The 58,204-nt window shown below is 38.2% G+C and overlaps 1 protein-coding gene across 6 annotated transcripts; it reads right to left on the bottom strand.

Moving 5' to 3' along the window:
- Positions 1-7,070: 7,070 nt before the first annotated feature.
- Positions 7,071-53,973, bottom strand: LOC103065476 (lethal(3)malignant brain tumor-like protein 4). Of its 6 annotated transcripts, none has more exons than XM_088140066.1 (20): positions 53,841-53,973; positions 41,196-41,290; positions 39,821-39,968; positions 39,188-39,242; positions 38,084-38,172; positions 36,158-36,262; positions 35,436-35,571; positions 34,161-34,252; positions 31,703-31,854; positions 30,952-31,028; positions 27,165-27,250; positions 26,641-26,751; positions 24,436-24,550; positions 24,226-24,328; positions 22,934-23,098; positions 22,301-22,435; positions 21,844-21,908; positions 20,169-20,335; positions 15,796-15,858; positions 7,071-8,478 (listed from the first exon to the last, which is right to left on the bottom strand). In XM_088140066.1, the coding sequence occupies exons 2-20, from the start codon at positions 41,234-41,236 to the stop codon at positions 8,350-8,352; spliced, it is 2,034 nt and encodes a 677-aa protein (XP_087996192.1). In that variant the 5' UTR covers positions 41,237-41,290; positions 53,841-53,973; the 3' UTR covers positions 7,071-8,349. The 6 variants fall into 6 exon arrangements, 5 of the variants coding, with proteins under 5 accessions (XP_087996192.1, XP_087996193.1, XP_087996194.1 ...); XM_088140067.1 differs by having other exon boundaries at positions 41,196-41,306; positions 53,841-53,859; XM_088140068.1 differs by lacking the exon at positions 53,841-53,973 and adding an exon at positions 53,365-53,498.
- Positions 53,974-58,204: the final 4,231 nt, after the last annotated feature.

Raw genomic sequence — 58,204 nt, 5'->3', positions numbered from 1 at the left:
GAAATAATGGAATATAATTATGTCAGCATTGTGGTGTTATGGAAAAAAACAGTAATGTGATTATGTGTGCTTTGCATTCTTAAGGAGGATGTTTTACAACAAATGCTAACAACTTGCCTAGACAACTTAAGCTCCAGGCTATATTTTACCTATTTTGATTTCAGGCTTTTTCTAAGTCATGTTTTGCATTTACAGTGGCGATTCTGGCTAGGAACATGACTTTGAGCATTAAAGGCCAAAGCCCTTAGCCAGAGATCTACAAATGGAGGCAAATTTGTGCCTGTGCTTTATTTGCTAGAGCAGGAATTATGTGCAAAAACTGGATGATTTTCCATGGGATGCATATGTTTCCATGCCATGTACATACATAAATCCCCTTTCTGTGAAATGTGAAGAATGGCTAGAAACCTGTAATTATGTGAGCATTTGCTTTTGTATCCAATTTATATCCATCATGGTAGTTTTTCATTTGTGAATCTCAGTTTCTATGGTTGAAGTTCATCTTCCAGAGATTGCTAGACTCCAATTTCTATCAACTACTGTATAATCAACATGATCAATAGCCAAGAATTATGGAAATTGACAGCCCAAAACATCTGGAAAGCTACAGGTGCCACATCCTTGCTATAATCTAACACAATTATATGGCCAACTAATTCAGAGAAGATATACCATCAGATAATTCCTCTCTGAGCTGGACGTCTGCCAGAGGTGAGCTTTCAAGTCCCAGGATTCTCTGCAATGGCTATGTTGGTGGTGGAATTTGGGACCGGAAACTTCAGATTTTACTTGAGCATAGTGACAGTCAATGAAACACAAAGAGCTGAGTTTGGATTTAAAAGATCTACCTATGGAGACATGATGGACTTTGGCCACCTGTGCCTCCCTTAACACTTAATTTATATATTTGTAAATAAATGTGAACATCTCAAAATCCCAATAGCCCTACTGTGATCTGTTTTCAAACTTGTTGGAGATGATGAGAATTGTAGCATTCAGTATATGGAGACTGATGTGGATGGGAGACACAGCTCTTCTGTTTTACAATCTGGACCAAAAAGAGTCAATCGACAAGATCGCTCAGAGCCTCTTGATGTACTTATTTCAATGAAAACAAAACATTTAAAGATTGATAATTAGCACTCTGCTCCATAACCAAAATTTGGCAACTGAAAAAGCGAGAGGTGAATGGAGAACTTCCATGATTTACTTTGAGATAAATTATATTGCTGCAATAGTAAAGAAATTAAAATGAAAGGGGAAAAACAAAACACCTGAGTCTGATTTCTTCACCCTGTGCTACTTACATAATGCTCTCATCTAAATTTTATAAGGGAAATATAAAACTGCCTGTGCACTTTTTTTTAAAAAAAAAAGCTTCATCAAATTGATAATATTGAACTTTGCAGTGTTTTGATCCAAAGCCAGGGCTTCTTCTCTTATTGGAAATGTAAATTATCCTTTTATCTAACATCACTTCCCTGGGAATTTACAGTCCCGTACTGCTTTAAACAGACCTATAATTAAAAACAAAAAATGTCATCTTGTACAATTTCTCCCAAACTGGCTGTTGGCTACCAACTGGCAAATCCTACCTTTCGTATTCAATTCCTAGTCTGAATTGTTGTGCTGTTGTGAAATGTTTGCAAGCATTCTGTAGAGGGTGAAATTAAGAATAATTACAATAATCAGTGTATTGGCAAATTCACAAGAGACAATACAATTAATTGAAACTAAACTCTTAACTGTAGCCTTCTGAACACCCTCCAAAGTTGCCACAGAGCTGTTGGATTAAACACAGGGAGACCCTTAACTATAATTAATTTTAGAGAAATCTAAGATTAAATTTGGGTTTTGTTCTTTGTGGTCCAGGCCCCTCTCACCATTGAGATTGTGGATCCCAGCATATCCTTCAAAGATCAAATAGGACTCTTGACTCTGCAAAAATCAGGTACTCATGAATTAATGTTGGGCAGTTCTCCTTAACCTATTAACCCTCCTGTTTTGATTGTAACTCCCATTTATCCCAGCCCCAGTTGACAAAAAAATGTTTGACAAACACTCTTTTTTACCGATTTGGAATGGAGCAACCTTCACAGGCAATGTTTGACTACAGGAAAGCAAAGTTGGCTGGACATACAAGAAGGATCTGTACAGAAATGCAGCCATGTGCATTATGTTAGAAATCCAGCCTGAGCTACCCCAGAAGAGAATGAGTAAGCTCCTCAGTTGGGAGGACAATGCAAAATTAGGGGGCAGTAGTTCTATTAAGCCAACCTAACCTTGGGAGCCACTTAAGACAGGTCCAAGTATTGCTGGTTAAGGGCAGGGAAAGGCTTCTCTCTATCTTAGACCTTGGGAAACTACTCAGCCATGACCTGCTTATAAGCACAGTAAGATATGGGATGTTCCATGGACTTCCAGTGGAAGAAAAGATGTGTATATGCACTGTACCAGCTGTTGAAGATAGAACACATATCCTGTTTGATTAAAAAACTTTATTCTGTGAAAAGGGTCATTTGCTTAGATCCTTAGGTCATACTTCCTGCAGGGAATGAACTTGCATACGATAGTGTACAGGGTATCAGAATACAGAACTAAGTGGACCAATTGTTGTATATACGATGCTAGGATTATTTTTTAGAATTAGCTGTCTAATCTAAAGCATCAGTCCAAATGTACAGCCGTAAGAATCTGATGCCATGGAAAGTCTGACAGTTTCAGCCCTTGTTGAGTGTACTTTGAACAGCTGATAACAAATTCTAGGCAACAGGATTGTTTTCATCTCTCTCTCTCTCATCTATCATTTTTTACCATCTATCACCTATCATCTATCTACCTCTATCTAATCCAGTGTTTCTCAACCTTGACTGTTTTAAGATATATGGACTTCAACTCCCAGAATTCCCCAGCCAGCATGCTGAAGTCCACACATCTTAAAGTTGCCAAGGCTGACAAACATCGACATGCCCCTACAATGGCATCCGTCCTTTTGGCCCTTAAATCAGAAGAGGGCAGGCCATTGGAGAAGGATCATTTATTTATATATTTATTTATCAATCATGTTTATATAGCCGCCCATCTCACACAAAGTTACTCTTGACTAATGATTTATTAATATGCAGGAAAGCGCACAAGAGTGCAAAACCGAAGGATGTTGAGTCACAAAGGCATAATTTAGTTTCCTTGAATGTAGCCAAATTCTATTATACTGCCTGTAACATCAGACACACCTTGACTGCCTCACTGATGAACCCACCACCAACTGTAACATTCTTATCCTGTTTGGGGCTTATTTTTAACAGGTTTTATTTTCAATTTTGGTCTGTGACCATAATAAAATCTCTTTCATCTCTCTCTCTCTCTCATCTATCATTTTTTACCATCTATCACCTATCATCTATCTACCTCTATCTAATCCAGTGTTTCTCAACCTTGACTGTTTTAAGATATACGGACTTCAACTCCCAGAATTCCCCAGCCAGCATGCTGAAGTCCACATATCTTAAAGTTGCCAAGGCTGACAAACATCGATCTAATCTATATCTACTTCAAGGGCCAGGAACTTGGCTGAAGAGCTTAGCAAATAGCGCCCCCCCGTCCCCCCCCCCCACAGCAGCTTCTGAGGTTTGCATCTACTTGGGCCTAAATGGTGGGCGGAAACAGCAGCCCTCATCAGTCCGGGGCAGTGGTTGTTCAGGAGGGTTAGGAATTCAGTAGCAGCCCGATGCTGACCCCTGCCTGGGCCCTGCTGCTCCTTGCAAGAAGAGTGTGGTCATGTTGCAGGGACAAAGGGTAGAACAGGCTACATTTTCAAGGCCCATGTTTCCGGGCTGGAATAGGGCAAAATAAGGTCCAGCCCTGCAAACCAAAGTCCCACTGACAGCTGCTTCTTGTTCTGCATACATCTCAAATTCAAGTAATGGGACATTTCAGAAATAAACTCACTCATCATCACAGAGTAGAGAGAATGTCAGACACTTAAAGCTTTTTCTAGATGAAATCTCTTACCCGGAGCACAGGAGGAGCCTGGCCGAAGTCTCATGGCCGCGCTCGCTTGTCCCTGGGCTGTTTTTTTTTCTTTAAAAACTTTCCCTGTAATATTTTTGGCTATTGCTGTCATTTTGTGCTTCTTTGCAAATCCTGATATGAGGCATCTCCCAGAGCTGAAATTTACTACTGTCAGATGATGTCAGTGATAGTTTCTGATAGCACAGGAAATTTTAATCAAGGCTCCTTGCTGAGAGGAAATTGAAGGGGAGGGTGAATCTAAATTTAGAACGTAATACATTCAGAATGGTGGTCTCTTCATGTTGGTCTGGTTCACAAAGAGCAAGCCTTCACTGTATCATGTCTAACATGTAAGAAATGTAGGTACTTAAAACAAGCAAGCAAACCGAACCCAAAATGTTTGAATCCAGTAAAGTCAACTTTCTTATCCCCCTTTCTATGGGCTTCTGACTTGGAGTTTCAAAGCAGATGGAAATGCCTGGACAAGCAGAGACATCTAAGCCTTTGCATAAGATTAATACTGGGTAAATGCAGCAGGAATGAAATTTTACTATATATGCATTCCAAAAAAGAAAAGGGGGGGGGGAGAATCCACAATAAGTCAAGATCTTAAATTCCTTTCCTCCCACTACATAGGTAAGAATGTTTTTTATCACAACTGGTCAAAATGTCACCCAAACGCAGTTTTAGGCTTTCAAGTTTTCCAGAACTCTCCATCAGGCAAAAAACACCATTTGGGGGAAAATAAAGTCCCCATTCAGTTTCTCTAGGACAAAGGTCTCAAACTTAAGATTGTCACAAGTGCTTCATGAGGACTAGTTCGTAAGCCCAAAGGCTGCGACACTGCAGACGTCTCATATTGATACAAAACTCTATTGAGTAAAAAATGAAGTAAATTATGGTGTGCTGCTACACATGAATATATTAAATTAAAACAAAAAACTGTACCAGGAAACTGCTACTTCTAGAACAGACCTGCACGAGTCCTTTCATTTTAGGCACTATGTTTGTGCAGTAGGTTAAGACTGGAACACCAAGAGATGGAGTGGTTGTAATCTGTAGGGCAGCATTTTTCATTAACCAGAACACCAATATTTGATTTTATTACTTGGTTGATAAACAATATTTTCTCTAAGATGATATAACCTAGGAAACCCATCCCGCCAAGGGCTGCCCACTTTTCTTTTTCCTTTTGTCTTTGCAGGCCAGAGCCATTATTCTTCCCTTCTGCTTTTTTCTCATCTGCAGAACATACTTCTTGCCCTGCATAGTATTGTTGTGGGGTGAGATTTGGAAGGCTGCAAGTGGCCTCTGGGTTGCAAGTTTAAGACCCCTCTCCAGAAAGTGCCTCCCGCCTCGTTAGCTCTTGTGCCAGGAGAGTACCAACCAGGCTCTCTTGTACCGTCACTAGCCCCAAGCCTTCCCATCGGTCCGGTGGCACCAGGAACCTTGGCTTGGGTGCTGCAGCAGAATTTGGAAAGTGGGTTCTGGGGGGCCAAACCTTGGCAGCAAGTTCTCTGCTGCTTTTGCAGATGCTCTTTCTTTCTAGTTCTTTTTCTTAGCAGACTAAGTAGGTAACCAGGCTTAGATGTCCTCAAGACAAAATTGGCACTGGGTGGAGCTAAATTAACACTGCACATGGCTGGGTATATTCTGGTTTAAATGTAAACGGTGGGGATGTCAATTGATCAGGTCAACTGAACTTTTTTGTGTTCACTCAACTACTAACCCTTCCATTGACCATGTGTATGGGAGGGATAGGAGTAGCTTGATATTCTGTTTTGTTAGTAACAATCATTTTCATGTCATGTGGCCATAAGCAACCATCAGAGTATTCCTACATTTAAAAACTTAATTAGCAAAATTGTCCTAGAAGTCAATTCAGAGAAAAGAAGCTCACTCATGAGTATTCTGTTCAAAAAAATTTGCTTTGCAAAAGAATTCTGAAAGACATAAACATGCTGTTAAACATTTTGCCCTACAGAAGCTGCAAATGGTTATTTTTTAACAAATATGCTTAGATAATACTAAGAGGAATTTACCTTCTACAATTATTCTCCCACATCACTTTAGAATTTTTTTTTTTAAATGTTCTCCTAGTAGAAGAGAAGCTATATAGAGTTACTGTTTTAATGCAAAGGTCTATCTACGGCACATCAGCATCTTCTTTTTGAGCCTCTCTATCCTTGTCCTTAAGTGATGGCGTAAGTAAGGCTTATATTCTTTAATGACTTATATAAAAATAGAAAGATATGAGACATATTGCCACTGCAGATTTATTCAATATTGTTCAGACTCAGCAACCTGGTTTGTGCATTATTTACACATTTTTATGTCACCTTGATTTTAGGAAGGTTACAGGGAGTCTTAAAAAGTTGGAAAATCAGAAGCAGAGATAGCTGTGAAGAGGATGTAACTCAAATGCCAACATCATTCCTGACAGTCATATCTCAAATTCACTTATAAGGCTGGTTACATATTCACTTCTAAGGCCAATGACAAATCACCAAGGATGCACCATCACCAACACACGGAAAAAGATACATCCTTTGCTAGTTCACATTTTTTAGAAAGGGATGAGTGACACTTATAGCACAACACCATCATTTTTATGCTAACCAAAAGCCTTTTAACTTGAGATTAAATGCTTACCCATTCTACAAGTGGCATCGAATGAAATAAATAAAATACCTCATTTGATTAGTTCAAGGATTCTTGCAAAATACCAGGTCAGTGTAAATCTGAAGGGAGGAGCAGGTTATGTGCCAGTAATAAAGAATGCCCTCTTCCCAAGTTATACTAGGTGGTTAATGAAAAAATTTCTAATGTTGTTGTTCAGTGTTAGATGTAAAGGACACTATTCAATTATCACTTGCACAAGACTAACATTGTCACAGACAAATCAGTTTTCAAAATGGTGGTCTCCTATTGAAGATTTCTGTCGGACTGCTCCGTTTGCATGTTCTTTTGATACCTTACATTTCTGTTCTTATTGTCTCTTCCAACCAAATGGCTCTGATCCATCAAAACCTCCCCCAGAGTATACTCCAGCAGAGTAAAGTAGCCAAATTTTGTTCTCAAGACTGAGAAAGTGATAGCAATTGGGAGCAGAACTTTTTCTGCACTATGGCATAAAAGACTTCCTTAGGTCCACAGGACATCAGAAGGACAAATGTGAAGAGATTATGCTTAGGACCTCTGAGCCTACCGCTGTGCAGATGCAGTTCATTTTATTTCAGCAAGACTTGAGAAACTCCCACACCAGCCCAACTGTAATGATAGGTGATGCTTAGTGACTGGTATGTTTAGCTCTTTCTGACTTACAATGAGAACAGATTCAAGCTAATACACCTGTGTGTAAAACAACAGTACTTTCAAAAACAAAGAAATAGGACCATCAGTATTTGTTTTAAAAAAAAACCAAAAACCTTGCCAGAAATATATATCATGTCAAAGCTGGATGTGTCCCCTATATACCTAATTCCACCTTGCACTGACCTGCAGGAAGATAGGAACTTAAAAAAACAAACAAACAAACAAAACAACCACATAGTCCCATAGTTGTGTTACTCTGATCCTACACCTAAATAGCTGGCCTACCTTCTGGTGGAACCATATCCAGTGGTCTTTATTTAACAGTTTTAATTTAATATTTTGAACTCTGAAATTATGCAGTGTGCAAAACAGGTATAATAACCTGAAAATTAATCTACTTGGAGATGGACCTCATTTCTCCAATTTACCAAATATTAATTGCCAATATTTAAATAGCTAAACAAGATAAAAGAACAAGGTTTAAAACTAGCCTGGTACAAACAAAGGAGCTCGATGAGTAATTCAACTGCACTGCTTTGAAGTATCTCACTCTTCCCTTACTCTCTTAAACCCAGTTGTAAGTTTTGTACATGTAGAAGCACACCAATGGTAAGCTGGACTCTTTTAGGCACTATCAATAGGTAAGTGAGTTTGCTTGAATTTAGCTTCCCATCAATAGAAATACTCAGGATTCCTCTTATAACTAGAGGCATCATCAAGATCTTTACAAAAGATCAATATAACCATACCCAAATTCAATTAGGAAAAAAAAAAATAAACATCTCTTCCTAGAAGGGAAGCCATCGCATCCGTTCCAAGCTGCCAAAGGGACTGAATTTCAGAATGCTTTCGATATTCTCTATCCACAACCATGTGAAATACGACCCGGTCATTTTCTTTCCAAGGTTCCAATCCACTCAGTCTTCAGGAACAGGAGTCTGGGCGTTCTGCTGTGAAGCTGCACTTGGAGGCCTTTCACAGCTTTGCCCCCCTGGCCCAGCCCGGCCCCGGAGAATTTCTCAGTCAGTCTTCTTCTGCTGTCTTGAACATGAGGATCGCATTATATATTTTCAGTGCAGGCCCCAGCTTGATGCTGAGGATTTTAACGATGTCTGACTGATTCAGAAGGAGGAAGGCTTCACCATCAATTTGCTGCAGAATGGAGACAGAACAATGGAGTTAGCGTGTTGACTGAGGGAATCCAGCTTCCGCATTGTCAAAGTTAACAGCAAGTGAAGGGCACCAAGAACAATAATTGATAGTTATGATTGCCTGGTTCATATATTACACTAAGCCATAATTGGGGATGATTTTTTTAAACATGAATTGAATCATTAGCAACTATAAACATCCTATGTTTAGAGTGATGTGTGAAGCCAGTTGCATCTTTGATATCTCCCTTTTCCATATTAATGTCCTTGAATGTACTTCAAGCCTCTGATGATAACCCCTTTCCATAAACGGATTATAGGATTCCGGGTAGAAGATATAAAATCTTCTAATTTGCATGTTCTTGTCTAACAGAGCAAGCAGGAAAATAATCATAGGAGGAAAAAATCCACCACCACGAAGGACTCAAAAGTCATTCTGATAATACATGTACTGCCCAAATGACCACAATTAGCACTTACAATGTTGATTAGCATTAACTATGCACAGTTGCCAAGAGGTTTTAGGTTAGGGCTATCACAATAGATGATGTTTGTACAGTCACTAAGAATTCCAGAACAGGTTCTTTGGATTATATTTCCTTCTTGTGATGTTAACTAATTTTTTCTCTCTCTTTTGATATATAGCATTATTGCAGGAGAAAAGTAATGCATCCTTTAAAGCAAAAATTTAGCCTTTTTCTGGCTAGACTGCTGGGCTGGCTTCTACTTATATTATATGGACAAATTTATCACTTTAAAAGTGGTTAAGTTTGCTGTTTTGGGAACTAATGTTAGAAAAGACTGGATAGGAATATAGCAGACTACAAGGTGATAAACTATCTCACCTCTGACATCCCCTCCCTTTCTTTTTTTAAAAAAATCTGTCACTGTAACCTTATCCATACTTCATCACTGGGTACACATATCATGGTGAGGCATGATTTTTAACCATAATTTTTAAGAAACCATGCTTCTTGATTAAATAATGACCATTGTGCTAAGCCATATCAGGTTCATACACAGCACTAAGCCAAAAACAAAGCATGTTATGGCTTTGTTAGAACTCCCAGTTCAAGTCTGCAAGATCAAGTTGACCACTAAATGGCAGCAAAGAGACCCAGAAAGCTAACTTTCTACTGCCACCTCATGGTCATCTGGTTTTTTTGCAGGCCAGTTATAGTAGCCTTAGCTTGGCAGAATACGTCATGCCAGCCTATGCATTCTATGGTATGTTTTGGGAAGGCTCAGCATTTATCATAATCCATTAGTTGAATGATTGTACTTATATGCCATTATAAACTACATGGACTTCCTGCAGTTTATATCCTTAAAATATAAATCCATTAAACACATTAAAACACAGAGCACTAAGATGTAAAAGGAACAAAAGGAACAATCAGAAAATAAAAGTGCAGAAGGTGGCCATCCTCAGTCCCCAAATGCCCTCACGACTGACGAACTGGGAGCCTATGATCTCTGCCTCTTGCTCCAGTAGCTCCAGGTACTCAAAGTTCTTATTCACTATCACTATCGCTCTGGTTAGTGTATTAACCTGTATAGTCAAGTGTATTCCACCAACATTCACAGCTCACTCCCTAACCATAGGCTTACCACTATATTATACCATTTATGCAAATTAATGCCAATTCTAGAACAGTGGTAACTATCTTAGGATAAAGCTGCTTCTCACAGAAATGATGATTACAGAATACCTTGTCATAGTTTTCTTAAGTTTCCAAGAGTATATTAGAACTGTAACTTTTGTGAAGCATAATCTGATCCTAACCATTATATTAGGACCAATATTGGTAGAAATGAACAGAATTAGCATATTCAAGGCAATGAATACAACAGAACTGTCTAAAAATAGCTGGTTCCTTAGCTGTAACTGGTTCTTTAAGAGGTTATCCACGAATTCATATATAGAGGTCTGTGCTAGTGCAATAGCCTATTTGGAATGCCCCAGAACTTAGAATTTTTTTTGTGAGAGTCCTGCCACTCCATAGCACACATTATATGCTGTTAAATGCTGAAACCTAAATTTCTCTCAGTTCTGAACCTTCCTGCAGACCCTAATCACAATAAATTATCACTGAGCTTAAGGAGTGCGGAAGATGGTTGGTTGGCCCCCAAAAAATGCAATATCAGGTAATTAACCAACTCTTCATTGTGGCACTGTGTGGTTATTTTACTTGAAATGAGAGAGCAGCAAAGACATCAAACAGATGACAAGTCAGTGGACTTCGGCACAACAGATTTTCAACATGGCCACTGAAGAGATCACGGTCCTTGTCAAATGACTCTGATTACCCATAGGGCATGACTGCTTAATTAGGTTATAACAGCCTAGTAAGGGCTGTGACCCATTTAGCAAAATATTAAGGAGAAATTATGTACTTTGCCTTGACCCAAATATTAATAGAATAAGCACAGATTCTTATTAAAAGAACTATCAGAATGGAGATAGAAAGCCACAACCCTACAAACATCAAGAGCATGGAGAAAACTCTCCAGAGGATGTCTTGCTTTTTAAAAAATATAGGAAAAGCACTCAGAAAACTTGGTGACCTTGGTTATAAAAGAAATATCTAGCTATAGGAGCACCTTGTCTTCTGGAAAACCAAATCACAACCACATTAGAGGAAAAGAACAAGATGCTACTTCTGTGGCAGATGAAAACTGAAAAAATAGGGGGAACCCTGGCTGCTGTAATGGCTGGTACAAAAAGGGCAGGGTTTCCAACTAAAAACCTAAACTCTGGACCATTCTGTATAGGTTAATATGCAAATGTGGTATCCATGTGGGTAAAACAGAGAGACTAGAATGAAGAAACCTGTCTTTACATTCTTTCCTTATCACACTTCCTGGTAACTATAACACTAAAACTTGGAAAATTAAGATTGATGGCTTGTGACTGGATTGTTTAAGCAGGATCAACTAAAAACATATTTTTAAGTATCTAACTCAAGCCTTCTATCTGTACATTGCAGCATGCTTTTCAGCATAGATATGGAATATCAAACAAATGAGAGTATTAATTTAAAAAAAAAAACAACCACTCAGCATTATAATCACTATTCAGTAGAGACAAGAAGTAGGTATCTCATAAAGCTAAATAATATGCTTAAGATCAATCTTAAAATATATAAAATAATAGCTTCTGCAAATGTATGTAAAAAGATCAAAGCTTTGCAAAACTCTTATGTTAAAAAGCTGGAACCAGTTAAATAGAAGGCTCCTTCCATAAAACAATATAGCTAAATATCAAAGATTCTCATTTATACTGGACTTTCTGCATCCACATAATCCTTTGCAAAATCACTTAATGTTCTTGTTCCTTGGTCTAAAAGTGTAAAGAGTGCAATTCCCAAGAACATTTTGGGATGGAACCTCACAGTGAGATGTGATTGTTACTTTCATATGTAGTACGTCAGGAACTTGACAGCGATAATGTGGAAGACCACTGTAACCACCCACCCACCCACCTCTAATTAAAATAGGGCTGGAGAGGGGAGGAAATCAGATGCACAACCAACCTACCAGCCTTCAGAATGTATCTGGAAGTATGATTTCTTATAAGAGGATTCTGCAGCAACAAGGTCTAGACCCAATCTGTCAAATCAAGAACCCATAGCCTCAATATTTGTAGAGCAAGTCTACTGCTCCCAAGAGGAAATTGAAACGGTCTGGACATCTTGAGCTTAAATCCTCAATTATTTTTCCTGGCTCATTTCAGCTCCTCCTCTGCTCCCCCCCCCGCCCATTGGTGTTTCTGATGCAAATAATACAAACAATGAGCTTTCCTGCTCTGCTTGCATACTCTTCTTCTATTCCTAGTCTCTATTATCTGGGAAACTTACAAAGAATTCTGTATCTACCCCACGGAGTCCTCTATTATCACATGCATTCAAAAACACTAACCTGCCTCAGCTCCAAGGCTGTACTGTAAATGGGGACAAGGAAATTCTCCACCTAGGTCTCCAGGACAAGAAGATATTAAGCTTCTGGCCTTGCTTCAAGCTACACACAAAGCAGTGTTCCTGTCTTTAATAAACTGCACTTCTGTTGCAATTGATTTCATCCCACAATACACTGCCTTTAAATAACAACACATATCCCAACACACATCACATCACCCTAACCCTTCCCTATGCTGTAGGGTTTTCAAAGTTCTGCCATTGCTATAGCATTGGTTAAAAACAGTGAAAGAAGGGAACAAATTTGTAACAGATGTCTACACATTTTGCTTCATACCTCAAATTCTAGAAGGGCTGCAGACTTTAAAAATAAAAGCAATGTGGGGATTGTGACCTCTCCACTGAAGACCCTATTTGCCCCACTGGCAGTGCCCAAGGCTTGCACAAAGGGCGTAACAGATACCTCATTTTATGTACATTCCTGTTATACTACATAGGCCCCCAAATTCTAATCACGTAGAGATAATACTGTAGAAAGTTCACCTTTCAATTTCTTTCCAACCTGTTAACTATCAAGCCATTCTATTTAGAGATATTGTTTCAGAATATGCCTTGAGATATAATCCTCATTTTCTGGCTGCCCCTCAATAGCAGTTTTGTCCAATCCACTTGGATTCCTTTTATCATTTTCACAAGTTGTTTTTCCTTCCACCGTTGTCATTTAGTAAATAAAAATAAAAATTAAACTGAAAGCATCACTACCTGGACTGCCTAAAGTTACTTATTTAAACATAATATGCCTGGGCAGTCAATTGCTTCTAATGGGCTATTATAGCAGAGTTCAGCAATTCTGTCACTTACATCTTATTCCAAGCCAAGCCTCTCTCTTAAAATAGATTTCATTTCAGTCAAGCATTGTTAACAGTCTGAAGAAAACTGCATCTACTTCATGTGAAGTGTAGAATGTGGTGTCCTACAACCCATAATTTTGCTTTCTGAAGCCTGATGTTCAGAATCTGGTTCTACATGCACATATTCTTCTTATAAATTCTTCCCAACTTACTTGATTAATTTATGTCTGAGTCCCCCTATGGGTTCATTTCCACATAGCAAAACATTTTGCAGATGAAATCCAGTTTTGCACTAATAGCATATGATTTGTTATTATAGCTGCTTACCCCATAAATGCTTGTCTTCTCAATATTTCTATACTGCTGAGTGATGATAATAATAGGCAGAGCCGTAGATGGCTAGAAATGTTACATATTTTCTGCAGTGTTCCAGTACAAGACTATACGGGGCATTGTAGCAAAGAGTGTTTAAATTATTACACTGCTATGACACTACTACTGCTGTTTGTCAACCACAGGCCTGCTCTTTAGTTTATACCAATCCTGTTGTCCCAGATTTACAATTGTAAGGTTTCTGTTTATTGGGCTTTGTAAAGCCTTGGCTTCAAAACTGATTCCAAACCTGAGCAACTTGTTCTCCATCCACAGCCACGTCTAGATAAACTGCTCTTTTCTGAAACATAAACTCCTTTGTTTTTTGATCATCTGCTTTTCCTTTTTATAGAACTTGATCTAATGAAAACCTTGAACAAAATTTTCTAGTCCTTTTGGCATGACCTCTGGAACTTGAATTCTGCACGTCCTGCATCACACTACACACCTTTGTCCCCTTGGACTGCTATAGGGGTCCACTGCCAACTGTAAAACTTGAAAGCTTTCTGTTTCGGAACCATTGATCTCTGAGAGATTGACACCACAAGCCTACTAGTTTCTTCTGGGGCATCTTTCCACAGTATCAGAATAATGTTGCAATTGTCATGCTAGGCCAAATGTAAGATGAATAATTCCTAAATTATTTTGGTATTGATTTTATTTCTAGAAAAAAAGATTTTCCAAACTGGGAAAGCCACTGAGCATGGCAGAAATGCTATTGTATTTTTAGGTTGATTAAAAATAACATAATTGTTTAAATACCGTCTAATCCATTCTCAAGGGCTTACTGCAGATAATAACATTATAAGAAAATATTTTTATTTTCAGATGAAGTTATTATCTGCAATAAGTTAGGACCTTATTAAAATATATATCAGGCCCTAATGCAGGTTACTAAGGTATTAATTCTATAAGCTGAGTAGAAAAGAGACAACTATAATTAGTTGTCAAACAGGACCCCCAATGACAGTTTAAGGATGGAAATAATTCCCAGGGGAAATAAACAAATAAATAATCAACCAATTGTGCTGACTTCTGTAAACAATCTGAAGAGTTTCCTCCTGCTTCCAAAGATGGGAATAATTCTGTGGCATTAACTGCAGTTTTATGGGTTACATGCAATGATCAGAAAGAATGAAGGATATTGTACATACCAGGTAAAACCTAAAATCTCCAAGAAAACAAAACTAAAAATTTTCTGAAGACTGGAGAGTTAAGGCATCAACTGGGATTTCTAAGAGTCTTACTACTGCAATAGGTATTATGCAAGTGATTTACAATTGTAAGGTTTGGGGTGGTGTATTTATGGCTGCTTCAGTGTCTGCACATCAGGTCATGTTTTGGCTGAAAGGGGAATTGGGAGACTGGTAATGGACAGATGAGAGAAAGGGGATTTTTTTTTATGGAAGTATGTAAAGTTCTAGCATGTGGGAAATGAGTAGTTGAGAACAATAGTGAACTCCATGAATAATGAAAGGTCTCTCCAGTAAGTTTGGGAGACTATTCCTGGTTTCTCTAAGGATATGAGAATAGATGAATCTTCCTCTTGGAGGATAGAGAGTAAAATGGAATGTAACTGAATCAAGATTACAGTTTTGACCAGGCTATCTCTTGTTCTCGGAGTGAACCATTGATCAACAGTAGATGGTCATAAAAATATACTCTTTTACTATTCATCATTTAACTTAAAGCTGAAAAACGTCACTGTAACATTCTAAAAGCACCTACCTTGCAAACAGTTCAGTTACTCCAAAAAGTAGATTATTTTTAATTATTCCACTTTTCAAATACAACTCAAGATTAAATGTCCACTGAAAACAATTGAGTATTCTAGCAAGCCAAAGTAAAGTCAGTGTCCAAAAGAGGCATTGGATGCCAACACTCCCAAAGTGTTGAATGGCAAAAGTTTCTGTTTGTTCAAAGCAACTGGAGTAAGCAGACACTGACCCTATTCTACATAACAACTTTCTCCAGTGACTGTGAAAGGAATAAAAGAATAGGCAAATCTGCTTCGTTTGCAGGATTTATCCAGTTTTACAGAATACATCTACTAACTTACTCCGGAACTAAATGTGGCTTAATTTGGCACAATTTCTATTCTCCAACACAAATTTTGAAACCATTCCCTGCAGAGAAAGATGTTATGACTCTCCAGAAGCCTAAAACAAGCTAACTTACCTCTTGTCGGAAGAGTGCGGCCTGCTCTTTGCAACCGGGCAGACGCTGGACAAAGCAAGCCACCTAAACAAGTGTTAGGAACAATAGGCAAAAACGTTACAAGGATAACCAGCAACTTGACAATGAAAGCATGATTAGAAAAAAAAAAGAACTAAAATTATCCTTCTACTTAGCAAACACTTTTAATTAATTTGAGCAAAATATTGTAAACATAAGGGTTTTTCTTTTCTTGGTCCTACCAGGAGAGGATCCTGCAGCTTCATAAATCGTAAACACATTATAGTTGCTATGAAGTTGGCAGAAATATGTAAAATTTAGCTACATGGGATACAAGAATCATAGCAGGCAGGCAGGCAGGCAGGCAGGCAGGCAGGCAGGCAGGCAGGCAGGCAGGCAGGTATCCTCTATGGTAATCATTCTGATCTAAACCAAATTCTCCTGAGTTGTGACAAGCACAAAATTCCTACCATAAATAGGAAGAGACAAATCATTAAATGTCAAAAAACATTTATTTCTTTTAAAATTCTTGCTAATCTAATTCCTTGCTTCTGAGAAATCTATGTATTACAGATTCTCAATCCTGTCAATTTGCATTGTTCTTTTAGTTTTGCTTGCAAAAGATTCTTCTCATTTCTTCAGCTACTTATTTTTCTTTTGGCAGTCAAGAGTAAGACACTCAGAAGGCAGATGTAATCCTGAGAAGTAGGGAAGATCTGCAACTCACACTGATTTACTCACGTTGATAACGGTAGTTGTTAAACATAAGAAACATATGGGGCTCCTTATACTAAGTCAGATGATTTGTCTATTTAGCTCAATACAGTCTCTACTGTGAGGGTTAGAATCAGAGGGCCTAAGAGTAGGCAAGTCTGTTACAATAACAACTGCTCTTTGCACAGAAAAATGACCAACTCACAGTGTGTTCAGATGGAGGAGAAAAAGATGTAAAATATGAAGCTTGGGACTGCTGTAAATATAGCTTGATTCTTAAAAAAAAAAATTATTGAAGTTTTTCAACAGAATTAAAACAGTTCAAATTTTGAATTAATGAAGAATAAAGATAAGTAATAAGAAAGTGAAAAAGAAATATAGAAAAAGAAATAGAAAAGATTCTAAAGCTTGATTCTTATAGATGTCAAAAAAATTCCAATCCACTGCAAATACCACCATTATAAAAAAAGTTTCTTGGTCCTTCCAGCAAATGGCTCAAACTATGCTAGTCTGTAACCAACAATACGGCTTTTTTTACAAATCTGGGTAGCCTATGGCAGGATTATTCCAAAATTGTACACAAAGGAACCAGCCTAGTGAAGCTTAGGAGAGGATTTCCATTCCCATATTAATGTCTCCTGGGGAATTAATTAAACAAGTTTCAAACAATTAAAACAGTCACAAATGACACAAAGTATCCTTTCAAAATGTTGGAAAACTTGCTAAAAGGCTTTTGAGAAATACACAAACAACCCTCAAGAGATAGTTCTTGCTTTTGGGAGAAGAGCAAACTATTACTTATGTTCCCTCCAGATTGCTTCAGTAGTTGCTAGCATCGACAGAGGAATCCGCCCATTCCTGCAGCAATTTGTGAAAATTAAAAAGAATCTCCTTGTTTTTGTTTAAGGTAGAGGTAATTACAGAGGTTTTCTTTCTCTTTTTTGAGACAGAGGCTGTGAGCTCTCTGGCCAAGGCACTTCTGAATCTACATCATACAATCTAATTCTGATTTCATGTGCAACAAAACAAGCTATGTCCACATTATGCTCTTGTTTCCTCTTGACTGGTCAATGAATAACACTGATTCCACTATATTAGAAATTTAAAACATAAAACTAAAGAAACTGATCTTATTTTGTGATATATCAGTTGCAATCAGTTGCTTAGGGAGCCCAGAGGTGAAACAAAATGCAGAACACTATTTTCCCCATGATGTTATGCAAGACGGGCCTATTTTTGAGCTTCACTGTTTTTAATCAATGAATGAAGTCAAAGCATTTATTGAAGAGTGAGCTCCCTTAAAACTGGTGGAACTTAGTTCTGAGCTGCATGGCTAAAGGCACTATATTACTATGGTCTTAGAAAACTTTTGTATAATAAAAATTCTTCACTCTCAGTGCTCTATGTTCTCATCTCCCCTCAGATTAGAGGAGAATTTATATGTAGGTTTTCAAATTGACCATTTGCCCAAAGGACAAGAAACAGAGTGAACATTAGTGCTTCACATTTATCATTGTGAAAATAAGATTAGCTTAGTCCTAATAGGTAAGAGAGACAGTAGTATTATGACGTATTTGATATCTAATAAAAGTATGCCCAGAAATGCAGCTTCGTTCTTCACATAAGTGTGAGATCTGTTTAACTCCATGGGACCGCCATTCAAGTAAATGTGAATAGGATTAGGAGCTAAGTGTAGAAGGGATTCATGATGTAAACTGAATGCCACACACAAAGTAATTGCACACATCTCTGCAAATGTCCACTTTCAAACTCAAAGCAACTGTTTCAAACTTGCAACAGGTTTTTCTGACTTAACCCAGAAATATTCTGAAGAGGCATTTTGAGCTCAAAGCATTCTGCACATCTCTAGATTACTGGCTACAAAAACTTCATACAGCCAGATGGGCTAGGGTTTAGTCCCAGGATTATGGACAGGAGATGTTTTCTAAACCTGAGCATGTGTGGAGGTCGATGGGTCAACAACTCCTTCTCACAATCCTAGCTTCCTTCCTTTTTGTTTTTTAAGTTTTCAGCTCTTAGGGAGCCAAGAAGTGAAACAAAATGCAGAACACTATTTTCCCCATGATGTTATGCAAAACGGGCCTATTTTTGAGTTTCGATGTTTTTAATCAATGAATGAAGTCACAACATCGAGAAATCTATCTGGAGAGAGAACTTTAGTTATCTATTCTGTTCTCAAGTAGAAATGAGCATCACCATTCAGCTAACTATCATTTTGCATCTGAGATGTTTTATTGTTCATAATGTCATATTCTATTTTTAATTATCTCATGTTGTTGTTGTTATTACTATTATTATTATTATTTAAATGTGTATACCACCCTACTTCCAGAGACTGCTGCATGCCATCCAGAGTTGGGATGAAGTCAGGCCACCTATGAATTTAATAAACAAATAAACAAGCAAACTAACATTGGATTGGATAAATAATATCCAATCAGAAAAATATATCACCTGGCTTTAAAAGCCTAAGGGGAGGTATACTCACAGCAATGACTCTGGTCTGCAAGAGAGCACTATGGCAGTCAAGAACACAAGAGAGACCTTCTGCCTTCCTTCTGTTTTCCTTTGGCTATAATAACTTTTGCCAGGAACAGATAGAAGGTGGAAACTTAGCCTGTCTACACTTAGAAGAGTCCTGACATTCCCAGTGACAAAGTAACTTAGCAAAGCTGGAAGAGATCACCAGAAGCCATCTCAGATCAAACAAAGCCACCCTCCCCCAGCCTTATGGCCTCTATGTACATAGAGCTATCACTCTCACCAGTCTCCATCAGCAGCAATGTTGGTGGTGCTGGTTGGGGATGGTAGGTGCGTCATTCTGCACACCTGCCGGGCATGAAGTTGGGGGAGCTGGGAGAGTACTTGGCCAGCTGGACCAATGGTCTCACTTAAAGAACAGCATAATGCCTCTATAAATTATAATTCAGTGGTCCAAAAGTGAGTCTTGGGTTCCTGAACTTCACCTCCCCTTCTCCAGCACAATTGCAAAGGGATCCAAAATGTCTGGTTTGGTACTACCCATAATGTAAATACAGTATTATGTCTGAAGCTGGATTTCCATCCACCCACATGGCTATGCATAGCACCTAAACAGAACCATTCACTACCATATTTAATCCATCACTCAGCCATTTCTAAACCTCAACAAAATTAATACAAATGGACTATGCAACATAGGTAAGGGTGCGTATCTAAAGCCAGCTGGAAGGGAAAATACCACAATGTGTAGCATAGCCCCAAATAAGCTTTAACTATAAAATGACAGCCTTGGCAGAACAAGCCGGTGTGTCAGCAATCCTGTTACACTGTGGGGATGGTTTGTGACGCAGCCATACAAGCATGCGCAGGGCCAACTGCGATGGAAAGTGAGTCAGCAGCAGAAAGAAGCACAGAAAAAGCTATTGTCAGTGGAGGCCCCAAAGGGGGCAGCTGCTTAAAGAGGAGGGTTCGCTGCAACACTAGGATCTATCTCTCTATCTTCATATATTCCAGATCTTGGGTTAAACTTCTGGCTGAGTAAACCCCCCCCCCCCCCCCATTCAACCACAACTATAAAGCAGAGGAAGGAACAAAATCACTGTTGTGGGATTAAGGATGCTTTCCAGTTAGAGAGAAGAAAAGCAGAAAGCAGAACTCACCTCTTCCACACTCCATTTGGCCACGTTCTTAGCGGTAAGGCCCGAAACCTCTGGCAGCAGTTTGCAATGTTGCTCCCAGCAGAGATGGAGACGGTGGGTCGGATTGGCAGAAAGGGAAGGCATGAAGACAGACTGGTGGAGGGCCTGCTGTAGAGCAAATGCCGTGTCTGGTAGGAGGGCAGGAAGGGGGGGAGAGAGAGAGAAGGGAGGAAGGAAAAATAAACCTATTAGTCCTTGTTCAGGTGCACTTTGGAAGTCAAGCCACTTCCTCCCCTGGGTTTCTTCCCTGTGCTCAGAATATTCCTCTTCCCAAAAGGGAAAGAACAGAACCCTGTGCTATTCCAGCAGCTCTTAGAGATGTCCTGATGCTAACACAGGAGGAGTTGCCAGCATTCTATTACCAGAGAGGAGGCGGTTGGGTGACTGCATCTTCAGCTGGAAATTAATGGCACCATTCCAGCTTACAGTCTGTTCCCAGCTTGCTGAGAGCACTCAGCATGCCAGATAATGACAGGCACTGGCCACCTCCCAGGGGAGAAGACTCCATGGTCAGGAAGTCTGGCAGTTCCATCCAGATGTTAGCATCACTCCCCATTTGTGAAATGACTGAGATGTTAAGAAATTGAAAGCATTTTGTTCCTTTCTCCCTCTGCCCCTCCTTGCCCCTTCCCTCTGATGTGACGTATGTGAGATCATTTGGTTTTTGCTGTATCATACTGCAGTAAGAATCAGTGCCTGACTATGTGTAGAAAAAAACAGAATTGTTGATTAACACAGCATAGCAATATTTCTTTGATTGACAATATTAACTAATTATGGTTTCCACTTCCCCTCCTCCACCTGGGTACACATAAAAAGAAGGTAATAATTGAATACACGGACATTTCAGGATACAATTATTGGAAACATCTCCAGTGACATCTAGTGGCAACAGCAAGGGATTGCTGCTTGACACTTCACTACTCTTAGGTTCACTCCTAGTTTTAAAATTATTCTTTAAAAGATTCACACATGGCCTGGTTCATAAAATGAGCTGAACCAATACTCAAGAGCTTTCTGTAAGAACTCTCAATAGAGTGAAAACATAACGCATCTTAGTATGCTGGCTGAAAGTTAGGCCTGGATAACTTATCTCAATCAGGAGCACGTTCAGAGGAATTTAAAAATCAGGTGAAGAGATAAAAAAAGGGGGATGTGATGGGAAGGAAAAAGGGGGTGTGGTTCACTCAAACCTACAATTGGGGATTTTTTGGAAGGGGGAATATTTGATAATGCTAAAAGCTGGCTGGAGCATCTTACAGAATCACAGCATTAAGAGCTAGGGATATGCAGCAGCATTTTATTATGGATCCCACTTTTTGGCTTCCCTACTCAAAACCAAGTTTTAAAAATTTCCCAGTCAATCAGCAATGTCTTTGTAGTGAAGACAAAACTCTCTAGGGATTGAATTTGTTTTTACTGATTGTTGCAGAAAGAGAGCATTTCCTTTCAGATGGATCTTCAAGAAGTTATTGGTAGAAGCACTTACAATTCAAGAAAGAAGCAAGGTAAACTTGAACTAAGATGCAAAATAATGGGGTTCTAGTTATCATGGAACCCCCCTATTCAATATTTAGAATCAATCAGCAAAGAAATTCACAGTAGTTTCAATAGGCACTAACACAGCTTAACTAACCTCTTTCATCATCAGCCTCCTGCTTCACTAGCTGGAGCTTTATATAGCTATGTGAGCAACCAATCCTGAAAAGTCAAATTTGGGTGTTAAAGCCATAAAGTATTAATAGAAGTACAGAACAGTTTGTCAAAAAAGAGTTTTTAGCCAGGGAGTATAGCCATTAAAATATTTCCTGAGGGTGGCACCTTAAGGACTAACAGGAATATTGTGGCATGTAGCTGCATTAAAGCCTATTTTAACTAGCAAAACAAGTATACAAAGGCATGGTAATTCTTAGAGGCCTTGAGACTGATGGAAGCAACTTGAATTGATTTCGGGATTGTTTGGATATAACACACTGAATGACAGTCCCTGCGTTTGTAAATAAAGTCCTCTTCCCATCTGCAACCCAACTCTTTCCAAACTTTCTTCAAACTTAACTCCTCGTAGGTTGGACTGGTTGAAACATTTTGCTTACCCCTTTGCTCTGATTTTAGTAATAGCAGATGTTTCCCCTTCAGCCCAGTCCTTCTCCTGGCTGGTTTCAGACTGTTCAGAAAGACTATGAACACTGCTTCTCCCTGACCTCTCTCCTTCTTGCGTGGATGACTTTCTGATAAGAAAAATATATATTCTATGTACATTGATCCATATCTGTCACTTCCAAACCATCCATCTACCTAGAGAACAGGACCCAGGGGAGGTTCATGCAAATTGTTAGATTGGTAGGTCTGGCTCAGAAGTTAGTCTCTCTCATTAAGTTCTCTGAGGCAATCTTGTATTTGGGATATAACTGGACTATACTGGAATAAACATCCCACCATACAACAAAGTCTGAGCTTCAGACTTTCTCCCATTTCAATTTTTCCAGAACCTAGGCCTGTACTGTAGTTCCTCCCAAACGCCAGAGAAGCACAGAGAAGAACGGTGCTGCAAAAATCCAGCTCAAAGGTTAACCACGTTTTGCCACATTCTAGGAACCAAATTTACAGTAATGAGAGAATAAAAGCCAGCAAAATGGCAAAAATCTATTGCAGTAGTCAGACCAAATAAAAGCTTAATAAATGTGACCAACATGAAACAGGCCTTGGGATGCAATCTACAACTTCACCTGGACTGTGGAGAATCTTCTTGCAAATCTGTAAGTTGTACAGAAATATCAGGTTTCTTGGGTTTTGGAGCTCCACTACCAGGTGATGGTTTTTCTACACCAAGGCGATCCTGTAACAAACTCTCTCGGGTGCGACTGGTTTCAGAATAAGGGCAGCCAATTAACCTACATCAAAAGCATAACAATGTTTCCATAGCAAAAATATGCCACTGATTTCCCCCCCCCACTTTTTACAGAAGGCTACATTAAGTAAGCAAGCTAGTTTAACACAGCAACCCTCCAAGGGCAAAAAAAAGAAAAGATTTGTAGACCAATGGAGCTTGGGAAACAAATCAAATGGTTTACTAAATAAGAAATTCTGCAGAGAGAAATACTTTTCAGACACACTGGGAAAAAAAGAAGTTAGCTGCCAAAATGACTGCTCTTTAGGAAGACTGAGTATCTGGGTGAGCTTGGAGCAATGTTAAATAAAAGCAAAATCCTGCACTGAATCTGACAAATAAGTTATCAAGAAGGCTAGCTAGAGGCAGCATGTATAAAGAATTAAGAGAAGAATGGTTTAACACATGACTTTAAATAAGTTTAGAAGAAAGGAGCAGGACAAAGCTGGCACCAGAGTAGCAATAAAACTGTTTTAGTAGAATCTAAAACAGTAGATTCTAGCCCTCTCTTCTTCATAGCCATGAGCAGGTTTTCCATGCTGAACATAAAAGGATGCAAGTTTCTCAAGCCTGATCTCTACAATTTACAGAATCACATCATTCATTCAGACCAGCAGATTTCCGTTGAATCTTTTTTCTAACTGCTCCACGGACCTTGATTGTCTCTCTCTCTATATATTCCACCCCTATTACTCCTATGCCCATTACTATCATCAGGGAAGGATCTGTGACACACAACTCCTTCTCTAAGGAAGGGAACAATTCCCTATTATTTGGCTAGTTAGGGAAGGCAAGGTAAAATATGGGATATTGTTCTGAGCCACTCCAGCTTCCCTCACCTCTTGGCATAACTGTGAGAAGATTGTCTTTGGACTTTAAATTATCAGAGCTAGTAAATAATCATGCGAATAGCCCTAACAGGTAGACAGATTTTGATACTGCTTTTCTATCATGTTAGTATTTGCCTTGTGGCTGAGTGAAGCCAAATACAAAACACAAGAGGGAGCTATAAGACAGCACTTTAGAACTAAGACCCACATCCATATTTACAGTTTATTGAAGCTGTGCCGTTTTAAATACAGGAGATACACTCCTTTGGAAATTTGCCCTGTAACTCTCAGGCATACATACGTGTAATGAGTCCCGTATCTGGGTCCCCTGACATGACCCAATCCCTGACAACCAGGAGTAGGGCATACTTGTCCTGCTGGCACCGATGCTGCATCAGCAGCCCCTAGAAAAACAAAGGCAGTTCAGGAATAAACCTTGTTTCAAAGTCTTCTTTCAAATTACGAGGTCCAGAGTGGAGAAAAAAATAGCTCATGTTATTTCTCCTCTTACCTGGTGGGAGCTGCAAGGCATGTCCAGTTTTGGCACACCAACCTATGGGATGAATGTCTGGACTGTCAGCATCAACCCAAAAATCAAAGGTATGATCCCAGCCATCGAAGTGTATCTTAATAAAGCAGATAAAAAAGGAATAATAAAGTTTCCTTACAACTCGCATTTACGCTCCCGATTCCTTTGGAATTGGACCTAACCCAGTTTTCTGGCACATTAAAGTAATCTGGCAGCTGAATAAAGAGAAGAATCCAACTACTAACACAGGAAGATTCTTATTATACTGGAGATCCATCTAACTCAGTACTGTGTATGCTGGCTCCAGACTAGCCTGCCTGGAGTGTGCATATCTGACTTTGACAATTAATAAATGAATAATAATTTTAAAAAATAGAAGTAGCTCTTTAGATTTCAGACAGAAGTTTTTTACAGTCCTGTCTGGAAATTAATGCTGTGATTTACTGATTAAATAAAACAGCTCAACTGTGTTTAGTGTGAGCTGGTGAGAACCTGTCAACTTAGTTCTAAAATTATGCTAGTCTATGACCATAATAAATATTTGATTTGATTAGTTCTAAAATACATTAATTAGTTATCAGTGATAAATCCAATTCAAAATATTGCTTCTGATTTTAAAAGCCCTATCCCAGCCTAGGCGCTATCTCAGAAAACATTTTCTTGCACTGACATTCCATTGGATTTAAAATGAATAAGTCTCTAATTGAAGTATCATCTTTCTGAATGCTGTAATTAAATTCCAGATGGACCATAACCTTTGGCTTCACTTGAGTTGGTAAATACTCTTTTCTGAGGGATTTGTCAACGTCAAGGAAAAACGTCACCAAACATTTGGGATACAAGAAGCCGCCCAGAGTCACCCGTTGGGGGAGATGGGCGGCATACAAGTTTGAAAATAAATAAATAAATAAAATAAATAAATAAAACAGTCCTGCTGAATCTATGGTAACCAAGAGGAATTTACTCCACCATCCTTTTTCCTCATAGTGGCCAATAAATATTTTGAGGCGTCTCATAAGATGAAAGCTGCATCAGTTGAATGTTGGTCTAATTCAATCCTTCAGAGGGACAGATATTTTGTTAATCTGGGGGCTGTTTCTTTAATATTTAGATATTGACTTCTACTGGTGGAATCCTTACATAAATTGGTGGTATCAAACCAAGATCTATTCAACAGCTGCTCTTTTATTTTCTAGCCTAACATCTGTTTCTGCTTTTTTAACTCTTTATAACTGCCTAATCTAGTAATTTCTCCAATATACTGTAGGTTCCTCCCAATTTCTTGGAAAAAAAATAAAACGGAAATCAGCTTAAGTCAGCGGCAGCAAGCTAACAGATGCCCCCATCTGATAATATTTATTTTTTCATTATTTTAATTAAATAAAAGGACAGCCAGCTTGGTGTGAAGCAAAGAGAAAGAGGCAGCGAAATTACAGTACTGAAGTTTATAATTTAAATATATTTTAAACTGTGCTATTGTACTAAAATTGCCTTGAGAACTGAGAACCCTCAATGTGTTCTACAAGACTAAGAAAAAAGATACCTAATTATTAACCCCAACATTTACTGAGACTTCATCTATTCTGTAGCCTCTATAATGAACACTGCAAGATATCATGACTGCTGATAGACAGACAGACAGATAGTGCTCAAAGAAAGATAGATAGATAGATAGATAGATAGATAGATAGATAGATAGATAGATAGATAGATAGATAGATAGACAGACAGACAGACAGACAGACAGACAGACAGACAGACAGATAGATAGATAGATAGATAGATAGATAGAATATAGAGAAATATAGATATAAATGTATAGGTTTATAGTTTCATTCACTACAGTTCCTGTTTCCAGATTCCCTCCCATTTGGAACTGAGGAAGGTCAGAGGTCTTAATGTAACTGTAGGAATGGTAGAAAGGTGTTGCTGCTTTTTTTCCTGGCACTGAACTTCATGGCATAGAAATAAACCCAGCATTAGGTTCCTTGGAGATCAGAGCCAAAGCAAATTCCACTTTCTTTTCCAGCTCTCAGCCCCAAAAAAGGGAGAGGCTGATTGGCTTGCCTTTGTAGTACTCCTTCACCTGAAGAATGAAAGTAAAAACCTGAAAGCTTAAGATATCAGATTTCATCCTTCTAATTAGGATATTCTTATGAGGATTGCTTATTTGAATGGGACACATACCTTGACACGATGGTCATCCTTTTCAATTATGGTCGCCACTCTAATTAGCATGGGGTTTCTTTTGTCTACAGCTTCTAGTTTCATGTTAGTCTGAAATCCATGAGCTGGGCGCTATAAAATAGATTATATATGCAGTCAGACGCAACTAAGGACAATAAGATGATACCTATATCATTTAAACAGCAAATTACATGTAACTGGGCCAATTTGTGAATATGGTGATTCAATTCTCATTTTTGCATATCACAACAAATTAGCTTGTTCAATTGTGGAAATAGATGTTTCCAACTTTCTCTTCTGGCATGTGTGTTATAATAGCAACTGGCACTTAAGGCCAAGATTTCTATTTAATTCATCTAGATTATATTTTCTAATATGATGGGAAAAGTGATGACAATTATGACGATCATAAACATGATAAATATGCCCCAACCATAGTTATTTAGGAGACAGTACAAAAACACAATTACATCTTCCAGTGATGTGGTTAACCCAGTATAAAAACAGAAAAGCTCTTAACAAACCAGTTTAAATGCTCTTGCTGGTGCTGCCTGAGAACCAGTTTCTTCCAGGTATTTCTCCCATGAGAAGCTTTTGAAATCTTTGTATTCTGCAAAGAGATTTTAATTGTCCTCAGTCTTCACCTACCCTTGCAAGAGTAAGTATTAATTAATTACTGGAGGGCTATGATAAGAACTGAAATTTGAGATCACTTGCCTATATTATGCCTAGCTTAGTTTAGCTTAGCTTAATTGCAGCCATAGACCAGAACAACTTAAAAAGCAAAATAACAGTAATAAAAACACATTCATTAGCCAATTATTTACTTATTTTAGTGAATGTGTACAAAGTTACTGTAAGCTTCCACTTTGCTACTACATAAATGAACCTTGTATTCAAGTATTCTTTCTCCTCCCTATGCTTTCCAGTGTCCCTCTTCTCCTGGCAAACCATTTGCTTGTCATTACATTTAAAACAGAGACTGATGGTTCAATATTTTCTCCTAAATCAGAATTACAACCACAGCTATAAATCATGGTTTGTCAGGAGAGAAATAGAGTGTGAGGTAAAAAAAGAAAAAAAGGGAAAATAAGAGCACAAATCAATTCCAATTCTGATACGGAGAGGCCATCTCATTGTTGCATATTAAGCTGTTGGTTTCTGAAATACGTCAGTGATCAGTAACAGAATTAGCATCCCAAATGCTAAGGAGTTGACAAGGAGTTTCCATACCTATCTCTCTATAAGAGAGGGATTTAAAGAAGACACCAACAGCTATTATCGAATGTCTTAAGTAGGCACCCTCCATACAAAACAGTGTAACCGGCATTTGTTTTTAAATATCTTTTATAACGCAATTATATTTAAAACTTCCAAGTGAATTCTCTTTCAAGTTGTTCTATGCTCATCATGGCAGGTGGGTTAGGGGTGGTCCCGGGAGGATGAGCAAAAAATGCAGGAAATGTATGCCAAGAATATATAATCCAGCAGGGTCACCCAAGGTGTGAAGGTCATTCATCCCAGCTGCCCAATTAAAGCAAGCAGGCACCTATATCAAGCAGCAACATTATAAGATGCTGGAGGCACATTATCACTTTGGTGATAATGGCAAAAGTATCATTACATACTGTGTTGGAGAAGGCAATGGAAAATCACTCTTGTATTTTAATAAGAAAAACATGGAAAGACAAGACAAAGTGATTGACAATATAGTGCAGCTAGATTAAAGCTTTGGGGGCTAGTTGCTGATGTTGCCATGCAGGAAAAAAAAGTCTGAAGCTGCAAATACCAAATTATATTGGGAACATGAAAAATAAGATTCACTGGGAGTCTGGGGGGCTTTAAATTTTATCAACAAACAAACAAGCATGAACATGGAAAAGCTCAATACAGTGAAAGATGAAATGAATCAATTGCACACTGACTCTTAGATATCAGCAAATTGAAATGGAGTGGAATTGACACTTTCAGTCAAAAGATCATACTGTTTACTACTCAGGATATGAAAAACAACAAAGCAATGGCGCTGCTTTCCTAGTCAGGAAGGATATTGCAAGGACAGTATTTGGGAATAATGCCCTCAGTACTGAGTAATATCACACAGACATCATGGATAGCCCTTTGATATGATGATTATCCAAGTTTATGCTCCACCCTCTGATGCAGAAGAAGAGACTGTGGATGAGTTTTATAATCAAGTTCAATCTGAAATTGACAGAACATGCAAGATGTGTTGCCTGTGGTTGGAGACTGGAAGGCTAAACTGAGAAAAAGTGAGGAGGAAAATATATTTGGACTGTATGCCTGGGAAATAGAAATGAAGCAGGAGAACTTACCAGTTTCTGCCAATCCAATGATTTCTTCATTGTTAATAGTTTTCAAACAACCAAAACAACACAAGAGAGATAAAATTGATTACAATATTGGTACAAGGAAGTGGAAGAAATTAGCAAAGACATGGTCAGGAGCTGACTGTGGAACAGATCACACTCTACTTATGTGCAAATTCCAGGTCAAGTTAAAGTGGAAGAAGAAAGCTAGTTTCCACAATATAATCTTGAGCTACCATTTTCAAGAAGAACATCAGGAATCACTTTGATAGAAAACCATAGGAACTCATTGACAGGAAACCAGAATAACTGTGACATGAAATCAAAGAATAAGAAAAGCGACTGCTGAAGATCAAGAAACAGAAGAAAGCAGAGTAGATATCAGAACAGACAGTGGAAGCTAAAGCCAAGAAAGAGAAATATCTTAGAAAGCAACTTAAAAGAATTTCAAAGAGCTGTTAGAAGAGACTAGAACAATATTACAATTACATCTGTAAAGATATGAAAGATGGAAATAGATATGGAAAATCAAAGAAAATATTCAAAAGATTTCTGAACGCAGGAGGTTCCAAGCTTGATGTTAAAATCTGCCAATGGACAGATAGTAACTGACTGAAAGAAGATCAAATGAAGATGGAAAAAACATACCAAAATTCTATACAATGAAATATCAACATCTAAGATATCTTAGAAGATATTCCCTATTTACAAGAGCCTGTAGTACCAGAAGATGAAGTTGGATCAGGACTCCAGTCATTACCAAGTCAGAAGACTACAGGAATTGATGGAATATCTACAGGAATATGGCAAGCAACAAAGTAAGAAACAGTAGAGGTTCTAACCAAACTGTGCAGGAAATTTGAAGAACATAATGGAAGATGTCAGTCTATATACCAATGCCAAAGGTTTTCCCTATGATGCTCTACGGAAGCAAAAGTGGGGCTATGAAGAAGCAAGACAGAAAGAGTATAGACACTTTTGAACTTTGGTGTTGGAGAAGACTCTTGAGAATTCCACAGAGAGCCAAGAAAACAAATGGATCATAGAATAAATAAATCCAGAAGTCCATAATGCTGGGAGAAGTAGAAGGAAAGAAAAGAAGAGGACCAGCAGCAAGATGGAGGGACTTGATTACAATGATGATGGGTGCACTGTTGGAAGACCTGAAGGACCAGGTTGGAGATAGATCTTCCTGGAGAAGGTTTATCTATGTGGTTGCTAAGAGTTGATACCAACTTTATGGCACAAAATCATAGTCTGAATTTGGAGAAATGCCCTAATAATAGTGGCATGGAGGAGAAAGAATTATATTCCTTCATGATTTTAAAGATAGTATATGAATATTATTTGCATTTTTTTTTCAGTCAAAGAAAGCTTTTGGTGGCAGGACTCTGGTATCCAGTTGGGGAAGAGAATATCTCCTTTCATAAATCCATTCAAGTAAACTGAGAGCAAAGAACCTAGCAGACTCCAGAGAAGGAAGAATAACTTGTTCCCAAAAGACAAAAGGAAAGAATCAGGATGTTCACTATAGAGACAGCAGAAGGCATACTTCAGGCCATTCAACAATGCTGCCTCTTTTGAAGGGACTATGGCAATTGATAAGCTTTATTTAAAAACTTAAGGATGTTCATGGACTTTGGATTTCCTTTTATTAATTTCCTGCTCTTCCAGAGAAGATGTTCAGATCCTGCATTCTCCTTGTAAATAACACTTTTGTTAATCAATTTATGCTGCAACCCTCAGACAATTTAGATGATAAATTTCCTCAAATTCTGTCTAGCACTCCAAGGATTCAGAATTTGGTTGGGATAAATAGACTCCAAAAATATCTGTAGAACACTGCACTACAAATAAGTAGGGTTTCTCAGTGTAAGCAGTCCAACTGAAACAAGCCTCATAACGTACTAATTCTGTTGTGGCTGATAAATTCCTTGCAGATACTTTCATAGTGACAGAAAATGATGTGCTTTTAACATACCAGCTGGTGTTGTTAGGGGAGTTCCAGTTTCTTGGCAGTAACCAACAGGTCGAATATATGGACTACTAGCATCGCACCTGTACCAAATGAAAGCTATTTTGATCATATTCTACACATGAAGGAATATAGCTATGCAAACTTTGCCTGATGCTTCTTTGCTGAACTTTAATATCAAGGATGCAATAGTATAGCCCAATGGGATCTGTTTTGTAGCTTTCAAGCTCTATAGAATGGGTAAACCAGAGTTAGGGGTTTTTGGTTTTTTTTAGTATTTATGGAATATAAGGAGTTTTAACAGGCAAACTGAAAATAATAAGTCTTCCAGAAAGCTAAAACACCCATTTTACCCCTTATTCTCCCAAACACCCCTCAAGCAGGCCCTTGAGCCAATTTAAGTTGTATATTCCTGCATTATCTCATACATGCTAAGCTACATGGTTTGAATTTATAAGTCTACGTTTTACCAAACTAAATTTAGATTTTAATTCTTTATTCATTACCATGTGTAGACAAGCTACATGGTCCAAATATATTTACCTGGATGGAGTGCTGAATGTAGTTCACCATGGGCTTAGAATTAGAACTTCAACAAACTGAGTGATGAATAAAGCTGGATGCAACCGAATACAGAATCAGCTCCAGAGGTTTCCCCATCTCCAAATCATCCCCCTCACCACCAAATTATTTTACATTCTGCAGTTCCTGGGCAATACCCATTACTCTCATCAACATACTGAAGTTTTGTTCTTACCAGTAATCATAACTTTCACCCCAGTTGTCAAAATGAACTAGCAACCGGTTATCCAACATGTCTGCAATGGTTGCTACACACATCAAGGAAGGATTCTTTTTGTCTACTGCCTCTAACTTCATCCCCACCCGAAAACCAGAAGGTGTGACTGGCTAAGGGACAGGAGAAAATGAAGAAAAAAAAGTTGTCATTAGATGCATTTCTATAATTACAGCCTCGTTACTATTCTTTTTTTAAGTCCGCTTATAGCGGACATTAAAACTCAGAGCTCAATATACAGATGGTTCTTGTTATTAATAGATTTTCCATTCTAGTCTATCAACTGTGGAAAATGATATTGTAGGTAACAAACCTTGAAAAAAATGTACTTTAGATACACACAAAAGCCCATCCACCATTTGAGCACATGCAAAATCCATACAAAAAATCTTTAAAAGTCTTCCTCCAAATAGAACCACAAGCCAAAAACTGATACATAAAACTCTTTACCATGGGTAAGAAGGTCTGATCTGCATTTACTACATGTGCATATATAAAATGACGAATATTGCACCTGTGGGTAATGAAGCCCACTTGTATGCTAGAGAATCTGATCAAATGCTGGATAATGAGAAGCTGTCTTTTGCTATGGCAAGCTAAATTGTTCATCAAGTCTAATATAGTTTACATAAAGCATAGCAGACCTAAGAAATCTCAGGTAAAAGCCTTTCCTAGCTCTAAAATCTGAGATCCTTTTAACTGGATATGCTAGAAGTATGTACAATGTTCTATCATGAGACATTCCAACCCTGAAATAGGTATTCTTGATCTCAGAATGTATTGTTCCAAATTATCTGACCTTAAAACAGGCTTGTTTTAAGATTGGAACACTTCTGGAAATGATTCATTCAAATGTTGGAACATTCAATTAAAAATGTTTTGCCTGTTTCTACTGGGCATCTTCTATAGCATGCTATAACACTTGAGGACACTCAAATGTTCCTTTCTTCCTATATTATCTACTCTGGTATTTAGGGATCAGAACAGAAGTACCATTTCTCACTTTGATCAATATCTTGAGCTAGATTTCAATCTTAAGAAAATTATATTATGGCAACAGCATATTCTTACAAATTATTTGACAAAGTACAAGGAAGTAGTTGATGTTTTCCATAAACTGAGAAAAAGTAACTAGCCTAAAATCTGAACACTGGAGTTTTTCCATGCTGAGGGCTCTTGCAGACAAACCCTCATAGTCATTACTGATGTAATAAATCCAGAATTGCAGTTGCTGGTTCCCAGCACTGAGTTGAAGAAAATCCAGTCTTATTACCTGGGTTCACATATGATTCTAAACCAAAATATGGCTTGATTTTGGCTTGGCGCATTGTGAGAACCCAGACAGTTGTGTTTTATCTAAGAAATCATAACTGAACTATGACTTCATGAGATTTGTGACCCTGATCATAAACCAAAAGCTGTGAAACTTAGAAACAGCTTTTTAATTCACTGAAATCCAAAGGATTTGACAGCCTTTGCTACAGATTGGCTAATGGTATATGAATGAACAAAGGGGGACGTGGTGGTGCAGCGGCTTAATGACGCTGAAAGTTGCCGGCCAGAAATGGTCGACGCTTCAGCGGTTCGAGTCCAGCCTTCGCGTTAGCAGGGTGAGCTCCTGTTTCCTCCCCAGTTCCTGTAAACCCAACAGTTCGAAAACTCACGTGAGTAGATAAATGGGTACTCTCATTCCGGTGGGAGGAAAAATGCTGGCGGCGCCTTGCAAAAAAGGAGTCGGGAGCAGTTGCTGGTAAGCGTGAAAAACCGTGCGCACCCGAAAAGGGCGCAAAGCAACGGAAACCCCACCTCCTGTGGCTGCCAGCTGGGGCCTGCTCTAGGAAGGAGGCTCTGGCAAACCACTTCCGAAACAATTGCCTTGAAAACTGCAAGGACTCGTCCAAGCAGTCACTGCAGAGTCGGTAACGACTGAGCGCAGATTAAAAAAAAAAAAAAAAATGAATGAATAAATGCGGCTACTTGACAGAGTAGAACCAAAAGTAACTAAAATAGCTGAAAAACACTGGATATGCAACTAGAAAAGATACTCAGATGAGCAGTAGGAATGTGCTTCAATAAATGTTTTCAGCTCAAACACTGAACAAATGCTGGAGCTTCTGCAAACAGGGTTAACACAGGAGATAAAAAGCAAGCTATTCTGTGCCACCTGTGCTTGGCTAATTTGCTACTCTGCTCATATAAATACAAACCAATAAACTCTGAATTCTAAACAAATAAATACAGGCAATAAACACTGCATTCTAAATATAACGTGAGAGATAAGATTATTTCCTATTTCATATCACTTCTCTCTTTCTTAGAAGTTTTGTTTCAGTTCTAAGCATTGGCAAAGGGTACAGTGGTGCTCTGTTTTAGAAAGGACTTGAACAATAGACAGTTAGAAATTGGTATTGCTACTCACTGTGCTTAGGATCTTGAAAAGAGTTTTTGGGGCAGCCTGAGCTTTGCAGTTCTTCAAGTATGAAGCCCAGTTAAATTCCCCATCTTTGTAACCTAGACAAAGAAAGAGATACTGATTGTTAAAAAGCCTATGTCATACTGTACAGTAGCTTGAATATTCAGATTGCTTTTTCAGAAATAGAAACAGTATGGGAAGAATTTTAACTTTGCATGATAGCTGTCCTTGTGGAACAGTTAGGGTCACCAGGCTTCTATCCATATTTCTCCTTTTTTTTTTCCTTCTATTTTAAATACATTAGTGCAGTTGTGAATCATTAATTTGAAACTTCAAAAATCTCTATGAAACAAAATAGGTACTGAATTCATTTGTTAAATTATGTATTCCTGAAAGAAGTTCCAATTATTTAACATTTCTAATGCTTGACTTTAATGGAAAAGCATGCATCACTTCTTAAATTACAGGGTAAATACATGTAAGCTTTACTTCTCATTAGATTCTCCAATATATACACCTCAAAACAAAACAAAAAATCCTAGTAGTTCATTTTCATTGTGACACAAATCCAGCTGAGTGACTTTGGGCCAGTCACTCTCTCTCAGCTCTAGGAAGAAGGCAGTGGCAAACTACTTCCACAAATCTTGGCAAGAAAACTGCAGAGACTAGTCCAGGAAGTCATCAGGAATCAACACTGACTCGAAGGCACCCACATAAACATGGTAGAAAAAATGTGTTTAATCTTTCAGATACATGAATATATACAGGAAAAAAATACTATGTTGCTATTGTGCAAAGTGGGTGTCAGGTTTGATCTCAATTACTTCTTTCCTTTATAAGCAATTCAGTAATTTACATGAGATTAGTCTCTTCATTAAGGCTATTGCTTGGTTCAAGCACAATTAGTTTAAACTAAGTTTTTCAGAAACAAGCCTTGATCAGATTATAGATCAAAAAGAGTGGAGCTCCCAGTTTCAACAAAATGAGAATATACTGTTATTTGAAAAAATGTGTCCACTCCCTTCATCACAACACAAAGAAGGGAAGGAGAAGCATTTAAGGTCACTAAACAAAGTTGCACCAAGATGATCAGCCTAGGAACAACTGCTTTGTGCCTGGAAGACCTGGCACACAAGAGACTCTGGTCCAAATAGGGGTTGAGCAAACTGGATTTAGTCCATAGTCCCATCTCTGTTCTAGAATGCTTAGAAATATAAAACCATATAAATATGTATGTGTACACACACGCACACCTGCCTACTTACCTACCTACTTACATACCTTTAGGAGGGAGCAGCTTGTGACCAGTTTTTTCACACCAGCCAACAGGATGGATATCTGGAGAATCGGCATTAACCCAGAAGTCATAGCACTCTGAATAACCATCAAAATGTAATCGCATTCGGTACCCCTGCACCTGTAACCATCCACAAGTGCAAGATTGTTACCACTTTTGAAAGTCACAAAAAATGCACACTGTGTTAAAAAATTCTGCTCCCTTTAAGTGAGTGCTTTTCAACATGATAACTTTTAATAGTGGATGATTTATATTAAAAGAAAATGTATCCATCCATCCATCCATCCCTTAATTTATTGCTGACCTAGTGCCTGTTTCTGTAGCCTTTACTCAGTAGAACTCAAACATCTATAATGAAAGGAACACTATGGTGGAGTTCTGCTTGGTGTAGGCCTTTATAAGAGACACCCAAGGATTATATAAAAAGCCAATTAAATATGTTCAGATTGTTGGCCTTACCCGCCAATATCTTTTCAGGTTACCAATATATTTTTTTTTGAAGCTGAAAATTATTCAATTCATTCGTCAGTATGTATATCACACTGTCAATAAGTATATTAAAAATGTTTTAAAATGAGCAGTCAGGCATTTTGATTAACTTGAAATGAGGCAGTACTTTGGCCGGAACTAATTAACTGATCTCTGACATGCTTTTTATCTCTCATCCATTTATTTTCTCCATTATTCTAGAAAATCAGATTGGTACCTCAGCAACAGAAAGGACACAACATAACGATGGATGCTCAGGGTCCAGTCCTTCAAGCTTCATTCCAACTTTAAATCCATTTTTGTTTTGTGGAAAGGACTGAGACTATAGTGGAAAGAAATAAAACATCATTGTAGATCTAACAAAGAACAAATGTCAATACTCTGTGGGGAAAACAAGAAAATGAAGCAGAAGTGTCAAGTGTATTCCTTTTCCATAATTAAGATCAACTGACACTCTTTAACGTGTTCTTATTTTTTATGTGGGAGTAAGTTGTTTGTAGAAATGAAGGACTATCAAAGTTTAGTTTAATTCTGAGTTAATGCAGTGTCTGAACTGATAGACTTGTGCTTATAGTCTAAAATGATACCTTAATGACAAACCATGGATTGTTCACTTCTTAACTGACATGCTGATAGACTGCTGATACTCAGAGACTGCTGCACTTTGGAGATAGAAGTAAACCGAAGAAGTTAAATGAAGAGGAGGGGAAAAAAGAGGCAAATAGCTATAATGCTTAATTTTGACTATTCTACATGTGGATACCCTAACTGTGGCTTCATACCCTAAACTTTAGTTAGTGCAAACCATGATTTGACATGGTGTCTGGATTGAACTTCTGACTCTGACCTGTGTAAGTATCAGACAAGAGACAATATTATTCTGAAATCTGGACTCAGGCAAACATTAAATAAAACTCTGTTGATGACAGCTGAAAGCTTTTTTAAAATCAGTGCCCATTTCTTCTAAGAAGCAGAGCTTTACAGACAGAACTGAATAAAGTTTAGACCTGCCAGTGAAATATGATTCAGATTAAGCATCTTCCCAATGCTCCGTGTGCTATTTTCTATTATCTCCATTTTATTTGAAGAAATTGAAAGAATTTAGTACAGAGATGCTATGTTCACATTTTCTACAATTTGGTTTTGTGCATATTTTTAGATATGGCAATTGGCTGCTACTTGTACCCTCACTTGTAATGATTACTTTTTAATAAGATAATCTACAACATGCTAAAAGTCAAGGGCCAATTAATGTCAGCACTCTACTAATTACCAAAGCTGAAACTAGCTTTACATAGTTGCTGGCTGAGATACGATACTGGTGCCAAGTAATTTCATGGATACAAATTAAAACAGGGGTTGTGGGTAAAATTAAATGTAAAGATTAAACTGCCTACAATGGTTAATTCACATATTATCCTTTTAACAAGCGAGATGCACAATAAAGCCTCCCCCCAACAGTTTACACTGAATCCCTTTCCTGGCAGCTGCTGATAGAGGTTTGTCTTGTTCCCTCCTTCTCGTGCCCAGCATGCCCTCCCAACAAGAAACCCTGGCCCGAGTTGCCACTTTTTTCTATTGAACTCAGACAAAGTAAATGCAGTTTGAGGGCAATCTAAATCTTATACTAAGATTATAAATCAGGATCACATTTATGGTGTGCACTCATGACTTGTAAGGAGTGCTGAGATGCGGTTCCCTGCTTGGATGCCATGAGAAAACTAATACTACTCTTCTACAGGCAGTCATGCAAGATGAGGAGGAAGAATGAAGGAGGAGGTGAAAGAATACCTATCTCCACACTAACAAACTATTTTGAAAGACTCAAAGCCAGTGTGAAACTGCCACATAATCATAATATGAAAGACAAGTGGGTTTGGGCCTCTTTAGGTTTCTTAAAATGATGATGAACCCAGGCTTTTTTATTCGCTGCAGCATTAAAGAAGCCAAGTTGGTGTTATTTCTTCCAGTAAAAGAGATCTGAGGGGAGCAGGATGTGTAGGCTTTTATTGTCCTCAACACGTCCCATCCCATTACAGTATCTAGTTCTTTAGTCTCCCACCCACAAAAGGTACCAGAGCAATACAAAGAACTTCACATATTCAATATTCATCAACAAGAAAACATCTAGAAGGCTGCAAACCTCTTTGAAAAGTTTCAAGGGAGCAGCTGGCATTCGTTCTTCATCTAAATATGTCATCCAGTTCCAAACATTCTTCTTTCCAGGAAGAACTGAGAAATCAAAGATAGAATGAAAAAAAATGTTTCTGGGAGGCAGAGTATTGAACCACAAAGATCCATGGAGAGAGCAAAGTGGGACGAGTGCTAAAACATTTGTCACAATACACTTATGTATTTGTGTGCAACATCATGATGACACTGTACGTAATAGAGCTTGCATTGTGATGTAATAATGCATTTTGCCGTTTTGACATTATCGTGTTTAAAATTGGATACCTATGTATTGAACAGAGGGCTATATATGTAATTCTACTTGCCATGTAAATATTTGATTGGATAGGCATAACCTTCTCATCACAATAGCTGGATAGCAGATTTCAAGAATCACAGTTCTAATGCCATTATCATCTTCTTTTAGGTGATTAATGCATCTTCTCATTTATCACACTTACAACACAATCCCATACATATTCACTCAGAATTAAATCCTTTTGAATGGATCTTACAAATAAGTAGATATAAAATTCTATACCCACAATATAAATCATATATTGTTACACTGCCCATTTTATCACCCATGGCATCTGGCACTCAATTATCAGAAATGTTAGTTGTCTCTCTTACAATCTTCCTTCTGCAAGACTTAATTTGGACAACTACTGTAAAGTCTGTAAAGTTTCTAGCAATAGCTATGGCTTGCAGAAGCCAGTTGATATCCTCTTCTCATCATTTTTTCAGGTTTGGGTTTTGTTCTGTACTTCAAATTTTGTACTTGTGTTTTAATGGTCTGAGACCATAAACAAACAATTTTGGCATTTTGGGGGAGACTGCAGATATAGTTTACAGTTTACAGAAGGGACTATGGCCAGATGATGTGAAATGAAATGTTCTAATATTGTGGCCCCTCCAATAATACATTTCATGGACTATAAAAGTTATGTGTAAAATTGATGGAACATTCTTTATAACATTCGTATACTGGATAATATTACAGAGGTTGCCAAAGTACTGAATTTATAGCAGCATTTTGCCATGGAATAGTTGAAGATCAGTTTTGCACTCTTACCTTGCTTAACTGGTTTAGCATTCCTGCGGTTTTTCAGATTCAATTTATTCTTTTCCTAGATAATAGAAACTAGATGAAAATACACTGACATTTTTCACATATAGTTGAATGTCATTTTCCCTCTTTTGCAATATTTATTTTTCTCTCAGTATTTTAAATTGCCATGGCAGAAATATAGTATATAAATAAAACAAATAAACTACTTTAAATACACTATCTGCCATTCAGAGCAAAATAACCATTTTAAACTTTCTAATGTGGTGGCATTCTCTGAATGCTAAATTTCAACATGTCAACTAATTTCTGATTTCCAGGAGTGAATTGGTGGTATGTGTTGTTTGTCAAAATCTGATTCCGAACTAATATTTTTCTGATAAAAGAGCAAAGAAGAGAGATTTCCAATAATCTTCTTTTTTTCCTTTTCTTTTAATATAACATCACAGTGTTATCATATTTATATGTATGCAGTATGTATATTTTGGTTTGTTTTGTTTGCCATAATAAATAACATTTCTAAAAATATTGCTTAAATATAAAAGGATTAATTAAATTTACATGGTTAATTTTTATCACTGCAAGTTTCATTATAGCCTTCTGGCTACTCTTTCACTTAAAGAAATCACATTTAGTTACCTCCTCCTCATCTGCATTTTCTTCTTCATCTTCAGAATCTAAAAGCAACTTCCTTTTCCTTCGAAGCCGCTTGGACGGTCTATCAGTTTCATAAACCTGACTGTTATTTGTCTGTTTTCCACAGTTGGTGGTATTGTCCTTAGAAATTCTATCAAAAGATTTAATTTAAAATAAATGAAAGCAGTCGTGTGCACTTAGAAATCATTGTCTTTTAGATGGTATCAATGGTTATTTTAAATCTGGATCATTTTTTTCTCTACAGACCTAGCAATTTAAATAATACTGTGAGGCTCCACATTCTCCATCTGTCTTGCGTGGAGATTATATGTGGCTACATCAGATATTGCCTCTATAGTATTGATTTTGTAGAGTTCCTTTCCGAGGAAGGCTTGCCTCACATCCTCATTCATACATTAGATAACCAGTGTTGGTATTTCAGAATGCATTTAGGGTTGTGTCCCATTTATTGTTGCTGATTCTTCTATATTACTGCTCTAGCATCATTTTTAATTCTTTGCTTTTATATTATTGCTAAACCACCTCATTCAAGTCCTTTTTCAGTCTCCTGAATTGATCCAGCATAGACAATAAGGCTGCAAGACATGTGACTAGTAAGCCACAAGTATGGATTAAAGTAGGGCACTAACTCAACTGTTATACCCTGATTAAGTTTTTCAGCTTTAGATAGTTAATACTACTTCTCCCCTAATTAGAAATTAATGGATTTTAAGGACATGAAAATCACATAGGTTGCGTCTCTTGAAGCAAAGGCCCAGAGTTGCATTGGTGAGATGGGCAGTCATATAAATCGAAATAAACAAGCATATACATAAATTAACTGCACACAAAATGTAGGGTATAATAGCCTACAACAGAGAGAAATCTGGGAGGGACAGTTGAAAAAACAATTGCATTTTGTATTAAAACCAAAAGAGTTAGGGCTCCTTTTTCTGTTTCCCTATGAAATAATGATCACCAATTCAATTTTTAATTGAAAAATTAAACTGAATTAAAGCAAACTGAAATCCCTCTGCAAAAGATATTCCACTGAATCATTTGCACAGTCTCATTTCTTACCCTCCTGTTAGTTCTCAATATCCTTTCCAAAACATGGACATGAGAATCCAGAGACTACTGTTCAATAATAGGCTTTCAGAAATAATTTTGCACAGTTCAAAAACTGTGGATGTGAACCTTTAATCCTCTTATTTCTTTTAAAGTGACCTTTCCAACATAGATGGGTTGCATCAGGCAGCTATACTGTTATTTGGCCTTCTAATACAGAAAGATAAATGCAGATTTTATTTGTACCACATGACTATATTCATGTTAGTATGTATTTTAATGAAACAAGGCAAGCAAGCAAAGGCATCACCTGTCTTTACTTTCCTGATGAGAATTCTCAAAGCCGTCCATTTGTCCAGGGTGGGCGAGTTGTGAGTTCTGGTCTGGCAATGCTGTCTTTGGGGTCTGCAAAATCCAACCACTGGCAATGAATAAAAATATTTGGGACTTCAAATATTTATTATGTAACAAACTCCCTCTCTGCTTTTTCAGTCTTTCATTAGTTGTATCTCACATTCTCTAGCAGCTGAATTAATCATTATGGATTTTAATGAAAATGCTATATACTCATACCTAAGCCCAAGCCACAAACAGCTGACACGTCTGTGATATTTTAATTGTGGAGGAGCTTCTGAAATGAGCTGGTCTGAAAATTTGTTAAAGGCCTCTGGATACTCATTTATATTGATAAATTCCAGAGGAGGAAGCTATGTGTATTCTTTGCAGCAAAAATACTAAGAGCAGGTTGTGGTACGTACTTTAAAGACTTACAAATGACTTTAATGGATGTTACAGACACCTCATTAAAAATATCCTTTAAGGATACATCCAAGAAATGAGTGATTGAATTAAGTGTGATGACTTAATTGAATCACAGAGCTTCCCTCTACAATTTCTCCTATCTAGTGTAATGGGTATTCTGATAATTCAACCCCTGTACTTCAAATTCAAAGTAGTCTTTCCATTATATTTATATAGTTCTTAAGGACAAATATAAACTACAACTAGTAACAATACTAAATGGCATATTTAAGAATTATTTTACTAATGCAACAATCAATAGATAGCAAGCTACAGCATAAATCATGCCTGCCAACATGTCATTGGAGAATTTGGTTCTTTTGTTTTAGGTTAGCTTCACACTCTTGAACTATTTCATATTTTAACTCCCAGTCTAGGGCTCACCTTTAGGATTAAAGGTAGTTATATTGCTGGAGACAGAAGGAGACAAGCTATAGATAGCTATAGCTGAACTGGCATTTACTGAAAATGCAGAGAGAGCATGTATGACTTTCTTCAACCACCTAATGAAGTCACTGTTCCAAATTCACTTAAACAAATATACAAAAGGAAACAAGATGAATTAAACATATAATCAAACAATATGAACAGATTTTGGAAGGAAGTACAGAAGACATTTCTATCAAAGAAACGCAGAGTAAATATTGTCCTGATAACAATTGCTAAAACATTACCAGTTTGTCTTAGACACCTATGAAATGGATATAAATTTACTTCAGTGTTCATGGTGCAAATATTATTGGCATAACATGAAGCAAACTAAAAAACCTATGGTGATATGATAGGGAATGCTATTCAAACTTATAGCACTTTTTAAGGTAGAGACACATTTTTTGGTAGGGCCACTTGTATGGAATCCAAATCTGGAAAGAGAAAGACAATGACTGCCAATATCTGGTGGACTGAAAGGGGCCTCAGAAGACCATGTTGATGTTGTCTTGCTACAATAGTCATAAAGTTCTAAGCACTCATCCTGGACACTCCAGATAAGTGGGCTTTAGCTCTCAGAATTTTTAACAATAGCCACAGAGGCTGAGAAATTCTAAAAGTAGAAGTCCATACATCTGGAAACCTCCCAGGCTGGGGGAAGTTGTTTTAGTATATACAGTAATAACCTAAAGAAGAAAACAATGTTTTTCTATTAATCAGATAACATTATAATTCCTCATACTTAGCTATCCTTAAAGAGTGCTAGATAGTATTTCTACTCCATAATTTACTTTACATTTCTACAAAGGCTCCTTTTAACATTTCACTGGTATCTGCTATTGTTTACCAAGTCATTATTTCTAATCAATGTTAAACATTAAGTTCTAATGATTTCAGTGTGAAAGATTTAAGGTGCATTAAATCCAAGGTGCTTCATTTTGATTGAATGTTACTCCATTTCAGGAACAGACCTGTTATTAACTTTAAATGACAATATAATATTTTAAAATACAGAAATAAATGATAGAAAACTAAGATCTCAAGACCCCTGAAAAGCAAGGGAAGACCTTTTTTGGTCTTAACCAGTTTATGGCAACTAAGTAGTATGATATTGTTTGTTCTGCAATTAAATTGATTCATCCCAGGTCGATACAACAGTGTCTTACTGAAAAATGCAGTTTAGGCAACTTAGTCAATAGATATACACAGACCCAATGATTTGTATTAATGGAACAACACAGAATGCCCACAGGGGGGTTAAAATGTTGACCTCAGCACAATTATGTACAAAGACAAGAGGAAATTACAGGAAGGAGATGATTATATTATTGAACGTTATTACAATATTATTTTATTTTAAAATTATGCTAATCTTGACATCACTCTTTAAATTTAATTAACCAACTGATTAGGTATCACCTGTCATTGATTTATGAAAAGTGTCTAAACCAACTTTAAAAATAATTTGCTGTAGTCTACAAGCCTCAGTCCTGAATATGAGATCAGAAGTGAAAAAATGTTCTCTACAAATGATACTTTTATTGTGGAGTTGGTGCTCTGAGCTTGGTTGTTTGCTTGTAGACATCAGCCATCAATAGACAGATAAACCACATTTACACACCATTCAAAAGATACAATAAAAGAACTAAGAAGAAACAAAAAGACCAGAATGCATCCTCGCCAGCAACCAACAATCAGATAAGCAGGAATTAACACCAGAAAACAATCAAGAAGAAAACAATTCCCTAATCAAGGAACTACCAAAGAGAAAACCACACCCCCACCAACACTGGCAAGGCAAGCTACTGTATTAAAAAAACAGGGAGCAAACCCCACATTCACTAGCACTGATGATGTTACTCAGTCAGGTAATGAAATGCCTGCAAGCAAACAACCAAGCTCAGAGAGCACCAAGGACTCCACAGTTCAACCCTGAGCTACATATAATTTCTTCTACTGTATACTTTTATTTCATAATAGCTAAATGAGCTCTGCATCAGATAAAATCCTTTAATGGTATTTAGTACTTGAAGATACTATTTTTAATAAAGACTTTAACAGAGTAAAAAAATAAATAATATACAGTGGTACTTCGGGTTACGAATTTAATCCGTTCCGTGTCTCTGGTCGCAACCCGATTTGTTCGCAACCTGAAGCAAATTTTCCCATAAGGTTCAATGTAATTACCGTTAATCCGTTCCGGCGTCCGCGGACCATGCGTCAAGGGTGGAAAAATGGCCGCGGACCACGTGGCAGGGCAGAAAAACGGCCGTGGACTGCGTGGCACGGGCGGAAAAATGGCCACGGACCACGTGTCATGGCGGAAAATGGCCGCAGATCCGGTTCGTACCCCGAGGCGGAGTTCGCAAACCGAGGCAAATTTTTGCGGCCAGAGCTGGTCGTATCCCGAAAAGTTCGTAAGCAGAGGCGTTCGTAACCCGAGGTACCACTGTAATGCAGGTTGCGGCGTATGAAATGCCACTAAGGGTCTAATAAGAAAATCTGCCTGTACAAAGGCACTTCTCCCCAGTAGGTGGGGCTGAGTGTGTTCTTCAACAGGTAACACACACTGAACAAGTTCTCAAACCAGCTTCTGAACTACTCAGAGCTACAGACTATTCCACAGCTTTCCAATTATATATCCACCACTGCTATAAAATCAAGACCAAATACTGTGTTTCAAGTTTCCATAGATGCATATCAATACAGAAGGAAGCATACTGGGGGGAGCTTGTGTGCCAGCAAGTCCAAAGGACAAGATACTATAACTCATTTACTACATATTCTGCATAGCTTCTGCAGTGTAATTATAGATAGAACAATGCAAAGACCAACGACTATAGGTCGGAGTTTTTCTTAGTCGACAAATTGTTTTTAGGATGTGTTTTGTCTTCTCAGTTAAGTGTTCTTTGGGAACTGGAAATATATGAAACAAGTTATCCAAGGCTAAAAAAAACAAACTGCATTTCTTAGGTGAAAACTTGTCTCCAGAAACTTCATATTCATTGTGCAGTGGGACAACAGTAGGCATCCATAAATTCCAGCCTTGGTATCTCAGTTTCCTTTTGTCTGCAAGTTATGAGGGAGGGCAATACATTTTACAGCAAGTGTTTTCTCTGAGCAAAAGAACATTAACCAACTTGTTTCTATACTAAGACTCAACACTTACTATTACTTTTTCCTTACTTGTAAGTTGCTACCAAACAAGGCCACAAACCGTCTTTCCTGTTTATGGCACCTGTTACATCAAAGTCTGCAGTCTGGGCAACAGCTGGATTTTTCTCTGAGAACTGTACAGGTAGTCCCCAGATTAAGAACACCCGGGTTACAGATGACCCATAGTTAAGAACAGAGCCTACTGTAACAAAATTCGAGTTAAATACATAATAGTTCAAGTTCATTACACAATACTACTTATATAGTATTATACAATCCAGCTTATATACAAATTCGACTTAAAGACAGACCTTGGGAATGAAACTCGTTCTTAAACTGGAGACTATCTATATTCCATTTTCCAGCTTAGCCTTTGATGTAAATGGATGGATGGATGGGTTTGTGCATGTATACAAATGGCACAGAATCAATAAGGAGTTATTTATTCCAGAGAGGTCATATTTTCAGGGGGAAAGGGGCATTTACAGATAGGAAAATGATCACACTTTAGTAGTCAATCTAACTAAATATCCCCAGTGACTACACAAAATAATCAAATTGGAGACACCAATAATTTAACATAAGATCTTCTATAAAGCATGTACTCTACCACTGAACTATAGTATCTATAAATTGTGGTTTAAAGGATTTTAAGTAAAAGGCTTAGGGAAAAATATTTTCCTATAGCACTGAAGAACTGATACCAAGCAAGATAAACAAAGTCTTGCTAGACAGATAGGTGGTTTTACTCAATGTAAGAATGGTTCTTATATTCATTTCAGAAATTCTAAAGTTATGCTGTGAAAGCTCACAGCACTCAAAGCACTAACTCACAGAGACCATACTCTGGTCTGGCCTTTTTGGGGAGATGCCACTTCTCATCACTGGGAGCAAATGAATTACTCAAACACTTCCACTTGAAAAGTATAAAATTTCTTATCAGTAGCGGCTCTGGAAGTACCAGTTTAAAATTCAGAGGCACACTCAAAAGTGACTTAGTCTGATAAAAGGTAAAGATGTTCTCAACTTGAGCTGAACTCCATGCAGCATTGTTTGCAGGAGTCAAGCAAGTGGAGGGGCAAATGACAACACCTGCATGATGACATTGCACGTGTATTGTCATTTTGGTATCATCATGTTTTGCTACAGCTGCTGTTGCCATGCAGCATGCTTGGCACTGTTACAGATGTTTTCCACTACTTTCTTCTGAGACTTTTTTCTCACTTCTTAGTCTAGCTTACAGCCCTGGGATTCCCAGGTACCACGATCCTGCTTGATTCTGAAATCAAGTTAAGTTCCCTAGAGTGTTGTCACCCCCACTGATAAGACAAATCATACTTCTGTATTCTTCCAAGGTATAAGAGTGGCACATGCTCCAAATGTTAAAACGGGGAGAAGCAGCTAAATACTTCAGAGATGCCAGAGTATGGTCCAATTGGGGCATCGTTCTTTCTTTCAATTTCTGACTTTTCAGTAATGGGCAAACACGCTAGTACACATCCCTTGATTCAATTTCTCCTCCATGGACCCTCCTGCAGAAAGTGTGGACAATAAAACATGGTTTATTTGGCATTTGATATGGTTACTCTAAATCAGGATCTATTTCGTCTTCTGTTAATCCATAAGCATAAGTCATGGTTGCCATGTTAAATCAACCATGGGAGACTTTCTAATTTCTGCAGCAATTCCCACAAGAGGAACCAAGTGAATTTGATCAAACAGCATGAATTAGCATGGTTAATCTATAAGATACGATTCTAAATAATTCTGAACTTCCCTGCCTTTATTTCATATTCTTGCATGAATAAAACAAGCACTTGAGCAAGCTTGCAAAAATACACATTTTAGAGTTCATGGACCTAACTGCATGTGGAGCTAGTTTTCTTTCTATTCAGCTCCTGCTTTGCTAATGGTATAATAGCTGTTTCATGCTACATAGTAACTCATGTTATGGGAACTCTTATTGGATTATTGTTGCAATAATTATATAACTATTTTCTAGAAAATAACTGGATTGGAAAATATGCCTTACCTTAATAACACTGATGAAAAATGACCATCTTTGCACAAATTCTTAATCATTTTTTGGTTGCAAACTGTATTACACTTAATCAAGGGAGGAAATATGGATAGCCTATTCATTTCACCTTCTAGGTAGAAAAAACCTTGGGGAAATCACTTCATTTGTATGGGTTTCATGTCTTTTACTGACAGAACATCATGTCACTCAGTTTAATTAAAAAGACATCCTTTGAAAGGCAAAGGTCCTTTGGTCTGAAGAACCATACATGATTCGCGATGCTAAGGCAATCTGGATAACAACTTTGTGCAGTTACCATCAAACAGTTCCTCCAATTAGTTTGTGAGTAACACTAAGAACATAACTATTGCCTTTAATGATGGCAGAGCACAATTTAAGGGTAACACAATACATCCATAAGCAGATTTGTTTAGGGATTTTTATTAATTAAAAAAACTTCCACTGTTGCTTCTGTAACATGTTATGAACAGGGGGACAAATATTATTTTCTTTAATCACCATTAAATCATTAGTTTATAGTTAGGTTTGCATCAGACTCAGCTGAATCCCAAACAAAATTGGACTATTCAAATAGTCAAATTAAAATGCCTTTGTAATAGAGGAAGATTGATCTGTACCCCTCTGAAACTTTGTTAGCAGGTCCAATGAATTCCAAACTTTATTTCAAACCTTCCCATTCTTGTTTACTCTCTCAACTGATTTAAAAACATCAGTATTCACCTTGCTCAACAGGCAAGGAACACTGGTATTACCTTTAAGTCTCTCTCTTCTTTAGTCCTATATTCAGTCCATCGCCATGTCATAATACTTTTTTTTCTAAGACACAAAAAAACAGTACTTGGCTGAATAATGTTCCAATAAGAGCAGCAGAGCTAGAGGCTTCAAACGTCCGAAGAATGAAATTAGAGATAGACCAAGTCACTGCCAGATAGACTTTAACTGAGAGGGTACCTGAAAACTGACCAGTCTAATATCTTGGAGAAAATACCCACATCCTGTAATATTCATAATCCTAAAACAGATAAATGACTTAGAATAAAACCTAATTACATGTTTTCCATAGGATGGTTTTTGCACTACTAAGTTACTAGCATTAACTAATGCAACTAGATGGAAACTGGGATAATGTTCCAAAATCCCTTTTTATTTTGTGCCACCCAGAATACAGTCTCAGAATCTGTGAATCTTGTGTATGATTCATTCTGAATACATTTGTTTATTTTTGCACAGCAAACAGGTTTTGGATTAGCTTAAAAATTAATTCAGAGGTCACTTGTTCTCCAAGATCATTCTTCATGATTATTTATTTGTATTATCCAGCTTCATTCTGGTGCCTCATGCACGTTCCCCAATGCAAGGTCCTTGAGGCTTCTCTAATTGTTTCAAAGAATCCTGCGTTCCTTTGTACACAGAGAGAAACTTTTCTTTTTAGCAAAGGATCAGCTGAATCCAAACTCTGGTTTTGCCCAAATATAGCATAACCTGTGAAGTCCCTATGTCCTTTTTTTAAAGTGTTGTGGGAAGACCAAGTCTTATTTATGAACTGCTGGTTTTGAAACCAATAACAGTATACAGGCAGGGAATTCTGAATATTTGAAAGAATCTGAGTCAAGGCACTAGCAATCTTCAAGACCTTCTGAATTTCCCAATGTAAATTTCAGCTTGTTTGTTGCTCCTCCATACCAGTATCATATCCATATCTTTAAAAATGCCACAGTCTCATTTGGATGCTTAGCTAACAAAAAAGAAGTTATCTGCAAATTGGTGGTACTTGCCCTTTTCAGGATCTTTGAGCAGAGATAAAATAGCATGCTATATAAAATGGAGTTGTGTGGTACTCTATAAGCTGAAACAGAAATCACTTAGCACTATTGTACTTTTTGGTACCAACTATCAAAGGAAGAATGGCATCACCTTAATATCTTAAGTCTAGACAGCTGTGATAGGATACCAAGACCTGTGGTTTCAATTGCCACTGAAAATTCCTGAAGAACCAAGTAAGTAGCACTCCTTCCACACAGTCCTCAGCAGGTCATCCAGGAGTAAAGCATCCAATAGTTTACAGTATATGCCAAATCCAAACTGGTTAGATCCATTCCTGTCTAGGTATCAATTTCCTCCAAAGCCACACAGAGTTAAGAGACTGCCATTCTCTCCAATATTGTGGATGCAGCTGTCTAAATTCAAAGGATCTAATAACAGTTCATTTAGTTCAAGTGCTTTTCAAGTTCTCACAAATGCAGAGAATCAATGCAAATGCATGCAACAGCGTGCATTCAACCACTATGTCACTATGTAGCACTATGTCAGGAGCAAATCAGCCCTGAGTAAGAAACATTAATTATGTGTAATATAGAAACGAAATAGGCAGCAGCTAGGAAGAACTGCCAACAGGCAGACTCAAATATTTACCACTAAAAAGTTTTCATACGATTATTATTTCCTTCTAGTTACAAACATTTCAATTTAGAAAATTTTACAATAATATGTAAAATACATTAAAAGGCCAACTGATGGGGATGGATGATTGCATTTAAAATAATTTCCTCACATGACTTTATTGCACAGTAGTGAATAAAAACTGGCTTACTTCTGAGAAGTCTATCTTTAAGTAATTACTGCAAATGGGTAATACTGATACAATAGTGCACAGTAGTGAATAAAAACTTTTTTCCTTGTCAAATGGGTTAGGGTTATTGATCGGTGGTTCAGTTACCTCTATAAATTTATCTACCCATGTCATAATCACATCAAGGATATTGCACCAACAGATTACATCCAAAACAAGCAAAAACTTTTTGGAGATGTGATTTTAACACTAGGAGCGGGCAAAAAATGAACAAGAGCCATATAATCTATTTTTTTGTGTGCCTTCTAGTCAGTGTTGACTCCTGGCAACTGCCTGGACTAGTCCCTGCAGTTTTCTTGGCAGGATTTTTGGAAGTGGTTTACCATTGGCTCCTTCTCCTAGGGCTCCTCCTAGGACTGAGAGAATATGCCTGGCCCAAGGTCACTCAGCTGGCTTTGTGCCTAAGGTGGGACAAGAACTCAGTCTCCCGGTTTCTAGCCCAATGCCTTAACCACTAGGCCACACTAGCCCTCTTAATGTAATAATTACCATCAGTATATTTTAAATTCTGATATTTATAGCTCTATTTTTCAAAAGTACCTGAAGCAGACCTTGGGAACAGCTCACAAGCTGAATCATTGACTTCGTCTTAGGTATGTTGTCTGAGCCTTTACTAGAGCAGCTCATTATTCTACCTTACCCAGTATCATTACTAGTCTAAATTTTTAATCTAAGCAACAGGTTGCTCACTACAGTATAGTCTGAACCTCTTTTTGAAAGCCCTGCTTGAAACTGTTAAGCTATTAGCCTGCTTTCCAACTGTGGAGTTTAGACCATTTCCACATCAAGAAATCAGTAAGATATCCAAATATTACAGTAGTGTTAATGTAATGTGCTAAAAGCAACAAGTTTAAGGGAGATAGATGTTTATTGTTCATGAGAGCAACAGACTGCAATGCTCTCCTGTGCATTAATATCCATTCCATTAAAATTAACACTGCTGATTGTTGTTGCAATGAACTGTAATTTCATTCATAAAGTGATAGAGGTTCACGCTAATCAGAGCAAATGAGAAGTAATCTTCACCCTGATAAAATTATACTGAAATTCCATAGAGTTTCAAATACAGGTATCTGTTTTGGCACTGTTAAGTATATTTCCCGAGAAACTAATTTTAGTGAGGAACATTTGCATAGTGAAGGGCTACTCAGTTAGTGATGTCAAAACCTGACACAGGCCTTCTACAATCAAGGGACAAACACTCTGATTTTCATGGATAAACTAACTCTCCCATATTGATGAGTATCATTGACCTGCACACTTTACACTGAATTAATTATCTAGTCATATAATTAGAAACAAATTTCAGTATTTAAAATCATAATAAACAAGACTGAAAAAGACTGTGAAGGGGGAAAAATATGACAGTGAACTACCTCTTCTCTCTGTAACAGATGTCCAATATTCAGTGAGAGTTTCTGCCACTGTATATTCCTTCCATTTTTACTTACAGTACTAGTAACCTGGAGATCCTGATACAACGTAGCCAAATCTTACATTAGAAATGCAAATCATAACTTCCATTTCAGTTATTCCCTATGCATTATCAATATTACTCTACACTAAAGGCAGGTAGTAATTCCAAGACAGTAATTCCAGCATAGAGAAAAATGTCCTAAAAGATATATTATTTCTGCAGAAAATGTACGGATACACAATTAGTATGGCCAGCATCCACAATTTTCTTCCTTATTTATTATTTAAAGAATACAGTTTTAAAACTACAAATAAAGAGTTGAAGATCATGTTTTTCATCAGGATGTATGTTAATTAGTGCCAAGACAAGAACAGTTTCATTGAAGGAACGATTTCAGTGAAATACTTCTGCTAAGCTACTCAATAAAGCAATAATATATCCAACATCTCAAATACTTCATATATATAAGATTAATACATATGTGTATGGGTGCATGTATTTGTGCACACAGATGTTGTTAATGTGAGTCCTGCAGCATTTTAAAAGCAAAAAGTTTATTACACTTAAACTTTTACAGGCCAGAGCTCATTTCACTAAGTGTATCAAATATTACTCTACATCGGCAAAAGAACATGAGAAAGCCCAAAACAATATATTGTGTGTACCTACTAGATTGCCTCTACTTGGGGGGGGGGGGAGAGAAGGCTGCAAAAATTCACAATAGAGATTGCACTATTTTTCAGAATAACCATCTGCATATTTTTTTGATGTTCATACACACACACACAAGTGAAGGAAAATCTGCAGATGCAAGAAGTAAAACTTGATTTATACTCATTTTAATTTTAGACAGAAAGAAGTTTTTATTTATTTATTTTTGTGGTTTATTTATGGTACAGGAATAGACAATCTGTAACCATCCAGGTACTGTCAGTTTATATCATCCTTCACATCAGTAATCCTGGCTACAGCAAAAGGGAATCAGAATTCAGTGAGATCTGTCTATCATCATGGAAGGGGACAGTAGAACAAAGGCAAAATTTTAATTCCTGACATCCTACTTAAAAAAAAAAAGGCAGAATTCTAAGGAATGAAAAAGTATTTTAGTGAAACTCTGAATAGATGATGCCCATTGGAATAGATAGTTATAAGACAATTTATATTCCTTAAATATAGACACATAATTGTAAATGGTGGGGTCATTACGCCATGAAATATGGTTTATGAGAGTTCTTTATAGTACGGGGACACAGATATCCATAAAACATTTCACAACCCATCTCTCTCTCTCTCTCTCTCTGCATGTTTTAGACATGCTGAAAGGGAGACAGATCAAATATAAGTGGAATGCTTGAAGAAGCAAGCGCTAGTCCATGAAATATTTTCTCTGAACCAAATAAGAAAATATTATGCCCCTCTACTCAAGAGTAAAATCCAGGGAGGCACCTCCAAGGACCTTAACCAGGGATCTGGGATGCAAAACTCCAGGCAACCACTGGATGGCAGCCCAGAGATACAACAATTTCACCTCTTTGTTGCCACCTGGTGGTTGAGCCCATTTTTTAATAGCCCAGATCTGGATGCCTTACCTCAGATAAACACAAAAAGTTAATTTTGCTCAATGACCAGATAAAGTCAACACCTACAAACCAAAGTGAGCAAGAACCACCCCCACAAACATCATGATGCCCCCTCAACTTTCACCCCACACGTGTGTATGTGTGCGTGTGCAGCAGCCTTTTCCACAGCCCCCTTCTCCTAGTAGCTGCGGTGGTTGGGGAGGATGGAGGTGGTAGTCCACCCCTCCCAACCAAGAGTGGCCACCCTCCTCAGGAAGGCCTCAGGCTGGGGAAGGGGCTGTCACTTAACTCCCCTCCCTCAGGTTGAGGGAAAGAGCATCAGTTCAGATAGGCTCCTTCCTCTGGATGTCGTTTATTTAGATTATGGCATAATAGCCGGGGGGCGGGGGCGCCGGGAAAGAAGCTTGTCCTGAGGGAACAACTTGCCGCGGTCCTCCAACTTCCCCAGCCGATTTCAGCTCCCAAAGCGTCGCGAACCGGCCGCCGGGGAAGCGTCAAGGACACCCGCCGAGCCGCCAGAGGGGAGCTGCCACGGGCTTCCCCTTCACCACAGGGCAGGTCCTCCCTTGCCCCTGCCCTGAGGCGGGCGGGGGTCACCGTTGTCTCCCCCGCTCTGGGCTTCTCCCCTTCAGGCACAAAATGGCGGGAGGAAGCGCAGCCTAACGGTGGGGTGGGGGGCACTGGCCGGGTGGGGTGGGGGACGGCGAAAAGGTTCTTGAGGGGGAAGGCCAAGCGAGTCCTGTTGCGCCCGCCTCGCCCGGAGTCTCTCTCCATCCCACACCGAAGTTCAAACTCCGAAAAGTTCTGAGACAAAGGGGGAAAGGAAGAAGAGCGCCCCCCTGCTTCCCCCACTTGGTACGCTCTAACTCCCCCCCGCCAGTCCCCACTTTCTTTCGACTCACCTCCTCCTCCTCTCGCTCGATTCTTCTCCTTTAAACTCCCACAACAATTTTTTTTAACGAGCGCTGTTCGGAACAGCCAAGGCGCATGCGCGGAATAACTGGGGCGCGGGCCGTTCCGGCCGGCTTGTGAAAGAACTGAAGAGATGAGGAGGCCAGAGGAGGAAGGGGGGGGAGGGGGCGCGCGACAGCTGAGCTTGGGCGCATGCGCGTCGTGGCCGGCCCTGGGTGGAGGCGCTGCTTTTGGCGGGCGCGGCTGGGGATGGAGAAGACCCACCTCGCGCGCCAGTCGTGGCGATGCGCGCGGGGAAAGCGCCGCGCTCCGACACGGGAGTTAGGCGCAGGGTGGGCCCTGGGCTTCGAGGTAATCCGTCCAGGGAGCGTGCGAGCGGACGAAAAACGTAATGAATATTACATTAAAGGCTGATCAATTGTGTGCTTCAAGGAAAGGAGCTGTGCTCCTATATTGCTTGCAGCAAAAATCCAACTGTCACCAGGGACTTCCCATACATAATTGATTCCTCCTCCTCATCACTACCATCATCCTTCTATGTCTACACCTCCTGCCCTCAAAGGACCCCAAAGCAGTTTGTGGGAGAACAATGAAAAAGCAGTCTTAATATAAAACCATGACAAATCAATGCTTGCAACAAGGACAGAAATTAAAAGAAGTGCTTTTGTAAAAAGTCAGAATAACAGACAATTGTGAGACTGCGTGGAGTTGGCGATATAAAATACTGAACATAAATGCAGTTTGGATCTCTGGAAACTTTTCTAAGTGCTGTAAGCTATTTGATTTCACCATAGTTAAGGTCAGCTATCTTCCCTTCAGAGGAAGCAAAATGTGTATATCATCTAGGGTTGGACAAATAAAAGCTATGTCTCTGACTCCCACCCGTAGATTTTGTTTTGCTCTGCTGTTTTGGCAGAAACTTGTGTAGCAGCTAACGGTGCCCTTATTTGTTTTATCTTAGCTATACTTAATAAGAAATCATATCCTACTCTTGACTCAATGGATGTACTGTAAACCCCAGATGGCTAGGAACAAGCACCACCACTATAAAATCTGAATCAAACAGGGAACAAAAACAAGTCTAAAAGACAGTTACAAAAAAATCTTAATAGAGATGGAGATTGTCCGAAGGTATCTTTGACCAAAGTCCTTGAGATCTTTAAAGGCCTTCCCCAAAATATTTAATTGTGCCTGGAACCTTGTAATTAAGGCAGCCTTTTCGGAATTGGGATTATATATGTAGTCCTCTTGTAAGCATCCACCAACATTTTTGCTGCTACATCCTGGATGTGGTTTCTGAAGACTTAAAAAATAGCCTTTTGCCACTCAGTAGTCACTCAGTCTGCATGTGACAAAGGCACATGCCACTGTAGCCAAGAATGACCCCAACAGGAATGGGTGTGTTGCTGCATCAGTATAAGATGGACAAAGCAAGTTGCAATCACCTGAGTTGATACTGAGCTGGGTGTAAAGCTTAATCCAGAAGCATGTCCATCCTAAGAACTAAATCCAGAACCGATTAAAATCATCCATGAGTCCATCATCTTGCTAACCTGTTTTCCCTTGATTAAATTGCTAATATTCCTCATCCAACCTATTCCTGATTCAGAACATTATTAGTTTCTTTGGAAATAGATGAAAAAAAAATATCACTGCATGTCACACAAGACCCCCAAATCCCTTGATGATATGTCTTAACAGTTTAATGTAAATATTAAATAACGTGGGATACAAGAGTGAAATTTAAAGACTAACAAGTTTATTACAGGTTTGCAGCCTATAAATGCTTATGTCATAATAAGCTGGCTAGTTTTTATAATGCCACGGGTTTTTCATTTTGTTGTTGTTGTTTTCTGCTAGCCCTCTGGAAAAGAAAAAAAAGAAGCCAAGAATTATAGTGGGGAGTTGATACATTTATTAGACCAAATTAGGGTGGTGCAAATTTTTAACTGGGTTTGAACATTGTTTGCTTAATCTTGATTTGGTATTGAACAAATCACACTTGGCACTAGTTGACATAATGTATGGCTTAACTAGGGCTTCCAGAACTAAATCAATAAATAAACTGGGTTGCAAAACTCTGGTCAACCCCTAGAAAAGCAGCAATGAGAGTTTCCTACATATCAGTGGTATCACTGCAGCTCAGATCAGGTAGCCCTATGAAGCTAAATGTTGACCTCTCTGCATTTAGGAAGCTCCTTCTGTCTTCAAATCAAAGGACCTTTCTTCTAATCAAACCCTTTTAGAATGCATTGCTATGGTGGCTGATGGTTTCATGGCCTCAATCTCACTTGAACATTTTCATTACAAGTAAAAATATTCTGTGACACATTTTGGGTGTCATCTCATAGGTTTGAAAAAATGCTTTTATGCCTGTAATTCATAAACTGGTGTTTAGTTTGTTTTGTCTATGCTTCTCATCTTTCACAGCCATTCCTGAAACAGAAAACAAATTTATTTATTTATTCAAATTATGTAGCCAGTACAATAACGGTGGAAGACAAACTGCAAAGCACAGGTGGTTTGGGAGTGGAAGCAGTTGATTTTAAAAATGTTCACCTTCCTTTTTGCAAAGTCTTGCAGCCTGTAACTTACTGCAGGTCCCCCCAATACATCTTTAACATGGACATTTTTTTTTCTTATAGCCAGAGCAGTTGCCTTTGTGTGTCCCCACCCCCACCCCCATCCCCATCCCCACCCCCAACTGAATGCCTAAAGCCTGTAATTTTGGGATGTGTAATGGGAGCTTCTCAATTTTCTGTGCTTTGGTGATATGGAGTGCAAGTATGATTTGAAAGGAGTGGGTCCAAGTCCCATTTCTCCATTGGATGGCTTCACGTGTGCTAAGCCATGATTTATTTCAATTGTGTTTTGTGGAATAACACTGTGCTGTGCTGTATCTGCCTGGTTCATTCATAATACTGAACCATAAATCGTGACTTATAAACCACAGTGGCTGAATTCACATATTGTGCTAAGCTATAAACAAACTACCTTATGGCTTAACATATTGTGTGAACCAACACCCAAGGAAAAGGTTCTTCCTCCTCTATTTAAAGCCATGTATGCCAGGGAGTTCTAGGAAGAATCCGGGAGTTCCTTAAATTAAGCACTATTTCAAGAGGGCATTTCTTGTTTTTCCTGAATCTATTGCCAGATTCTACAAGCAATCCCCAGTTCTACAAATTAAATGGCATCTTAGCACATGTCCCATGCTTTTAGTGGAACTTCTTAAAGCAGCCGTTCCTTTTCCCATAATTGGGCAATTGCCCTCCCACAGCTGCACTGTGATCCTAAGTGAAGGTGCTTCCCCACATGTTTTGCTTCAAATCCAAAGCACTGCATAGCTCTAGCTATAAATACAATAATATGTTAATTCATGTGGTAACAGTGGCAATATATTTGTCCTGGTCACCACACGCAGCATTAAGTGATAATTTATTGGAGAGGGTCATGCCAGTCAAAAACATCTGATTATGGGCCAATTGTTTTGGGTGACAGTGAAAGATTCAGATCCATTTCTCTTGAAAGCATATTCTCTTTTGCATGTCGTTTTATTGCTTGGGAAATCTAACTTTGTCAAGATGGCCTTACTACTTTTAAAACGTATTTTTGCTCTTTTTCTATTAGTTCAAAATGTTTACCTCCATAATTGGGAATGCTTTATTCCCCAGTTAAAACAACAACATTCCCCCGTCACTTAAATGCTGTCCTACCCCATCTCTAAACCTCTGAGTTTTAACAGAGAAAAATAAAACCCTGGGCAGATATGAAGCTGTGGCAATTTAAAGGAAATGGAATTGACAGAAAGGAGTAAGTGAGAAATTAAACGGTTCAACTGAAGTACATAAAAAATAGCCTTGATTGCCAGAGTCAGATGCTTTTGAAACAGCTATTAACATTCACAGAAAACAAGTACATCTTTTGCCTAATTTGCATGTCTGATTTGAACATAAGATCCTGATTCTGCAAATTGTTAGACACATATTTATACAGTTAAATCTCCTTCCCCATGTACATACATTTAAATAAATAAATGCATTACACATTTATGTATTTAAATATATTCTCAACAGGTTGGATCTAGGCTTGGCCATATTTAGAAAAGTCCTGCTGGATTCACTGGAAACTAGTTTGTCTTACATCCAACTGTAGATTGTAAATCTAGTTCTGGCCATGAAAGACAATACTTTACTAGAGATGCTGGCAAGTCATTTATGTTAACAAGTTGAGAAATGTAAATATGTGATTTTGGGGAGGGGGCGGGCAGGAAGATACAGTTATTTTGTCCAAGGTAGTTTATTCTAGATCTTTTCCGGAATAAACCTGAATGGCACTTTAATGACTAGTTGTA

Source organism: Python bivittatus, unplaced genomic scaffold (genome assembly GCF_059951505.1).
Source record: "Python bivittatus isolate LINGU-HERP-01145 unplaced genomic scaffold, Pbiv_v1 ctg000310_np1212, whole genome shotgun sequence".
In the NCBI taxonomy this organism is placed as follows: Eukaryota; Metazoa; Chordata; class Lepidosauria; order Squamata; family Pythonidae; genus Python; species Python bivittatus.
This window is presented reverse-complemented; position numbering and strand designations above follow the sequence as displayed.

Coding starts and splice junctions, on each gene's coding strand:
- LOC103065476 (XM_088140065.1), bottom strand. CDS start 48,115: ATGACATGGCGATGGACTGAATATAGGACTAAAGAAGAGAGAGACTTA. Junction 39,969..41,195: donor CATCAGGAAAGTAAAGACAG/GTGATGCCTTTG, acceptor ATCTTTTGATAG/AATTTCTAAGGACAATACCA. Junction 8,479..15,795: donor CCGCACTCTTCCGACAAGAG/GTAAGTTAGCTT, acceptor TCCATTCTGCAG/CAAATTGATGGTGAAGCCTT.